We start from the raw sequence: 72,089 nt of genomic DNA on the forward strand, positions 1-72,089 counted from the left end.
ACAGGTAGGCAAATGGAGGCCAGACGGGACAGCAAGTCCTGCCAGAGGCATGACTGGGGCAAAACAGAAACGACGTGCACCCTCTGGCATTTGGGACGAGATGTGATCCCAAGACCTGATGCAGAGCTCGGGGAGACAGCCCCGGCTGTCTGTCCATCTCCGGGCTGCCTGAGCCGGTGAATCCCGTTAAGCGGGAGCCTATGGGACGCATAGACTCCCAACAGGGCGGTGGCGGGGACTGTGACGGGGCTGCGCTATGCCCAGCGCAGAGCCCCGGCATCCCGCCACGTCCCTCCGGGAGCGGCGCCGCGGGCTCGGGAGCGGCCCACAGCCCCGCCCCGGCCCGCCCCGTCGGCGGCTCATTGATGAGCCGCGGGCCTTTGAGGAAAGGGCGAGTGCGCCGAAACCGCTGCAAAGCCATGATTTTTTAAGCAGCAGCGCAGCCTGGGAACTTTGCATGTTTCGCCATTTTTCACGTCCTGACTCATTTCTGTATCAAAAAACGTGTTCTCTGGAGCTCATCGGACACCCGCCGTCTCTCCCGCCGCCGTCGCGGCAGGCAGCATCCACCGCCGGGCAGCAGCAAGGGGAACTATAGCAGAAATCCCCCGCGGCGAGGCAACCGCAGCCGAGCCTCGGGCAGCCCCGGCCCCGGCTCCCTCTGAGTTCCTTTAATATTTCCAGCGAAAGTTGCTCGCCACCCCCCGCGGGACCGGTGCCGCTGCAGCCCGCACGCCACGCAGCGAGCGGAGCAGGTGCACCCGCGAGTGCCCACACTCCGCTCGCCGGCGGGACGCACCTACGAGGGCCTGGGGTGGGGGGTCGGCGGGGTCGCCTCGGGAGCGGCCGCGCCGCCCCACGGAGGGACTCCGGTTCTCCGCCCGCCGCGCACGGGGCAGAGGGGAGACCGCCCACCGCCCCGACAGCTCCCTCAGTGAGACCCCGGGGCGCAGGGGGGCCGCGGAGGCACCGTCGAGGGGCCGCGGCGCGCGAGCGGCGGGAGCGGCGGCGCGAGGCGGTCCCGCCACTGGAGCGCGGGAGGGGCGGGGCGCGAGGGCCCCGTCGGGCGCGCGGTCCCGGTGCGCCCGCCCCGCGCCCGCCGCGGCGGCACGGGGCCCGCCAGGCGCCTGCGCACTGCAGGGGCGCCAGATTTGGCGGGAGGGGGAGTGTCCAAGGGCTCTTTGTTTGATGGCATCTCTGTTTACAGAGTTTACTCTTTAATCTCAACCTGTTTCCTCCTCCTCCTCCCGCGGCTCCTCGGCACTCCCGTGCGCGGCGGCGGAGCGCCCAGGCGCAGCCCGGCAGCAGGGCGCGGCGGCGGGCGCGGGCTCCCCCGTTCTCCTCCCCCAGCGGCCGGTGCGAGGATGTCCCGGAGACCCCGGCACAGGTAACCCGCTGTCCGCGGGCGGGGGACGGCCGGCCCCGCTCCGCTCCGCTCCGCTCCGCGCCTGTCAGACGGGGCGCGGGACGGGAGAGGGGGAAGGCAGCAGCGGCAGACGGGCTTGCCCGGCGGACGGGGCAGCCCCTCGTGCTCCGTGCACCTGGTCTACTCCGCCTCCGGCCCCAAAGCCCCCCCTCTCCTCCGGAGACGCCGAGGAAGCGGCGGCTTGGCGGGACACGCCGCAGAGCTGCCGATGACGGGGCGCTCGGGCTCCGCGCCTGGCGGGGGCCGGGGGGGACCGGGGCTCGCTGCCCGCCGGGGCCAGAGCGGCGTCCGACGGAGCTGAGCGCCCCGCAGCTGCGGGTCAGGACAATGTCTGGCGGGTTTGGCGGCGGCAGGTAGCGCGTCCCGTCCCATTCATTCATTCATTCATTCCCGGCGGGGTGGCACAGCAGGTGGGCGGCGGGTGTGGGCATTGGGCTCGCTCCCTCGACTGTTTTGTTTTGTTTTGTTTTTTTTTTCATTTATTCGTGCAGTGGCAGCTCTTTCGCCCTTGAGAGAGCGGCTGTCTCCAGCGGGACTAGTTACACCCCGCGCGGCTTAGCTTTTCACCGGCACACGCCGCTCGGCACATGCCGGAGCCTGGCAGCGCGGGCGGGCAGCTGCGGGGGTCTGCGGGTCCGATGAAGCGCTCGGCCGGAGCTGTCACCCTTGCCCGTCCTTCTGCCGCGCACCCGGGCGAGAGCGATCCGTGCCGCGCCAGGGGCCGGGGGCGGCGGCGCCCCGGGGGCGGCGGACTGGACGGGACGGGACGGGGCGGCAGCGTCGCGTGGCCGCGTCCGTGCCGCCGCTGCCGGGCGGGCGCACAGAGCGGGGTTGTTGTCTAATTAGCCGGGCACGGCGGGTCGGACACGTGGAGGCATTTTTCTCTTTCTCTTTGCAGCCCGGCATCCTCTCCTCTTCCCCTCCCCTTTGGCTGACTGTGTCAGGGGAGAAGGTCGCAGCCCTGCCTGTCACTGCCCGGCCGCCGGCCCCGTCCGGCAGGACCGGAGGGCTTAGGGGGGCTCTTTTTAAGGAAGAGGGGCTTGCGGTACGGGAGGAGGCGGCAAGCCGCTGGGCGAGCGCCGGGCTGTACTTCCAGTGTCAAAGCGGGGTTGTCGCTGGGGCTGGCGGTGAATCACCCAGCCCATCTCTCCCGAAAGAGACTGGGACAGCCACCGCTGCCTCGCGGGCGCCTCCCGCAGGGACACGGCGCTCCGCCGCCCCGGGCTGGAAGGCAGGGGCTGCGCGGTGTCCGCCTGATCCGCCGGCGCGGCGCCCAGGGGGCCGCCCCGGCGGGAGCGGGCGCGGGCTCTGCCCCGCGGGGCTGGTGCCCGCATTTCTTCAATCGCGGTAGCAGCGGCGGTCATTTCCTTTACACGTCCTGTTTTCTTTCTTTCTTTCTTTCCCCCCCCCTCCTTTTTTATTCCCCATTCTTTTCTCCGTTGCACAAGCCCGTTGCCCGGGCGAACAGCGCAGCGCTGCTGGGGCGGGCGGGGGGATCCAATGCGCTGTCCCGGCCGGGCGGAGCGCCGTGTCATGCCATGCCGTGCCCTGCCATCCGTGCCTCGCCGCCCGGGTGGAGGCTTCGGGCCTGCGACCAGAGGTGCAAAATAAAGTTTTAGAGCACTGTTGAGGGACCGGTTGGCTGAAGAAGCTACCGAGCGTCCCGAAGTCCCGAAAAAGGGCTCATTTCTTCTGCTGGAGAACACAGGTAGTACAGTGGGGTTTGCTCGGTTCTGCGGTGCCAGCGAGGCCCCGGTTATTTAAATAAATCTGTTACAGTACTGACCCCGCACTGAAGTCCTTTAACATGTTCGCCGCTGATGCTGTGCTCCCGCTGCAGAGCGGCGCTTCCCTGTGCTGCCCGCACGGCCCCGCCGCGCAGGAAGCGCCGCCAGTGGATGCGTACCTGGTGGTTGCTGTCTACGAAACTCATTTTCAAAATGATACTTGGAAATTGAGCCACAAAACTTCCTTTGGCATATGGGCAGTGGCGCAGCTGTCTCTGTGTGTCATTGAGAAAAGCGAATGCAGTTTGAGCGGCGGCTGGGGACGGAGCCTGCACTGGTGGCAGCTGGAGCGTGGGAGCTTTGCTCAAGCACGAGAGGCTCCAGCTGCCAACGAGGGGTGCGTGCGGAGTGGGAGCTTCAGTCAGGGCTTACCCCAAGTGGTTGCGTGGGCTGGGGAACAGGGAGCGAGCCGTGGGGCTGCAGGACTACAGCGTGGTGGGGGCGAGTTGAGAGTGCCGGCGATGGGCTGGGTGAGTGAGTCAGGGGCCAGCTGGCAGAGACTAGGGGAAAGCCATGCGCATCACGGCAGGCTGTGGAAAACTTCTTACACGTAGCATAGTTTTCATGGCACATGCCACAGGCCAGAAAACAGGGTGGAAGATGTACGGTGTGATTAGCCCAGCATTTTAAAAGAATGTATGTTCAACAGCTTGTGTTTTGGGATTGTTTGCATCTTGACTAACAGTCTCTGTGCTTCACTGCAACTTAATTTAAAGTAATCTCCTGAAAACAGGTTAGCAGCATAAAGAATGCCTGGTAATTTTATTACAAAATAACTTTCTTTTAATGTCTTACTCATACCTGAACATACCACAGCATGCCATACCATCAGATATATCACAGATTTTAGTCTCGCAGCATGACATTGACTCCTTTCTAGCACTCGTGGCTAACATCTCTTAGTTGAAGTATCAGAACTGCTGCTTATACCTTAAAAGTTAAAAATAAAATACTGTCCACCAGAAAGGCACCTCCTGTTGCAAAACATTCTCTTTTAGTTTTATTTAGCTAGGTAGAGCAAGTGCCATTTGTGAAAAGAGTAATGGAGTCCTTTTTACCCATAGATAGCCTCTGGGGAAATCCCTTAGTCATGAATTAGGTTAGAAGCAGAGTATTTCAAAAACAGTGTGAGGGATTTAGGAATAGAATAGAGGTAATAAAGTATTAAGTTAGAGAAATGGAGGGTATGAAAGGGTCCAATCATTCGTTGATTGCAAGATATTAAACATACTTGTGCTCAGTCCTCATCTGTCCAGACCTACAAATGGAAGGCACATTTTATATGAGAGCTTATTGCATGTTAATGCTGCCACTTTCTGTCTTTACCTAATCGTAAAAACTTTTGCCTTTGCATACCCTTTTCTCAAACAAGGTTATTATTGTTTAACTTTTTGTATTTGTACACAGTCTGTTTTATTATGGAACAGTATAAATATCTGCTGTATAAAACATACAAAACTACTAATATTTTTCAGAACGTATAGCATGAATTAAAGATCTTAAACACGTGCTTCTGTACTGGACATAGCCTCTAGTTCTCTTTATTGTCCCAAACATTGTGCTTTAATTTGAAACCTTCATTGGTTGAAAGTTTGCCAAATGTGTAATTCACCACTGATCTAACATTAAGAGCAGGTCTAAACATGCAGAGTAATACGAAGGTTGCCAGCCCTTTGCTGTATCTGTGGATACCAAAAACAGCAGAACCAGTTCAGAATACTAGAACAACAGAATGCAGAACAAAATCTTGTTGTGCGAGTTTTAAAACTTTTATCTGTGTAACCTTTGTAAGGATTGTACTGGGGTTTTTTTTGTGCTTTGTAATTAAGCAGCTCAAATCCTCATGTTCCACTCTGTCTCCCTGTGTTACTTTCTGCAGTATATATAGTAGTGATGATGATGATGAAGATGTTGAAATGTATGATCACGATTATGATGGCCTGCTCCCTAAGACTGGAAAACGTCACTTAGGAAAAACCAGGTGGACCCGGGAAGAGGTAAATCCAAGTTCATTCTTCTCATGCACCTAAAAAAGATAGAGAGCATGGATGACATTCCTCTCCGAGTTGCTTCGTGTTCTTCATGCTTATCTGCAAACTAACTTCAGTGACGATCCCATGTGTATCAATGAGGACAGCTTTTTTGACCCATTAGCTACATGTAGTCCTTTATTTAACTTAGAGAATTGTTCTTACATTTTAAATAAAATGTATAAATACAATTTTTATATTCTTACAAGCTCTGTGTTACAGGTTTGTGATATGTGGGTCTCTGTGTAATCCTTCTCGTAGAAACAGGTTCAGAGTCACCTGTAGCAGTACTTGATTGTTACTACATGGCTCTTTTTGTTTGAAGATGGTTGCTATGAGAGAACTGACGTGAGTTCAGTGTCCCACAGCAGCAAACAACTGTGGCAGAAACTACTGCAGTCCTTCTCTGCCATTTAAAATTTGCACTTTAATTGCACCATTATGATTCCAAGTGGAAATAATTTAAAAGCTGGAAGGAAATCCAGCAGTATCCAAATTGAGCATTCAAGATGTGTTTTGCTTTTGAAGGTCAGAATATGTTTTAGTCATGATACCCTTGAGCTGATTGTCTGGGAAAATTGTGGTATCAGACTCCTTTGCCAGATGGGTATCCTTTGGCCATTTATTTAACTGGTTCGAGTTTATTGTGAAATACATTAATGCAGTTCTTGAGTTATGTTTTGACTTTTCCTCTCTAACAGTGTATATTGGTATATAAATAGTGGCTGGTCACCTCTTGCAAGGCTTTTTTTTTGACTTTCTTTTTTTAAAAACCATAATCTGCTCTTACAAAGGTGGACATGGTTGTAATATGGCCCTGGAGGAAGGAATGGCCATTGTCCTGTCACGTGAACTGTGAGCATACTGGGAAGTGCTAACTGGGGAAGGAGAGCGTTATTTTCCTCCTCTTATCTCTTGGGGCATTTCTCATTTGTTTTACGCTGTCTCAATCTTTCCCAGTACATGAGATTGGTTTATTTTGTCTTTAGGGTCTACCTTTCTGGCCTTATCATTAAAAATACTGGGCCAAATTTCTTGCTATTGCAAGTGTGCAAAACTCCCTCACAGAGAATGGGAGCTTAAAGAAGCCATTAGTTTTACCGTGCATTCATTGTACATGGATAGGTCATGAGCAAATTACGGGGACTCCCATTACTTGCAAGACATGAAGGTTAAGGCTATGATTTTTGGATGTACGCAGGTATCTGGGTGCCTGAGTGTTACTGAATTGCATTGTTATTCTGATGCCTGACATCTGAACATCCATACCCTGTTCTAAGTCCAAACCAAGAGTAACAGTTACAGTGCTTTGAGCGGTAAAATGGGAATGTATAATGTAACTCAAAGAACCGTACAGAAGTCAGTCTTTCTCCTGCAGCACAGTGAAGAACCTTCCAAAATCCACTGGAGTAGAAAAATCTCCTGTTTTAGGCAATTGAAAGTATTCAATTCGAACACCAGACCACCCTCTGGTACACTGAGGAAGTAGAAGTAGATGCACAAAAAGCTAGAAAGACAAATTAAAACAATAAATTATTTCTTTTGCATTATAAGAGATGGCAGTATTAATTATGTCTGGTCTTTTAATGATTCAGGATGAGAAACTGAAGAAGCTTGTGGAGCAGAATGGCACAGAAGACTGGAAAGTCATTGCTAATTTCCTTCCTGTAAGTGGATATGGGTTTCTGCTTCCAGGCCTAGTGACAACTCTTTATCAGATGTTTCCCTCATAGAGGGGAAGGGGAGTGGTTGCTTTATAGTTACATTTTTGCAGGAGATTTTTTTTTTCTTTTCACTTCTCAGAAAGGGTTGGAAAAAAATTGAACAAGCAGAAATGGAGGGTGGTGGGGTCTTGCACAGTAGATTCTCAATGTGACACTGAAACAAAATGTCTCAGCACAATGAAAAAAAAATTGCTTTGGTGAATTGTAAGTATGGTTTTGAAGATCACTGCTTTGTGAACACTTTGGCTGTTGCTGAAATTGTATAGGAAAGCATGCCAGCTATTGTGCAGATGAGGAAGATTAAGTTTGTGTAGTTTGGGTGATACAGTCCTCACTGCAGAAGCAATGGAAGTCCATCTATTCAGTGAGCAAACTGATAGTTGAGCACCTTTTTCTCAGACTTACTGTATCACTCCATGTTTTTTGGTAGTCATAGTTAGCAGTGAAATGTGTTGGGAACAAGTGTACCTGAATAAGAGCGTTCTCACTCTACATTCATCTTGTCTAAAGAATTATCCACTTTGTGTATTTTACTTTTCACTAGAATCGGACGGATGTGCAGTGCCAGCACCGATGGCAGAAGGTACTAAACCCAGAACTTATTAAAGGTCCATGGACTAAAGAAGAGGATCAAAGGGTAATCAGTTTTCCTTTCTGTCTGATTAATGCCTTACTAGCAGATTTTATTATTTGGGGCAAAACTCCTGGAAACTTTGGTGGTCTCAATGCTACTGTGGCCAGAGGCAGACTGTATTTGTGCAGTTCTTTCTAAGTTTGCTATGCAAATAAATTAATGTTGCTTTACAGCACTGTATTGTAGAATTGCAGTCTAGAAATGCCTTAACTATTACCAGATTTTTTCCTTTTGGGTAAAAGTAGGAATGGGAAGTGGGGAGCCTTAATTGTCTGTTAGTTTTGCTGTGGCAATTTTGAGAAATGTTGTTGAAAATACTGCTCCACCACAGAAAAAAGTTCATTGATAATTATGCATCATTAAATACAGGCAGTTTTTATGTCCTTCTTTGAAGGTTATAGAGCTCGTGCAGAAATACGGTCCAAAGCGCTGGTCTGTCATTGCTAAGCATTTGAAGGGAAGGATTGGAAAACAGTGCAGGGAGAGGTGGCACAACCATTTGAACCCAGAAGTGAAGAAAACCTCCTGGACAGAAGAGGAAGATAGAATTATTTACCAGGCACACAAGAGGCTGGGAAACAGATGGGCAGAGATTGCAAAGTTGCTGCCTGGACGGTAATGACATATACCTCTAGCTCTTAAATAGGAAAAAAGGAAAAAGCTGCAGGTCTGAGCAGTCTGTTTCGGTCTCCTCAGGCTGCACTTTGTAAATCGAAAGATTTTGGAATCAAAACCTGGGAAGCCAGTGACACTGATGTGCATTTTTCTCAGTGGGGAACTGCGCTGTTTGGTCAGTACATGGAACAGTATGCTATTTTTACATTCTTTTAATGTTTGTCATAGGTAAAAAGACCCTGTAACTAGAGCAAGACCATAACAGCTTCCTAAATGTCCATGCAGTCTTATTTCTGCCTGTGATGACTCAAAATTTAAAGGTTCAGATTTAAAGGATCAGGCTCTGCAAGGGGAACATAATTTATGTTCAGTGAAGGGTATGCCTTCAACATGAAATCCAGTCTCTATATTGAAAATGATTTAAGAGAAGGCTGCTTCAACTTTTGTAATTGCTCCTGAATCATCCAGATGATTTCAACCTGTTAAAAACTGATGTATGAAACAGGAGAAACTGACTTCCACAAACACTGGTCCTGGAAATATTTGTCTTGTTGAAAGCTTAGGCACAGCTTGCATTTAATTTCAAAGATTCAGTGTCTTATTCATTGTGATTAAAAGTGACTCAAAATGTAGGTGAGGAAATAATGTACCTAATGTAAGCAAGAAAGAGGTTTCCCTTCTTACTTTTATTCCTGCTATTTGGTAAAACATCTTCAAGATCTAAATCTAATGCCTAAAGTCATGATAGCCTTTTAAGTGGGCATTAGCTAGGCTACTTTCACCTTCTAGAAGAAAACAAGAAAGAAATTAGCCCTTTGAAATATTTTTGTAGCTTCCACACATCACAGATACTGCTTTCAATGATACTGTGTGGTGGTGATGTTTTTCAAATAGAGGAGCTGTTTCTAAGCATACTCTTAAAATCTCACAGGCTTGGTAAGTTTGCTTTTTCTGACTCATGTATGTGAGAATTTGAGTCTCGGTTTTTCTGCATCTAAGAAAAATCCCAACATCTTTGTTTACCGAATTTTTATGTACAGCATGGTATTGTCATTGTCTAGGTTGCCTTCTGAAAAGTTGCTTGAAAGTTTGTCTTTTCACAGCTGTTCTCCACAGCCTTTCTTTCCAGCAGTGAGATACCATAAGACTCCACTGAAATATTAACACCTAGAAGGATGATGTTGGCATCCTTTAGGTTAGCCTCAAAGGAATGTTAGCATTTGCTTCACCTCATCTCATGGGAATGAGGTGAAGCTGAATTTCTTACAGTTTGAGGATGTAAGGCATAGAGATTGCTTTTAAAAAGTACATAAAAAACCTTAGCCCATATTTATTTTTCCACTAACTTTTGCACTGAGCCTCTTTCCCAAGAAGTTGAGAGTAGAATTTGTAATGGGGGGGAAAGGAGGAAGGTCAGAGAAGAGCTCAGGGTTTAAATAGAAATACCAACAGCAGTTCCCTGCCTATTGACCTGTCTGAATAGGAAATGCTCATTTTTGAAGCTCCTCAAATGTATGTATTTCTGTTGCAGAACTGATAATGCTATCAAGAACCACTGGAATTCCACCATGCGCCGAAAGGTTGAGCAGGAGGGCTACCTGCAGGAGTCCTCCAAAGCCTGTCACTCCTCAGCAGCTGCTGGCTTTCAGAAGAGCAACCACTTGATGGCCTTTGCTCACAACCCATCGCCATCTGCCCAGCTGCCAGTAGCTGGTCAGCCCCCGCTGAGCAGTGACTACCCCTACTACCACATCTCTGAGCCACAAAACGTGAGTGCCAGAAGATGTGCTGGGGGTGGTTGTTTTGCTTTGTTGAATAGGTGGGTGCAATTTAGCTGTACCTGGTTTTGAGGATCATGAAAGCTGTTCTCCCAGTCTTTTATGTGGTTGATGTCAGATGAGAACTTCTTTGACTTTTACTTCAGTCAGTGATGAAAATATGTACATTTCAAATGGATGGGATTCAGGAATTGGAATTGGGTACAGTGATTTTAATGCCTTATAAGAAGTTAACATATTTCTTAGTGTGGTGAATATTAAATTTCTTGAAAATCAGTTGAATCTGGCTAGCTCTGTGCTGTATGTCGAAGTCTCCCACGTTCCCTTCAGTAATATTCTGTTTGTGGGTTGCCTGTTGGAACCAAGTAAACAAGTATTGTTTTTAATCAGATTCCTTTTCAATTAATGATTAATAATGAAACGGGCTCCTGCTTCAGACATTTGCATTGTAGTTTTAGATGATAATAAATTGCATCTTTTGCTTTTTTCACTTCAGTTTAGAAAATCCGTACAAATGCGTCTATAAATTATTCATCTTTTCTCATTCAGGAAGGGTAAATATTTCATATATGAATTTTCTTTCTTCCTCTGTAATGCTTACTCTCATATTCCTGAAAAACTGTTTACTTTTCTTGTAAACATTGTTAGGTTTTTTGCTATTTCATCTCCATAGATTGTAAATATTAAGTACCTAAAACCAAAGTATGTTTAACACAAATTCACAGTGCAAGCAGATAATAGGATAGAAGTATTAACTTTTAGTGTCTTTTGCTTTTTGGCCTAGGTTCCTGGTCAGATCCCATATCCAGTAGCACTGCATGTAAATATTGTCAATGTTCCTCAGCCAGCTGCTGCAGCTATCCAGGTAGATAACTTAAGCCTCATTTCAAGAGTTAATTTCTTCAATATTTGATAAATGTAAATGCAGATATCGTATATTAAGGAAGCATTCTAATGTATTAAGTGCGGTGAAAAGAGAAAATGGGGAAGGTGGGGGAGGTCTAACATGGCAAATAATTGCTCCTTCTGAAGTGGATTTAAAACACGGTAGTTGACATCTGGTGTGATAGCTTTCACTTTCTCCATTTCAAATGTCTATACTGAAATTCAGCAGGGACTTTGGTAGTGGAAAGCACAATTGATGCTTTTTCATCTTTGAATCTAATTTGGCTGTTATAACCACAGGTCGGCAAGCCATAAGCATTGCAGTTGCTACATCCTATCAGACCTTTATCTTTTCTTTTCCCTTAACTCTTAATTTCAGAGACACTATAATGATGAAGACCCTGAGAAAGAAAAACGAATAAAGGAATTAGAGTTGCTACTAATGTCGACTGAGAATGAACTGAAAGGGCAGCAGGCATTACCAGTAAGATTGTCACCGTGTGCTTGGATGGAGGGATAGCAGCCTTACCCCAGTGCTTGTCTTTTTAACTTTTTACTCCCCTTCTGCCTTCAGTACTAATCAAGGCTCTATATTTCTGTTTTGAAACAATGAAACATAGCACACATATAATCTACGTTTGCTTCATAAATTCTTCTATTAAAAACAAACAATTTGCAGGTATTTTACTTTGTAAAGTGGGAGCAGGACTGGGGTCTGTAACATGATGTAGTATTGGAAGCATAACGATTGTACAAAAATCAAAAATCCTACAGATCTTTGATCAATGAGGTCTGCATTTCCAAAAGTGTGCAATGGTTCATGTGATGAAAATGTAGTGCCTGTGCATTAGATTTTTCTTCTCTGTTGTATTCTTTCCTTCAGCTGTGTTTTTTACACTTTGTAAGCTTCGGACTTGGTGCATGTTTGACAGTTTGTTTTACTCCAAATAATGTTAGATTCTTCATAACTGCATGTGTGGAGCAAGTGCTGGCTATTACTGAATTCTCACTCTTCGTTGTATATGCCATTGGATGTTAATGTGTGAAAACCCTTACGTCATTACTTAACACCATCACCAAAGCCAAGAATCCCAAAATCGTTCTTGAAGATAGGTGATAGCCAGCAGATTCTTTTTTTTTTTTCCTTTTTTTTTCCTTTTTTTTGGGTAATATTGAAATTAATAGTAAAACAGCTGCATGCATGATACGTTAGTTTGGCCACTTTTTAACTTTAGTTAATGTTTTGCAATTTCTTCTGTTGCATGATCACACTGGAAAGAAACTTCTGTTAGTTTGCTCTTCTGCTTTCCTAACCACATTGATTTGACAGCCTCTTCATTGCATTGGTGTAAGCTGTAGCATTAGACAGGGATAGCAGAAGACAAGGAGATAAGCAGACAAAAGCAACTCTAACTCTTAAACCCTTTAGCCTTCTACAGTGCTGAACACTCAGTAGGGAAATCCTACTGTTTCTTGCTCCTGACAGAAAACGACTTGCAGACATTTTTTGAGCTCTTGGTGGAACACAGATTGAATTGATAATGTATTAGTAATGATATATGCCTATAATCCTGGAATTGAATTACAAGGTAACTTTGGGATAACAAATACAATGCTAATATTACTTAAAGCAAGGTCTTGCACTGATGAAAGGAAACATCTTGACAAATGTTTCATAGGCATAAGCTTTTAGATGATGATGCAACTGTTATCTTTCTTCCAGTGGCATCTGACACCTTGTGCAATTTCATCGCTAAGTTCCTTCTGCCTTTCCCCCCTCCCTTTTCTTTTTTTTTTTTTTCCTTCTTCCTCTAGACACAGAACCACACATCAAACTACACAGGCTGGCACAGCACCACAATTGCTGACAGTAGCAGGACCAGTGGTGACAGTGCACCTGTTTCCTGTTTGGGGGAACATCACCACTGTACTCCATCTCCACCGGTGGATCACGGTTGCTTACCTGAGGAAAGTGCATCCCCTGCACGGTGCATGATTGTTCACCAGAGCAACATCCTGGATAATGTTAAGAATCTCTTAGAATTTGCAGAAACACTCCACTTATTAGACTCCGTAAGTAGACTTGCCACCTCAGGTGGATTTGTGCATGGTCAAAGAGTAAGGGGAGAGGAGCTGGGACTGTCCTAAATGTGTTTGTTGTTTTTTTTCGAGTAATTTCTAGTTGCTCCAGGATCTGAAGCTTATCTCCTGACATAACAAAATATAGCTGCTCGTAAATGAAGCCCTCGAGCATGGATGCGTATGCTTTTTGTGGGTGTCTCCCTTTCCTGCTACACCTTGGTGTGGGAACATGACTTTTGGCAAGCTGTACAGTAGGAGCTTGAAACGATCTCTCAACATTAGGTCTCCTTAAAATAAAATCAGAGACACTGTGAAAGATTTTAAACGAGGAAATGATACTTATTTATATTTGAAGTGATACATGCCGTAGGTTTATGTGTGGCTGTTAGCTTCAGTAGCTGGTTCTCAAAGTTTAAGGATCTTGACCTGGCATATGTGAAGGACTGTAAACACATATTGAAATGCCAAGTATCTGACTGACATTGACATGGGCCTTTTCTTGTTGTTTCTCTGGGGTGATACACGTACTGAAGTAGCACATTGAAATATGTTTGTTGGTGGCAACATCCTTCAGCAGCAGAGGTGTCTGCTTCATGTGGCATCGTGTCCCTTTCAGCACATCCAGAGCAGGCTTGCAGGTTAGGAGTTTTTGTTTAGAGCACGTTTTGCTAGCGAAAGGCACCATCTTCATACCAAGCAGAAAACACTGGGCAAATAGATAATGAGGACATAATGTGACTCATTCTTTAGAGACTCAGTTGCCAGCAACACTATTAGAATGTTAGACAGTTTGATGTGATCAAGGTATGTATTGAAAACACAGTCTTCTACTCACATAAACAGGGTCAGGCTGAATTGAACTGGGAACTACTTGTTATTGGTTACAGGCATATCCTAGCGCTGTATTTTCATGAGGTGGCACTATACACTGTCTTATACCTCCGTGCCTCCCACGTTGTTTCAGAATCCTTCATCATGGGGTGATCTCAGCAGTTTTGAATTCTTTGAAGACACAGAAACTTTAGCTATCAGAGCTCCCTCAGGCAAAGTTGCACAGCTTCAGCAAAGAGAGGCCAGTTCTTGTAGACCTCAAGAATACCCCATCACAAATTTGAGCCATGTCAAATTTGAGGCATGTCTAGTCATGTCAAGTCAGGGCTCTCTCAGCTCACCAAAGACCTTATCTGCCTCACAGGGCAGTGCGGCTCCGTGGGTCCTTCTTCGCAAAAGGAGAGGGCACTCCAGCCCCTTAGCCAGTGGCCACGGTAGCACCTTGGTCCTAGCTGACGTCAGCAGCTCAACTCCTCCTAAGCGCTCCCCTGTCAAAAGCCTGCCCTTCTCTCCCTCGCAGGTAGATCAAGACTTCTGCACAGATGTTACTAAATTCTCAAAAGTCACCCCAGTCTTAACAATTTAGAAACTAATCCTTTGGAACAAATGACTAATTACCGTTGTGCTTGTTGATTTTCACTCCGTGTTTGAATCTTCTCACTGCTCTTAGTCTTCACCACTGAGTTTAGTTAATCAGCAAGCTAACTGTTGATTCTCTTCTTTTCTTTCTCTTTCTCTTCTAAATTCATCTGTGGGGCTTGGTTTTTTGTGTTTTTTTTTTTTCCTTTTTGGATCATTTCTTTAGGGGAATGAGATGCCTTGCTTTGCTCTTGCTGCTAACTCTAACTACTAGAGTTTAACATTTCTGATCATTTGTAATACTTTCCATCTCTGTCCACTTACAGTATGATTCATTGACCTTGAAAACCCCAAACTGCATTTAAATAGCATTCAGGTTGTGAGACAAACGGACAACAACCAGAAAATTCAAATCACACTTGCCGTCCTCAGCCCAGGCCATGTGGGTTGGAGTGGAATAGGAATGAGGAGGAAAATGGCCTGTTAAAATGGCTTGGCATGCATTTCCAAATTCCTGATAATGGTTGCTTTGTTTCACAGCTGTAGCACTATTTAAAAGTGTTTTGGATTTTTTGTTTGTCTGTTTGTGTTGTTTTGCCTTGGTTTTGCTTTAGTCTTTGAAGTCAAAGAAACACTATTTCATAAAGGATAGCAAAAGATTTAATGTAATGATCTCCCACTTATTTCCTGTTACCTGCTAGGTATTATAATCCCATGTCATTTATCCAGTGAAAGAAGGATTTTCTTAGACACCACATTTTTATAAAGTGGCAAGTTGAGTCTAGAAGGTAATACATTGAATTCTTATTAGAGTAGAGGATATCACTATGCTCACAGATTTGTAGATGCTAGAAATAGAAACAATATTTTAGGTTACTAGGTAGAAACATGCAAGGGCAATTTTATCCAAACAAATACTGCTGCCTCGTTTTCAGTTAGCTGTTTCTATTCCAAAACACTCCACTCACCCATCACAGGTGGCAGTTCTTATTTTATGCTGTGAAAACAAAACATTTTGTTTTGAGAGAGATGATAGGAAATTTATTTTCCTGTCATAAACACTTCATTTACTGCTTTAAAAGCCCCTAGATTCCCCATGTAAATCTTTGTGGAATTTAACCCTGTGGAATAAACCCTGGGTTTGTTTCTGAAACATCCCTTTACTCATTTTCACCCAGTTCTTACTTGGGCACACTGCTCTTAATTAAAATTTATTTGGAGAAAATCCAAATCAAGCTTTTAAGATTTGTCTCTTAGAGTGGTAGAAAGTGTTTCTCATTGGAACCGAGTGTCATTTTCTTTAGAACTTTCCTCGCTAGAATTGCGTGGTTTGGCTTCCTAAGTGCTCCAGCCAAACTGTTGAGTATTTTGTCACAGTGTAGTCAGGTATCCCAGATACACCTCCTCGCATCAAAGGGCCAGGACAGTGACTCATGTCAATCAGAAGAAAAGAATTTCTTTTTCTTTTGTTCAACGGTGTCATCTTAACAAGTCAACTGTGTAATCTGGATATTCCTGTTAATTTTTTCTTTCCCAACCTGCAGTTCTTAAACACCTCATCCAATCATGAAAACTTGAACCTGGACAACCCTGCACTCACTTCCACACCAGTATGTGGCCATAAGACGGCAGGTACCGCCCCGTTCCACAGGGAGCAAACTTTCAAAGCTCAGAAGGAAAACCATGTGTAAGTCTGTTGTCGTGTTGGACTCATGAGGGTTCATTTCTTCAGGTTTGCATACAACCAAAGTGCTGGGTCAGTGTTTGCTTCAGTCTGAAAGAGGGCAGGTTTAGACCAGATACAGGGAAAAAATTCTTTGCTGAGAGAGTGGTGAGGCAGTGAAACAGGTTGCCCAGAGAAGCTGTGGCTGCCTCATCCCTGGATGTGTCCTAGGCCAGGGTGGATGAAGCCCAGGACAACCTGATCTAGGGGAAGGTGTCACTGCCTGTGGCAGGGAGTTTAAAACTAGATGGTAAGGGTTGGACTTGATGATCTCAGAGGTCTTTTCCAACCTGGTTGATTCTATGATTCTATGATATTGAAGGTCCCTTCCAACCTAAGCCATTCTATGATTCTATGCTTCTCCCAGAGTTGTTTGCTAACAGATTCAGATTTTTCTTAGTTTGGAGTAAAACTTCCGCTTCATGACTGTGGTGGTAGGTTATTTATACAGTACAGTCATGCATATAGGCTGACCAGTTTTTAAAATAAAGCCATTACACCTTATCAGAGTAAAATAAATGTTCTGCCAGAAAAGCGAAATGGATTATAGGCTTGCAGGGAAATATTTCCCCAAGTCTTACAACAGCCACTGCCTGTATGCACATATTTCTATAAAGAGGTAGTATTTCCAAGCATCTTCCTTTAAAGTTCCTCTCCCTCTTTTCAAAGTTTCAGAACTCCAGCAATCAAGAGGTCGATATTAGAAAGCTCTCCAAGAACACCCACTCCATTCAAAAACGCACTTGCAGCTCAGGAAATCAAATACGGTCCTTTGAAGATGCTGGTAAGCAGGAAACAATGATAAAAGTTGCTTTGATATTAGCGCAGAGGGATGTTCTGGGACTTGGATATAACGTTTCTTCCTTTCAGCCTCAAACTCCGACTCATCTTGTAGAAGATCTGCAGGATGTTATCAAGCAGGAGTCGGAGGAATCTGCAATGGTGGCTGGGCTACATGAAAGTGGACCCCCTTTGCTGAAGAAAATCAAACAAGAGGTAAATCTCAAACTTACCTGAGGCAATTTAATTCAGAACTCTTTCTGAGAAACTTACACGAATACCTTTTCTGTTAAATAGCTGTGCTCTGTTTTTCTTTCATGTGAGCCCCGAGATCTTAGTGTCGGTTCCATATAGTATACTAGGCACGCCTAATTCATCTCCCATTGATTTCCATAGAAGTCTTTCTGCTGTTTTCAGCAGGGGTTTGCTTGGGCTGTTCTAATGCAGTTTTCGTTTGAAACTTAAAAAGAAAAGAAAAATTAGATAGGAATTTGGATCGAATCTTTCAAATATTGGTGAAAAATATAGAAGAACCCCATGGGGACCAAGCTCCACGGAGTGACTTAGAAACCTGAACATTTGAGGACATTGAATTATATTACTTTGTCACTGAAGTTCTAAAAATACATATATTCTCAATCCTTTCTAGGGGATTAAACTCCTGAATACTGACAGAGCACTGAGTGCAAGTATTCAAAGTTTTTTTAGATGGGGATTTTTTTGAGGACCTCTAATTTTTTTCTTCTGCAAAGAGCAAGGGTGTTATAAAAGATGTTACTGTAAACAGGCATTAGACACAGCTGTGAAGAATATTTATTCAATTTATTAAGCAACTGACAGAAATCTCCTGGTCACTTAGGTACTGGTTGTTATTATGCCTTTCTTGCTTTCAGGTGGAGTCTCCAACAGATAAAGCTGGAAATTTTTTTTGCTCAAATCACTGGGAAGGAGAAAACCTGAACACTCAGCTCTTTACACCTGGGTCTACTATGGAAGATGTGCCAGTAAGTTTTCACACCATCAAATAATTTTTTTGTTCTACATCCCTGTTCAGTTCTTATATGCAAGAGAGAAAATATTTTGTCTGACCTTCTTCGCAATCAGGCATTATTCATTATTTCTGTATCATTTTCCTGCACTAAACATAAAAGGTGAACTCCCACTCTTGATTAGATCACTGTACTGCCTATAGAAGGTATCAGAAGTTGCAGTCATTTTGCAGCCCACAGACTTCGGGAAGAGCCTGCTCTAGGAGGACACCTGCATTTGTATAGAAATGTCCAGATTGTGCAGTTAAAAACTGGTAAAAGAAAGAGCGAGTCTCTCTTGGTTTGTGCAAAGGAGACCTTGCATGAGAGTGGTTTCCTCTGCTTTGCCAGGACTCCTGGGACTATCCAGTGTTACTGTTATTCTTGCATTTGGAAGTTTCGCTGGATGGAAAAGCTTTGGACATGGCAATGCTCCTGCAAAGCCAAGTCCCAGGGACCCCAGGCTGAGATCTGCTCCCCATCTGTGACTACCCAGTGTGACAACTTCTGCAGACTGGCTGAGCTTGCTTTTAACACATCTGAATTCAGGTTGTTCCTGTTAGTTGCTGAAAACCATTTTTGTTTGTTTGTTTGTTTTTTCTTTTCCTGTTCAGAATCTTCTTACCAGCTCCATTTTAAAGATGCCTGTGTCTGAAGAGGATGGTAGTTTTCACAAAACAGTTGCAGCACCTAGAAACAGGCCACTAGCTAGTCCTCTGCAGGTAACTATTGTTTGATAAAAATATCCTTTGCATATAAATATATATATATATATACACATATATATATTGTTTTCTCAGAGACTGATTTTAAGTTTTGAGGATGGAAGAATGAGATGTTCAGGTGAATGTGGCTGAGGATATCACTTTACCTGTGGAACGTGAGGACACAGTTGCTTCAGCTGTGCCAGGAAGCTAAATGGGGCATAGCGCCATGTGTGGGGTGTTGTAACTCAGCGGGATGCAACGTTAAATTGGTAGGACTGAGAATTAATGTGGGCCAGAGGCTTTTTTCTATGGACTTCTTGTAGGCAGCACTGCTGTTTTGGAGAGCAGGGGAGTTGATTGGTTTGGTGGTGGCCAGAACTTGTCACTGGCCTAGGTGTGAGAGGAGAAGACTCCAGCACTGCCTGACACAGGTGTGGCCAGTGTTGCCCATCCAGGCCAGCACCAGGGTGACCTTTCCCTGAGTGTTGGCTGAGGCTGGTCCAGAAATGCATTTGTAACTGGCAGTCTGAAAGAGCCTTTAACCCTTATGGCCAGCTGTACATATGGGCACCTCTGAAATTTATTAAATGTGTGATTGTTGTAATGTAAGACAGATGTGAGGCTGAGTTTTACTTATCTATGTTTTTTCCAAGTCTTAACAAACGTCTACATTTGCTACATTTTAGAACAGAGCTGTTACATAAGACCTAATCTAAAGTCCACCAAAGTCATTAGTAGCCGGTTTGTCAGCTCTTGTGGACTTTAGATGGGCCCCACAACAAGTCATTCAGAAAATGAAACAGAATGTAGATAGTGATTAATTATCCTTCCACCACAACCCCTATTTTTGAGGTAGATGAATGTGATTTTTGTAGCCCTTCTCCATGCGGGAGAATTAAAGGAAAGCGTGTCATTCCCCAGGGTGAGTCACTGTCAGAAAGGAAATTGTAACTCGGTAGTTCATGACTTTCAGACAGATAGTCCACATGATAATCCTTTCTTTCCTCCGTCTTTCCAGAATTTACATTAAGGTTTACTTACAGTAGGAAGGAATGAACAAAGGCTGATTTTGATTAAACATTTCTACCCAGGCATTAAAAAGGGAGATAATAAAATTTTACACGTCTCCGTTTGGCACGGTTTGCCATGCAGTAGGCTTGTATTGTGCGCTGCAGGTTTATTTGATGAAAAACAGCTTTGGAGAGCAGGGACTACGTCTCCCCTCGGCACAGGGGTGTCTGTAGGGGCCAAAGACTCATACTCTATTGCTTATCTTCTCTTTTCTCATGAACTCTATTTTTTTAACTACACTGTGGTAGATGGCTGAGAGAAGGGTTTGAAGATCCATTGCCCTTGGTCTAGGGCAGGTATATAGGGACTGAATTTAGACACATCATGGCAAAGGAACAGAGGTCTCCAGCTTTGCAGGGAGTTGCTGAAGTTCCTGGACATCTGTCTCAGCTCTGCTGCCTTGCCAGCATGCCAACTGTGACCTGTGACCCTAGCCAAACTCCAGGCTACTCCATAGGTTTAGGGCAACATTTTCAGGTAGCTAAACAGCATATTCTGTGTGTTGTCCTGTTAGTGGTAGTTGCCTGCACTCTGGCTGTAATAAAAAAGAAGCATCTGAGGTGCCTGTAAAATAGGATCCTTTGATCTTTGGTGTAACAGTGTTATATTTCCTGCTATCTAAAAATAATTTCTTTATAAGCTGCTGTAAATGAAAGGGCTTGTTTAACCTTCTGTCCTCACTCATGCTGATTTTGTTCAGGAAGTTTACACAAGTCAATTTGTGGATCATTCTGGATTCAATTCTTCAGTCCTTTCTCAGGAAAAGCATGTTAAAAGTCAGGTATTCTCATTGTTTGGATAAAGAGGACTTTTTCTTAAGTTGGAACTGAGTTAAATAGGACTTCCCAACTCATCCCAGAGTTTAAAGCGTGTTGAACTGAAAGAAAAAGTAGTTGTAAAAAGACCCCAAATTAATACTTAGTATGCAGTTTCTTGTTGTACTAATATGAAGGTAAAATTGTTCTCTCTGCTGATGAAACATTAAACTTTTCAGCTGAAATATAATCTTAGATGAAGGCTAGGGGTGTCTGCGATGGTGGCAGAGACAGCTTTTTCAGAACGAAATACAGGCTTTTTATAATAATGCAGTATTGTCTGCCAATGGCTGCGCTCTCTGACTTGGATTTGGTATCATGATCAAAAGTAATGGTAAGACTGCTTGACTTCATTTCAGAGGGGAAAAATTTGGCCCCGTGAGGCTCAGTAAAGACGTGTGGCCTAGCTCTTTTTCACACCAAAAACTGCTGCTGCTCTGTCCCTAATGCTTCTCCTCTTCCACCCCAGCACAAATGGACTTGTATGATGAGGACATAGCATGTCTAAAGGGTGCAAAGCGATGGAGAAGGTTATTGTTTATGCATGTTGATCAGTTGCATTTTGTACGTAATCAGTTTTTAGCATGTTTTGTTTTACTCTTTCTACACTTCCCAGTTTCTAATTTAGTATATTGCCTCATACATGAGCACATGCATGGACACACGTGAACACTGGTCTAAATCCATTGATTCCATGCAAATTGACTTGAAACACGAGGAAACTCCTCTGGGTGAAACTTAATTTTGTCTGTGTATGTTGACATTGCTGCTGTTAATATTTTGGACCTGATCCAACTGTTCTTAGGCAAACTCATTGTCTTCAGTCCAAGTAAGAATTATAGCACTCTCTGCACCTTGGGATCTGTGTGTGAAGAGGGAAGAAAGAAAGAAAGAGAGCACAGAACTTATTTTTCTAATATGCTTGGGTTTCAAAACTCCCTTTTCTTTTAAATTTGAACTTGTATGAGAGGGAGGCAGTATATTTACCAGGTCACAGTATTTTTCATTGCTTTCGTAATTTGCTCTTCATTTACAAAAAGATATTTGGCTAGCAATAAACCAATCAAAATGCTTGATTACTTATTGTTTTGCTGTTAAATTCCAAAGAAGGCAAGAGTAACAAATGTTCAAACAAATCTCCAAGGATATTTTTTCCTGCATTTTGGATACACAACTGATCATATGCAATGTAGTAAATAATAGCTGATGACCGCATCAGATAGCACAAGATGATTCATGATCACTTAGGAGGAACAGCATGTTGCACAATTTGGCATGTGAGGTCAGGTAGCTGCATACAACAGCACTGGGAGTATGGTGGTGTCAATGTTGTACTAGAGCAATGGGAGGAGAAGACCTCTTAGACCCAAGAAGAGTTTGGGCTTGATTCCCATTCAGTCCTCTGGTTAAGTCTCTCTCCGACATTGGATGTAAAGGTAGTTGTGTGTAAGATCTTTCTGGTAAGGTGTGAAGGTTCAGCCAGTTTTTTTGTCCTACTCAACAAATCTCATGGTTGTACATCAAATATTATCTTGCCAGCAGGAACAGGCGGTGTCTCACCCAAACCCACATGTTTCCTTGGGATGGACTTAACAGTCCATTGCACAGATCCCAAATACTTCTGCTTTATATTGGTGGAGTTAGTTAAAACCTGTATTTTTGCATCCTATATTTTTGTCACTTATGTGGCAGGGAGGTTCTGGCCTTATGAGCAACTTTTCCAAGGATTAAGATTTTGGGATAACCTACTCCAACACCGAGCATGTGCTCGAATAGTGCCTTGTAAGAGGTTACATAAAAAACCTCTGTTTCTGGCCCTTCCTGTGTAAAAGTTAGATTTTATTTCACATTATGTTCTGTAACAGTAGCGGTACATAATACAAATTATCCTAACACAGACATTGTAACAGATAGAAAAGTAGGCTAAATCACAGACCTTCCACCTAACCCTGCAGGCTATCAAAAGACACCATGAAATGGAACCTTTTAAGAAAATAGCGCTGCTTTGATATCTTCTTCCCCCAGTAACAAAGGAAACAACACAAGGTAGAAGCCCTGCAAGCTAAAGAGAACGTTCTTCAACCCCTAGCTCCTGTCACTTTCCATTTTTTAACCACAGACTGACACGTTTCAGCTCGAATTTCCTGACTTTCAGCGGTTTATGTAACCATTTTCTTTAAAGAGTAAGTTTAAAGGATTTTAAAACAGTTACTTGGTTAACCTTTTTTCAAGAGTGTAAGCTGTCATGAAGCTTAATTTTCTCAGTTTAAAAAGTGAAATGTTATTTCATTTGCAGCTGGTTGTAAGATAAAATGTCCAGGAAGGCAGCATCATCTCCTGCCACAGCAGGCTTTCTCTTGTTTTCCTCCATGGCTTTTCTGGGGCAGGAAGACCCTGAAATCTAGTACTCTTCTTTGTTTAATCAAGGGAGAGGGGGAAGCATGCTGTGTTTGAGATTTGCGCAGCAAGGGAAGGTAGTCCCATGGGTTTCCCTCACTTGTGTTGCCCCTTCTCTCACCAGTGACTGATGTGTACAGGAAAGAGCTGTGCTTGGCACAGGGGAGGGAGCAAGAGCAGCTTCGAAGTTACAGATCAGTCATTGCATGTTTTCCATCCAGGGCAGCAGAATTTGCATTGCAAACAGATCAGATAGAGCTGTCCTAAGCTGGTGGTGAACTTTTAGAAAGACCAAAAGTGACAACTTAACTATTACCCATTTGCAGCAATGTATTCTGATCTGTGGAAAAAAAAATTATTTAAGGACAAAATTGGAAAGGGACTGAATATCCTAGTGTGAGCTGCAGATGCTTAGACCACTTCCATATCCCGTCCATTAATCTTACTTGGAAAGTTCACACATCTTGAGCAGGAATTTTGTCTGAGCAAGGGCTTCAGGGTTAAGCTCTTAACAGTGCCGTCAAATAGCTTTTTCTAGCTCTGGTATCATGCTTATAAAAGCTGTAAAGTTGAACCATCTTCTTCTGTCACATTTAGCAAGCTGTATTTCTGAGCAACTGGGAAAGCCCCAGAGTTTAGGAGAAGTCTGTCCCATGCTCGAGGGGAGAACTAGCAACACAAGCAGAAATGGTCTGTCTTGGCATATGAAGTAGAATTCATTTATGATCACTTGAGTTTTTCATTAGTCTTTACTGTCTGGTATTGATAAGTAAAACGGCTGCTCTTGGTACTGCATCCTTACAGAACAGAAAGCCATGTTATTCTACATGATATTCATTGCAGTCTGCTAAGAAATTGGTTTTTTTAGGACACTGTTTTACTGTTTTGGAAGGAGTGTTACATTTCTGTTCCAAGCACTCTTTTCAGGCAGTGGTATGTTCTGCAAACTATCCATACCATGCAATCTGAGGGAAAAATGGCAAGAAATCCAGCTTTTTGCAGCAGGAAAACATGATAAGAGACCTTCAAATAGTTTGAGCCCTCTAAATATTTTAAAAATCTTAGCTATCTGTTGTTGTTGCTGTTGTTATTGTTGTTGTTGTTGTTTTTATAAATGCCAGCACAGCTTGGCTAAATTAATGGGAATGTGTGTAAAACCACTAACTTTGCTGGAGTTACTGAAGATACTTGCCAGCAAAGTGGAGATTTAAAATCTGTTTCCCAACACAGTTCTTTGCCCAAGGATTTTTGCTGCACTTTCATCAGTTTTGGAGCTCAGTACTGCAGGACTGCAGCGATGTTTGGTTTTGGCATCAGTTCCTAACACACAAGGTGTTGTAACACAGGAGCTTTCTTAAGCTCTAGAGACAGCATGTGAAAAGGCGATCCCAGCTACGAGTGCAGTAGGACAAGTTCTGTTAGAAAAGCACCTTTTCACAATCTTTTCTTCTTTTACTCCAGTCTTGTTTTCTTTAGGTGGTCCAAGTTTTTATTTAAAGTGCTTTAACTGGATGTCCCAGTTACAACTTTGACGGTTTGTTTACAGTTCACGTCTGCCTGAGGGCAGTTGAAGGCATATTACAGGATAAGTAAGGTAGTTTTACTGCCAGGAGAAGGATATGCTGGCAGTATTATTGAAGTAAGAAAAAAAAAAAAAAGAGGGGAAAAAAAAAAAGGGGTAGGGAGAATTATGTAGCTGGAATTGTGCTATGGGTCTGTAATTTTATCCTGTGGAAATTTTTAGTTGTATACCTTTTTCTTCCCCCCACTCCCTGATTTAACTTAAGGGGAGAAATGGCTGTGTGTAGAAGAGAAAAATACAGCTGGAAGTACTGGCTGAAAAGGCTTAAACTCTTCTAATTGACAGCAAAACTATACCTAGTCTGCTACTCTTGGAGGCAATTTAAAAATTATGTATATGGGAAGAATTTACTGTGGAAATCTCTTTCACTCCCCAGTGTCTGGGAATTTAGGTGCCAAAACAAACACCTCACTCTTAAATGACTGAATTTAGGTAGAGTGAATCCACTGAATCAATGAACACATGTCCATCAGTTCTGGTGGGTTTTGGATCAGGCCTTTTGACTTCTGGTTACAAAGCTCTTGTGTTTCCATGCACTGATTTGCAGAATTGAAACTTTAAACATGATCAGGAGGATGCAATGAGCTTTCTGCAAAAAGAGTGTTCTGACAGGGGTTTCTGTGCTGTTTTCCTATGTGCCTCTTGCTTTCTCCCTGGGTCTCTTGTGATGCATTTGAGGAGCACTGCTTTCTCTGAGGCACTGCTACTGTCTTGTATCAGCCCTGTCAGTACTTGCTGCGAACCTGGCATGGAAGGAGTCCTTGTGGTATCCCTTTTTATCCTTTTTACTAAGAGATCCCGTAGCTGTGTGTGACCAGGCCCATCAAGGTGCTCTGCCTGGGTTGTGGGATCCAGCATTCCCTGCCAAGGAGGGAAGGAAATCTTCTTGCGTCAGGATGACTTTCACACGTGCCTCTGGCACTGCACTGCAGGGCTTGCAAGGCAAAGGCATTGTGCTTTGGTTTGTGTTGGCTGCCAAGAGTCAAGACTTTAGACAGAAAATGTTTATTAAAAATACCCACTGTAAATGTTCTCTGACTTCCCCAGGGTAGAACTGAAAACTGTCTTAGTAAATATGCTACATCAGAAGACATTACTCTTGGTCATATTCTGCTTTCTTCACTAGAGCAAAGCTCTCACTGAGATGCAAAGTTAGTCTCTTCTTATAAGTTTGTCACAGGAGGAAAAAATTAGTGTAATGCATTTCTGAGAAAATTAATACATGGGTCAAAACTGTGTGAGGATATTCTCCCATGCTATCCCTACAGCAAAACTGAAGTCATTTGAAGCAGGCTCAAGTGTGGGGTTGAGCTGGTCCTCCTGTTGCTTGCTGTAACTACCTCTGAGTGCTCCCCACGGTGGCCGAGCCCGGTGGGAGGGCAGAGGGTTACTGCCTGCCTGAGCAGCTTCTGCCACAATGACATCAGGTTAAATGAAGACCAGGCTCTCAGTGGAATGAGTGACATGTAGCAGCCTGCTGAGATGTTGGAGATACCAGGATACAGATTTATTATTTTTTTTTCTACCAGGCACATGGCTGCTAATACAAAGAACCAGTGTAGATATTAATGATTAAGCCTAATTTAGGAAATAGGGACACTCCTTGCCTGAAGTTACTTCTATTTTTTAAAAATTGACGTACAGTGACAAATGGACTTTTCCTTACAATTTTTCAGTTATTTAAGAGACTGCTGATCTCTCATTTCTGGACCAGTGTATTGAAGCTTTGGGGGGATCATAGGGAAGTACCTGTCAGACACGTATTCGTGTAAAAATGACGGATATTCTGGAACTACCAACTGTTTTTGAGGTGTACAGATCAAATTCAACTTCTAAGTAACACCAGTGGCATCGTACCAGGCATTGATTTGGTCCCTGATACAAATACCTCTAAAAGAGTAGGGGAAAATATTCACAGGTGCCTGAGTCCCACTGAGGATCAATAGGAGCTTGTTGGTTCCCAGCTTATGTAGGTGCCTTTGAAAAAGTTACCCTGGAAGCTGTTTACCAAAACATAAAAGAAGCTGTGGCGTGTTGCATGCATGTCTGCGGCATGCAGAAAGTATGTCACACCTGCTGTCTGGCTGTGGCATGTGCCTTAGTCTGAGCCACAGCACAGGGTATACAGCCAGCCTGCGTTGAACTGCTCTAGAAAAGAGGTGTGTGGCATGTTTGTTCACCTTGCAGATGCAGCTTTCCCATAAAAAGCTGCAGAAACTTAATGATTTGAGGTCTGACCTGGTTCTCCTTCAGATAGGGAACTCCCACAGAAGCTCAGCAGGAGTTTTGCTTGCAAAATGGCATCAGGAGCAGAGATGATATTTGGTACTTCTCTACAGAGAAGAGAAAGCCATCTCTAGGGAAGCCCAGCAGAAGTTTACAGAGGACTAACGTGCTTTCCCTCATCTTGGCCATTCTGCTTCACTATTCACTGGTTTGGTCCCTCTTCAGACTGTAAGCCCTCCAAGGCAGTGAACCTCGGTCCCTGTGTTTGTACCAGTGCCCTGACTAGGGCATGTTATGTGAAAGTATCTATATTTCGTATGTTGCCCAGCCTTTTGCTATCTGTATGTCTCAGATAACAGTGTTCACAGTCAGGAGAGCATTCTCTAAACATTTAGGCCAGAAAATAATTTAAGGATCCTTCTATTCAGCAGTACCAGGACCCCTTGTGGGCTGGCAGCCTTCTGTTAAGCACAATTGTGTGCATTTCTGGCATGCAGAGTACTCATACAGCAAACTCTATGTGATAATAGAGTTGTTATTCAGGGCTTAGGGAATATCTCAATGTGGAAAAGCAGACACAATGGGTAAGTGAAAGAGTTCAATAGAAAAAAAAAATAAGTGTGTGTATACTGGTAAATTCCAAGAGCTTTGAAATTTCATTACTGTTTGTAGCTCAAGGCAATGAGAAACGTCTCACATGTGTAGTGAGTAAATAAATACAGTGCGCACAGCCCTCTGCAGATATGTTTATCTCACTTTAACATTATACTAAATGGTGTCTGTAACCTCCATAAATACCACAAGAAGCGAAATGGCTTACATGATAATTAAAATGCTGTTTCTGCTGAGAGTCGAGCCCCCCTCCCCTTCTCCTTTGCTGGAGGAGCGGAGCTAGTGGGCATGTGCTAATCGCTGTGCACAGGTGAAAGCAGCCTTGAGCACGGGAATTTTCATTGGCTGTGGTCAAGGTTGTTGGGTTTGTTTAGGGAACTCGAGGATAGAACAGTTGTATTTCTAGAATAGAGGTTCAGCAGGAATTTGTGCAAGGTCATAGCACTGAACATTGTAACTGTGGGCTTTAGCCCGACTGTGCTCTGTTGACTGTAAAGTCCACCTACCAAGTATATTCTCTTTTAGACCTGTCATATAAAGGAATGATTAAAGGCAAGGCTATAGATTTGCCTCACAGAAAAGACATTGTCTGTGAGAGAGAAGCACAGAGGTTTTGATCCTCACTCTTGTGTTGCACCCCTGTGCAGGTCATCTGCTCTGCCTGCCCCTGTGATCACTAACTGAAGAGCAGAGGTGATTTTTTTTTTTTTTTTGCTTGTTTTGTTGAGATTTGAGTTTTCAGTTTCTCTGGAGATGGGACAACATCCTTCTGCATGTTCATGCAACAGTTAATTAGAAGCGGGCCTGGCTTTGGCTGGGACTATGGATAAATCGCATGGCGTGTAACTCAAATCTCTCTGTTTTCTAATTTAGCATCTGAACAACGCCTGGGAGTCAGCATCCTGTGGGAAAATCGAAGATCAGATGGCTCTGACAGATCAGGCACGCAAGTACATGGCCACCTTCCCCACCCGGACTCTGGTGATGTGAAAAGGTTGACGAATAGAGAAGCATTATGGTTTTGAGAACACTTCACCTCTGCTGGGAAATTCCTGTTCCTCTGCATGAAAACTTTTCATGAATGGGAGAAGAGCCTATCTTTGTTGTGGTACAACAGTTGGGAGCAGCACAAAGTGCATTTACTCACTCAGCATATATATTCTTGTTGGATTTGACCCAACTTAAGAGTTGTTTTTTTTTTTTAATGATACTTGCCTAAATTATTAGGTATTGAATTTGAATCAGTAATTAATGATCTTAAGTGCAGACTTATAATAAAGACAATTTTTCTTGTACTTTTTGAGATCAAGCAGACTTAATACACCAGTATTGTTATTTCAGTGATGTGCTAGTCAAGGGGTGGGGTTTTGTTTCTTTTTTTATTTTTCTTTAATAATAAAAGAGCAGGTACTCAAACAGATATATTTTAAGTCACTGAACAAAATGCATTGGTGTAAAATACTGAAGTGAAAAGCATTACTATAAACGCTTGTCTGTGCAAAAGGGGAAAACTGATCAAGATTGTGAATACTCAAATATCCATGCCTCTTGAAATACTCTTTTCTGTTTTGGTTCTAGACCATTATACATTGTGTGTTTCTGTTGGGGGGGGTAATTAGCTTGCTTTAAAAAATATTACTGTATGAAACATAGATTTATGAGAAAAAATATATTTTTATTCAGTAATTTAATTTTGTAAATGCCAAATGAATACTGTGTTTTGCTGCTACAGACCTTAGCGTGTAGACATGCTGCTAGTGTAAAAGGAGCAGTAGAGCTTTATGGAAAGAAAACAAATGTTGATGTTAGCTAATTGACTATGCACTAGCGTTTCAGACCTTTTTGTTTTAATTTTTTTTTACATCATTTATATTTTTCCCCTTTTTTTATAAGCAATATTTTTGAACACTGTTCATGGGAGATTTTTTTTTTTTGTCTGGATGTGTTGTTTTGTTTCTCATTGGTTTGTAACAGCATGCATTGCACCTTCATATGTTTGGGAGAACACTGTCTTGTTCATGTTGTCTCTTTTGTTCCATGTCTAGCTAGTTGTTCCCTAACTTGAGTCTTGTGTACTGAATCAGGTTTTTAGAAATACATGGTTCTTTGTACTGCCATATCAACTCTTTATTGATATGGCAAAACACTGATTTTATTTTATTTTTTTATTGTTTTGTTGTTTTATAACAGCCTTTGAATTTGCTGCCTTAATAGCATTTGGTGCAGCTTCATCTGCACTTAATTTTTTATACAACAATGTACTGCCTTGTAGATAAATAAAGTGTGTTCTTTTTTACTTAAACCATATGGTCTCCTAGTCTTGTTTGTCTTTAGTGTTTTGGTGGTGGTTTTAAAGGCAATAGTCAAGCCAAGAAGGTTTTTCCCAGTGCACTTGAATAAGTAAGGAATAGGGTTTTGTACACCATAGATAGCCTCAAAATCCTCCGTCCTCATTGATTGCTAAGTGGAAGGAACACAGCACAAAACAGTAAGTACTGAGCATGTTGTGGTCTCAAGGCACACGTTTAGTGACACCCAAGTCCAGGTCAGCTTCAGTCAGTGGGAGACCTACTGCACCTTTTGTGCAAAACCACCCTTCTCCCACAGTGCTCACTGTAGAACAAGTTTTTTCACACTTGTCTTAAAAGAAGAGAGGTGAGAATATACTTTGAAGCCCTGGTGCATTATGCTGCACAGCAAATAATTGGGCAGACCTGCAGAGCCTCATGCAGCTCAAGTGCTGAGTGACAGTCAGACCTAGGAAGGCTAGAGATAAAAATAATTCCCAACAAAACAAACTAACAAGAAGATGCAACCTGCCGGGAAAAAAAAAAAAAGGCATTTTATTTAGTAGCTTGAAAATAAATTGCAGAAATCTAAGTTGATGCCCTTGAAGATCAGACTGATATTCTTGAGAGCATACTCCAGCTCCATGATGGAAGTGTAGCCATGGGCTGAGCCTCAAAGGTGCCTTCCAGTCCTTTTTGCTACTTCATCAGCAGCCTGCCTCGTCCCCCCAGCTGCAGTCATAAACCAGCCTTCACACCATTCAGTGCACAGAAAAGAAGGAGCAAAAAGGCCTTTTTCCCCCCTCTGCAAAGGTCCCTTCTTGTGTGCTTTCAGCTTTCGGTGTAAGAAGGGACTAGTGCTTGCAGCAGCCCCCTCCACGTTTTGCCTGTATTTCACATCTATCCCACACGTGTGGCTTGGGCTCTCAACCAAATGCCAGGGGGGCTGGGGAGAGGCAGCCCCGAGGCAGTTTCTCAGCAGTTACTGCAGGCAGGACTCCAGTGCTGAGCATGGATTACAGAGAAGGGGAAGTCTGTGGGAGCACTGGCCTGTGCCGAAGCTGCAGGCTCACACCATAAAAACGCTTGTGCAAGATGTGAGAGGGGACTGCAGGACTTGATGGTGTGCAAAGTGGAAAGAGGGAAAGGCCTGACTTGAGGCATGCCACACAGCTTAAGCAACCTGTTACAGCACAGGAAAAAGGGGAAAAAAAAAAAAAAGCGGTGGGGGGGGTAGAAAGAAACACCAAGCTTACAACAGTTCTTCAAGGCAAAGCTCCTGCCTTGTAAGGCTCACGTGGTAACTGCACCAGTCCTGGATAAGTTTAAACTGATCATTATCCCAGTGCCAGGAACTACGGAGACTTTGCCTGCAGGAGTGGGCATTTTCCCCTCTACACCTTTGGTTGCTTTAAAACCCATTTTAAACATGTAAAACTACTGCAATAATTGTCTTGTTGATGGGCACACTAAGAGCTAATACAGAGGAAAATGTTTCTTCCCTGCTTTCTCATTTTACTGAAAATGCGAAGGACTTAGTAGATCAAGGCTGATTTGCATATGTTTCTGCATGCATGTGGAGCTCACCTTGAGCGAAGGAAGAGGCTTTCTTTGGATACTGTACCCAGGAACCTAATTATTTTCCCTCCACCAGCACTGGCTAGGTTTCCTTTGAAGCAAAGTGCCACCTCCTACATGTCTTTCTCATACAAATATCCCCATGTGGCTGTGCTCTGCTTGCTGTCTGAAACACATATCTTTCAGAGGCCCAAGAGAAGTCCTATGCATCTGGTAAATTCCATCTTGAGCATCAGACAGGCAACACCTATCCCGAGACAGGTCTGTGTAAATGCTCTTGGTGACAGCTTCCTGGCCTTGCAGTGGCCCTTTGCACAGGTGTATAGCCATCCTGTGTCCATTTAAACCGAGAGTAACCTACCAAAATGAAGGCAAAGCAGGTTCAGTCAAGTTCTCATTTAATGGAGAGTGGATATTTGGATCAAATTTCTATTAACCTTTTTCTTCAGTGTAATTATAATTTAATAATGTAAGTGGGAATTCTTTTGATTTCTGAAAAGAATTTAAATTATCATTTCAACATGTGCCTCTAATTAAAAATGAAGAGGCAAAGGAGCCAGGGCAAAAATAAAAGAAAATACCAGAGTGTGAGGTGTTTCCCAGCTAATGCCCTGTAATCCTCCAGCTTTCTATGCAGAGAATCCCAAGGGTTCAACACCCACAAGTCTGACCTATGTGACAGCTCTAAGCCTAAATTGTAAAAGAGCCAGAGCTTGGATTGGTTTGGAAAAAAAATGAGAGCTTGAATGAAAGAGCCAGACTTAGTAGTTAGGAGCAAAATAACAAATCTGCTGAGGGTAAAGCAGAGAGCAAGCACAGCATCGAATATTCTGCAGCATAGAGTGATCCGTCAAAAAAGCCAGAAGAATTTTCCTCAGTATTTGTTATCTTGATCCTTATCCAGACCAGCTAAGTCAATGGCAATCAGCCCTCCCACAAGCTCCCACAATCAAGCACATAAGTAAAGAGTGTGTAGGGTTGTGACAGGAGCATCATAATCATCACCTCTTACTCCTGCCATATTTATTTGTATTTTTACCTCAGTCATAATTTGAGAAAGGTGTGATGGCAAAGCACAGAAAAAATCCCTTGTTCCTAGAAATCTATTTAAAATGCATTGGGTTTGGTTTTTTCTGTTGGTTGCTGTTTCATTTTTTAAAGAGCATGTTAAAAATATTTCAGTTTGGGAAAGAATGATTTTGAGGCACTGGTCTGCATTTTGCCTGTGTCCTTGTTCCCTAGCATGGGGGGAGTCAGGCAACATCCCAGATGCTGCTCCAGAGCAATGATGGTGTTCTGCCTGGGTGGCCAAGGAAAGACATTGGACACATCTTTCAATCACCAGGCTAATGTCTTAATTCGAAAGGAAGTCGTGCTTCCTGACCAAATGTACTTGTTCCCTTTGTTTGCTCCTTTCTTTGAACTTGACTTTGATGTCTCAGCAGTATTGACTGAAGACCCTGCTACCAGCATAAACTTGTTTGTGACTTCTTTGCTCTCAGTGGCTTATGGAGGTAAGATAATGAAGGTACATCATAGAAGACCAAATTCTGCCTTCATCCATGTTTGCAAGCCAGCGGTGGTTATACAGTTCATTGTTAAGAACTGCAAAATATATTCACTCTGTTATTATTTTTCCATAAATTATCTGTGATCAGGTTGTTGGTTGCTTGGTTTTTTCTCTACAATCCCTCTTGATAAACAACATTTCTAGAAGGCATTTTTCCAATCTATTCAAGTATCAGAATAATTGCTGACTTTTTAGTTGTTTTGTAAAAGAGCCTCCCCTTCTCAGGTTGCACAGGCCCTCATTTACAGCCTAGCTCGACTCACACCCAAGGAAATTTCGTTTCATGGGGAAACAACTTTTACTACTTGATTCAATCACTACTCATCACCACAGCTCCAAGATGTGCTCTGTGCACACATCTGTCAGAGAATCGAAGAAGAAAGTTTCAGGAAGCTCTCCCCAGACAGGTTTCTACACTAACCATAGAGACCACCTCTGCATCTCCCAGTTCCTGCCAGCCCAGCTGCAAGCCTGCCATGGCCCTCCCAGTGAAGGCAGTCCCCAAAGAGCTTTGACAGGGTGCCTGCAGGTGTGCTTTCCTGCCCGCTGTCTCTCTTTCAAGTTTCATTAACTCTCTCATCAGCCTAGATCAGCATAGGAGTTATCTGAAGGTGCAGGGGGGCCGTAACTATTTCAGTGATGGGTTTTGATATCTTTGTTCCTACCAGAGGCAGAGACCTCCAGGGTGCTGGCTCAACCTTCCTGTGCAGATAAAGACACTGTTAGCCTGTGCTGCTGGCTGGGAAATGGAAATCTGCAAGGGGTTAGAGCTCCAACCTGCCCAGCCAAACCTTGCTGCACCAAAGAATTAAACTGAGTTTAATTAAGCCGTGGTTTGCTGCAGTCAAAGGCCTAAAATATCTTTCAGTGAAATAATACAGAAAAGAGATAATACTTTGCTTCTCTGCTCTGCTCTGCTCTGCTGATACTGGCCATCCCCTCTGATTCCTACCTGCTTCAACTGTTTTAACAAGGCAGGGGTCTGGCCCAAACACTGCTGAAAATGAATTGATAAAAGTCGCTTGTCTCCATGACAGCAGTGAGCCCAAGCCCATGCTTAGTCAGGGCTAAGGACATGGATCATTTCCCTGCCCATGGCTGGTGGGATCCTGCCATTCCCACTCAGGAGAGACCCCACACACTCAGGATGGTGTCTATCCCCAGGTTCCGGACCATCTTCACTGAAAAGTGAGCTCTGGTTGTATCTCAAGTAACATCCTCCAGTAAAGGAGGAAAAAGAAAAGCCTTTCACTGGAAGTGATTTACCTCCGGCTGGGAGGCCCACCAGGAATTGGCAGGACAGGCCATGTTATGCCCAGTTTTGGCACCCTCTCAGCAGCTGCCTGCCTGTCCAGGATGGGGATGAATTCTTTTGCTGGGACACCCCCAGAAGGGTCCCACGGTGGAACCCCAGGAGCAGCAACTCACAGGCTCACCTCCTGAGCTGTCACTGATGCAGGCACAGCCTTAACTTTCCTTAATCAAAGAGGTTAGAGTAATTCTTTCCTTGCCAACCTCTGATTTGTGGCCACATCCTCTAACAGAAAACCCATAACAAACGCAAACTAAGTTTATATGGTGATAAGCTACAGAACTGATGTGATAGTCATCCTTCCATCACTGCTCTGAAACACATGGCTTTCTGGTACAAACCTTCACTGCATCCAGTTGGTGTAGCTGCTGTTTATATCTCAGAACAAGATCTAATATGATGAGATAGGAGTGAACCTGACACACACCTGCATCACAATTTTGCCACAGGCATCAAAAAGCAGAAAATATGGTGATTAAAATAAGATGCTGAATTATTTCAGTGACCCTCCCCTCCCTTGTTAAGTTGTCACTTCCAAGTTTTGCTGTGCTGTCTGATATCCAAAAAATACTTGTTACCATCTTCTCTGGCAATTGATCAGTGGAGCAACTTGACAGCTTGAATGGAGTAAATGGGATAATTTATTTGATACTTTGGTTTGTCTTCCCGTCAGTGGTAGAAGCTCTTTTTCCTCCCTCTTTAGCACCCATAATTAACTTTTTCCAAAGGATTTCCAGTAACAGAAATCCACTTTTGTCTAGGGCACAGGAAGTTTTCCAGTAGAATGAATGTCCCAAGTGTGCCCCTGTACTCTCTTGAAGCCGTGCTGAGGGTGCTACAGCTTCAGTCTTGAAAAGCAGGTTTTCACACCCTAATCCAACCTCTCCAGTAGAACTAGGGTCTGTGGAAGAAGGAGAGTCCAGCTGCCATGCATGTAGGTTTGGACTGACTAGATTTCTACTGACTGTGCACACTGGCTGGCCAAGGTCACCCTAGTTCTGGAGCAACACTCAGGTCTCACAGTGCTGAGGATGGTATGAGAAGTTGCATATAGAAATAGCAAAATCAAACAACAAAGTGTGCCGCCCTTGCAGTTTCCAAGTCCTTGAATCTTCTGAGGAAGTCTGCATTCATTAGAAATCTGCTGTAAGTCAGCAAAAGGAGAAGCATCGGCTTCCTGAAAGGTGATTATTTTCCTTTACATTTTCTTAAGCTAAGTAAGTGCATGCAAATATACTCATGCCTCTCTCTCTCTCTCTCTCTATATATATATATATACTTACTTATTATTTTAGAAATAAAGGAAGGATGTTTTACTGAGGAGGTCCAAACCAAACCAGCATTCTGAATCTATCAGACTGCGAATCTTGTGCTTGGATCATGGAGACTCTTGCACACCAGAACAAAAAATCATAAAGGACAAAACTCAGACAAACATCAGACACCACACACAGAAAAAGAGAAAACCATCCAAACAAGAGATTGCTGTGAGAACGTCTTTTGTGATGAGAACTGAAACTGCAAGTCACTGGTTTTCATTGAAAGCAATGCAACCAAGAGTCTGAAATCAGTCATGTCCCCCAACTGATGAGTTGTCTGAAAATCTACCACCTTCCAGAACACATAGATCCTGAGATTTCTCAGCTTCTTCATCTGTGATCATAGATTTCTGTAAAAGCGTAGTTCATGATCAAAATCAAATTAATAACAATAATAGTACAGATACCATGGGAACAAATATACACTGAAGTTGTCTGAAATGTTTTCTTTTCCTCAGTGAATAATGGATTAATCTTTGAATTCATGCCACAATTTATTTCACACAAAAGCTTTTATCTGAGAAGTTAGGTTGTCAGAGGTTTGTCCAGATACATCACTGTTTAGAGTGGACTGGATTTAATTTCATAACTGTATTTTAACCTAATTCTTACATGCCTGCTGCAAGAGTTTCCAGTCAAGTCAATGGGAGTAATCATGTGAATAACACACGCAGGTTTCGGCCTGAAAATCTCTACCACCCTCATTTGTGGGTCAAGGTTGGCCTGCTTGGGGAAAAGCACAATGCAGTGCCAACAGTGAATGGCCTTTACATGGTCCATTTCCAAGAGATACAATGATACCACCAAACCACCAGGACTGTATGCACATAATGGAAAGTGACAATGCAGTCATTTGTGAAGGATATAAGACAGCCATGGTAGTTAGGGACGCATTTGCATAATCACATTAACTTTAAGGACCTACTTTAAAATTGAGCTAACAATGGCTCTCATTGTTTAAAGCCACAGCTGTCCATGCTGATCGGACAACATGCTTGGTCAACTTGTGTTGCAGCCATCTTCTTCAGAAGGATTTAGAAAGTTTGACTGAAAAAATCGTGGGCTCCAGGACATCCTGTGAATGTTTGGCCTTACAATGTGGTTTGGCTATCTGGGAATCCACAGCTTTCAGGGCTGCACAACTGTGGCATTTTCATTGGGACTGATGTAACTACGACACAGCTTTATTTTTCAGAATTGTTCATCAAGGTCATGTGAAAAAGCAGAGACAGGTTATTTATTGGCTGCTAGGAATATTACAAAACATGAATAGTCTGGGCCTTGGTTATATTAGGCTTTAGCAAGTTACTGCTAATATTTGTAAAAAAATAGGAACTTGTACTCCAGACATGACACTTCAGTCATATGTTCCTTCAACACACAAAGAAAATTGAACCATTTTCATCTTCATACATGTCTTGCACAATCATACCCACTACAAAACTGCTGATATTCAGCCAAAAACGTACCTGGTAAATGTTCTTCTGCAGAAAAGTATTTACTTAAATTATCACTACATTTCAGGGTAGTTTGCCATAGACAAAGTTCTGATGAAAACCAAGACTCTCCTTAGTTTTCTTTTTTTTGTTCTGATTTTAGAAAAACAGCCTTGTCCACCTTGAAAAACATGTTTATTTTTAGTATTTTCAGGATTCTCAGACAATTAAGGTGGTACTGGATTAGCCACAAGGAACTCAAAGTTTCAGTTACACAGTCTTCTTTGAATAACATTAACCACAGGTAGGAAAATGACTAGAGCACACACTCTAGAATGGAAAACAAATAAAGAGAAATACTGAAGAAAAAGAAAAAGGTGTAGCAAAAATGGTTCAGCCCTTTCTGAGAACGAGTTTGAGGAAAACTAGTTTCTCCTTGCCCTAGTAAGCCTAGTTAGCATAGCCTGAGTCTGTGAACTTTAACTGACTTTTTGTTTTGCATTGCATACACTGTGATTAAAAACCCATTTAGGCTCCCCACTGTCATTTGGTCTCAAACCACAATAGCCAGTTAAAATATTCTTACATTGGTTTCAATTAAGAAAATCTCCTGCCTTTACAGTGAGAACTGGGGACTTGAAATTTTAAGCAGGAGCATCATTTGTGACTCTTATTCCTATGAAGATCCATATAAATTTGGCCAAGTCAGGCCATCCGAGCATTTCATTTGCACAGGAGCACCGAGGCCTCTCCTCTGCTTGCCAGTTCCCCTCCTTGAGACCCCCTGGGCAGGACACACCACCCATCTGTGGGGAGGGGGCTGCAGCTGGTCATCTATTACCCTGCTTCTTTGGTCTCTAGCAGGAGCTCCCGCTGGGAAGGATGAGGTTGCCCAACACAAATGTGAAGGGATGCAGAGTAAGGTGGGTGTAAAGGCAAGCTGGAAGCAATTGAAATTACCGGCTAGGAGACAGATGTAAATGTGTGTATGAGTGTGTGCACACACATAAATGTGACTGTGTAATCAAGATTAGTATTGTAATGAATATACAGAAAAGTGGGGAATGATGGGAGGGTGAATTAATTGCCTGTCAAACCTCAATTCTGACTCCCCTGACTTTGAAGTACTGCACTCCCAAGCCTTAATGATCTTTTAATTTATACTTTAAATGATAATTTACCTTTTGATTATTCAAAAGATGGGCAACATTTGACACCAATACTTTACATTTAAGCAAAGTAATTGAAAAGATGCAAATGCCTTTAGTGAACAGATATGCAGAATGCCCCTCTGCATTAAGCACAAGTAAAGTGAACAAGCATATTAATATAGGCAAAGCTTCCCTAACCACACTGTTATTTATATTTCAGGCACTTAATTCATCATGAAGATCAGTATTTATTCCTCATATTCATATCTGATCATATGAAGGCTACTGGAATAGCTCAATAACATTGCAAGAGAACTGCAGTTGGAGCAAAGATAGGGATGAGTTCTGTGAAACTTCTTCAGAAACACCTATGCTATTTCAGCACTTTGCTGTTTCAGCACTTCACTCTTTCAGTAGTTTAGAAATCCCTGTACTTTGGGACTAAGAGAAAATTGAGCTTCATATCACTTAGACACATATACCTTTCCCACACAAAGGAAAGCCTCAGAGGTGAGTAATGTTAAAAGCAAAAAATGCAATGGTTTTGTATTGTCTTCTAACAGACAAAATAAACCTTTGGCAGGGAAAAAGGTCTTATTTTAGGCATCCAAAGAGCTATGGCAGTCCTTTTAAGTTTAGTCAATGTCAGGATTCATAATGTAATTTTTACTTTTGAAAATAAGCACTGTGATACTCATACACTCCTACGGATTTGGTTATTACTGATGGACACAGTTTTGTTGCAATGGGGTAACTAGGTATATCATCATTAAAAAAGTCTTGTACAGGTTTGTGAAGGGATCCAGGACTGACTGGTTGGTTTTCATTTTTCAATATGATAGGGGTGACAGTAGCTCTCTAGAAAAAATCCTAATAGGAGAGACTAAAATTTGTAAAGCACAAAGGGCTGACCTAGGCAATCCATTAACATGCTCAGTAAGTGGAGTATCAAACCGCTCCTCATCATCAGACAGATCCAGTACCACCTGTTTATCAAGAATATTTCTGCATTCACACTACAAAACACATGCCATTAGATGCCATTCCCAGCACTTCCTCAAATACAAGCCCCTTTCAATGTGGGCTAAAAAGCAAAGCTTTGCCAAGTGAAAGGCTAACAGCAAAACAGCACAGCATTCAACTCAGGCCTTCTCCACTAACTTTGTCTATCTGAAGTTTGTACAACTAAAAAGGAAGTTCTCTTCAGGAAATCACACTTGTCTTTCAGGTTCAGTCCATTTGAGGTAAAAACTTGCTTATTTGTTTAAGCAACTAGCATTCACTTTTCTCAGTTACGACTATTTATTGACATATTAGAGCATTTCAGGTTTCAGCTCCACTATTTTACACAAACTTACACTAAACTTACCACTTACACTAAACGCATGTCTGCACTGGAGAACAATTTGAAATAACTTGAAAATTATGTTACATACAAGCTTACAGTATCTTAAAATTGGATAATGACAAATAGCACCTATTGTAAAAAATATAATCTGTAAACACAAGATTAAATTAATCCTCTGTAAAACAAAATTAGCTAAAACTCATATGTCTGGATATAAAATGAGGCATATGAATAGGATTGTAAGTGCTTTACATAACTGTCCATACCAAAGAGAAACTGTGAGTAATTTATCTGAATGATACCAATATTTTGTGAAGCATAAGATAAAACTGCAGAGTGTGGATAGAAAGTTCAGAAACCCATTCAAGCACCATGCAAGTTCTCATCAGCTATCAGGAAAAGTAACTCATTTACTACAGAGTCAGACAAGGTTTACAGCGAGAGTAATATTTTTATTAGATTACCCGATACAGCTTCTTAGATCAATGGTTGAACTAATGCAGAGATATCACAGACTTTGATTTTCTCTGCAGCAGAAAGCATAACCTCATTTGCACCTTTAGGCAATCACAGGTACAAGAGCATTCACTAATTATATGACACGTGCGGGACAAAGTCTTGTCCTATGAGTACATATGAAAGTAGAAGTGCAAAATGAGTACTGGCAAGACCTCCTACACAAAGCTGAATGTAGCATTACCACCACAGTCAGAAAGTCTAAATAGCACAGATGCATAGGACCACACTGTGTATATACTAAACCAGGTAAGATCCTCAGCACAACTCTTATTCCATTTTGCCTTACACAGCAGGTGGTGGTACCTCTTGCTGTAGAGACAGGTGAGAACTAGCTGCAAACCAGCTAAGTATTTTCTGCAATGGTGGAGAGGAGGAAAAGATGTTCTTTTTGGGGCACTGCAGGCCCTGACTTGTGAGATTTGGCTAATCGTTCTTAATACCAAAATATTATTTTGTAGCCAGCTACCCATGTTATGCATATACACTGTTTAAAAACAGATTAGCATTAGAAGGTCATAGGCAGCTCAAAATAAAATTATACTAAACCAGCCCAGCTACCTCCTCCAAAATCCCCACATACCTCATTGCAATATGCATGCAGGTTATTTTCAGCTGCTGTAACTCACTGATCTCCATTTAGCAACTTCTGTATTTTTTCCTCTTTTTTTTTTTATGGCACTTCAAAGACGTAGGCTTATACAGTAATGATATGAAACAACAACCCAAGAAAACAACATAAATTAAGCTTTTATATATATATATATGTATATATATATATATCACTGAAAAAAAGAGGGGAAAAAATCAGTTGTCTTTTGCTTCTGATAGTATTTTTAAAACCCACATAAACAGTGCATAACTCTCAAACTTTTCTGATGGATGTTTTGGGGTTTTTCTCTTGCTAAAAGCCCTTTCATGGAGACTGTTATCCTGCAAGTCTTATGTTCTACTCACATTTAAATATCTTTTCTTAGTACTGCTATTTCCCTATTGTTTATTTCTATCATAGCACCAGTCAAATATGTGAAAGAGAGCCTTATTGTATGATACAGTGTAGCACAACTCCAGAAAGTTCCCATTGTGTCAAGCAGAATTTGCTACTGTGAGATTTAATAGTTTTGTATTGTTGCAAGAATGGATCTCCCATCATCAAAGAGTCCATGTGTTATCTGCTGCTCTCAACAAGCAATGAAGGCACCTTCACAGCCAGGTGGGACTTATTTTCATCATATACTAGCATTTCGTGACATAAATCTATTGGGTATCTGTGAGAACTTCTTTCATAAGCATATATCAAGCTGTACAGGTAGAGCTCCCAATCCTTGCTCTGGATTATTGGAGGAGCTACAACAACTACAGCAGTGATGTGGCATGGTATGTGTTACACAGGGGTGGCTTGTCCCTTCAGCTACGGTCAATCAGTTTTGGGGATTCCTTCCATGCTTCCACCATCTCTTTCAAAAAAAAAAAAAAAACAACCAAAAAAACAAACAAACAAATAAATAAACAAAACCCAAAAAGAAAAAAAGCCAGAAAGAAAGGAGGGAAAAATATGGACCTATTTCTTTAGAGTGGAAACCTCCACACAGTGACTAGGCATGTGCAACCAGCTTCGTGTTTTGCCATGATCTGTGGAAATTCAACCACTTTGATCCCTGGGGAGGTAAGACGGAAGTTGGTCTTCACCATTTAATTTTTTTATAGATACCAAAGTCCATCCTTCCACCTGCATCCAAAGCACTGAGGCAGCTGGCAGAACAAAGCACTAGAGAAAAATAGTTGACCAGAATCTATCTGAAATTGCCAGCATACAGGTGCAGTCTTGTTTTTCATCTCAGTTGCAGCAGTCCCCAGTGACTGTCAATGTTTTACTGAGACTAATTAACCCTTTCTTTGCCTAGAATGGATCAGAAAAAAACCCACAACCAAATAAACAAAAAAAACCCCCACCCAACCCACCCACTGGCCAAAGAAGAATAAAATTACATGAGTAGAGAAATGCAAGAATCATGTCTAGTCCAGGACCGTGCTACAAATAAAAAGGTTGCTTGAAAAGTAAAAAAGGAACAGCAAATCTATGGGGAAAATTTGCCTCCTGGGATTGCTGAGATAGTTCCAAGGTTAGCATGTTACTTCTAACACCTGAAGGAGGTGGTAAAGATAAACAGAGAAATCACCCACTGCTGAAGCACCGCCAACTCCTGAGTGCAAAGGAGCAATTGTTAACCAAGGAATAGTAAAACTGAACAATAAACTTGGATAAGCACTGTGGAAAGGAAGTCAGCAAATATAAATAACTGAAGCAAAAGATAAGACTTTGAGGATAGATAAGAATTCCCAAAGCCGCAGTTTGGCTGAGCCCTCAACATTAACCATTCCTTCAGATCCTCAAGGAGAAGTGGTGGCAAAGGAGCCTTATGAGGAAATCCAAGTGCAAAAGGCATGACTGCTCCCTGCAATGTGGTGCCTTGTGTTCCTTCTTCATCTGGTTGTTCGAGTCCACAACTACCCTGAGGAGGTGATCCCATAAACCCAATGTTAGGATTTTTCCATTTACACGTAGCCTAAGTTTTGCTTCTCATTTTCATCTCATTCTTGCTATTTATACCTCCTTCCATTAAAAAGAAAATGTCCATCATTATAATTTGTGTATTATAATTATTTACCTCATTTTCACACTCTAATGAAATGGCTGTAATTAGCAAGGCAAAAGTTTGTTTTCTTACAGCCTTTGTGGCAGCCACCCGTCAGTGGCGGTAAAGCTATTCCAAATCCCTCCAGCCTTCCAGTACCAGGCTCACCACAGTGCCTGCAAAGAGGGAAAGGTCCTTGTTTCTTGCTGCCATCACCTGATACCTCAACATGGCCCTCTGAAAATACATTGGTCTTATTTTTCCTTCTCCAATCACACTCTGAGCACATGATTAACTTCACTAGCAGTAAAGTTTCTTCCCTTGTGGAAAGTATAGTTGGTCCAGGTTACTCCTCCCCCCATCAGTTTTTCCATAGCAACTTGAATTAGACCTACCCCCCCTCTGATTTGTCACAAACACTAACAGCTTCCTACCCACCACCAAAAGCTGAGTGATGGCAGGCCAGAAAGGCCAAACAGACAGGGAACGTCTGGGCTAGTTTTTACCTTTATTCTTTGGTGCCTCAGCTTCCAGCGTGGAGAGTTCATAAGGATGATCTGCAGCTGCTCTCCAGCTGTGACAAAACCCAGACTCAGCTCTGCCAAAGCCTGTGTAGCTATAAACTCTGTGGTTTTGGTAAACACAGAGTAATGCATAAGTCTGGGAGGAAAAAGAGGAAAATGGGGGGCAAATTCTCAGTTGTGGTGGTAGAGCAGGAGTTCAGCACTGGTGTTAGATCTGCTGAGCACTACCTGATTCACTTTAAACAAGCTAGTTCAAAACAGTTCACCAGCCCAGACTTGGGCATTCTTGAGGTGCAGTTCCCATTCCTGGTCCTCAGACCACTGTGACCCTCGGGAGCGGTGTCAGGGAAAGCAATGCCTCCAGATCCAAGAGGTGGAAGCCTGCCACAGGGCTGAAACTGCTGGAAAGCCAGGCTGTGATGCAATACTTTGGCAATCATCAGCTATGCTGCAGTAAAACTTGCACGGCTGTGCCAGTTGTGCCTTTTGTATCCCTCACTTTGAAGAATGCCATGCGCAGACTCAGTGAAAGGAAAAACATCTCTCTTGCCAGGACACTTCAACAGCAAGCCTCAGATATTCTGTTGGCTATAAAAATAGAACATACTGTTGGAAGGTATCTCAAGTGGTCATTATGTTCATCCCCACGTTTTTAGGCAACATCAAGCCTAAGAACCATTCCTGCAATGGATTTGTTTAACCTCTTCTTGAATGTCTACAGTGGTTGAAGCTACCCATTTTCTTCAGAACTCTCTGTTCTTTATGCAATTTTCTCTCAAAGTCTTACCTGAATCTTCCTTGCTGCAGTTCAAGCCTATTCTCTCTTCTTCAATCAGCAAAATCATGGAGAATAGATTCTTATTTTCCTCTTTGCAGCAATGCTAATACTATTAACAAATAATCACTCTCTAATGAAACAGAATGGGATCTAGAAATATCAGCCATTAGGAGACTTCAGCTGAAAGGCAGCCCAAAGTATGAAAAAACCTGCTCTCTTAAGTCTAGTATTTCAGGATTTAACTGGATTCACACTGCTAAATTGAAATTCCACAGCAAGTGGAACTCCAGGCTTGCAAAACAACTTCCTCCCATTTATAAGTCATATCACTTTGCATATATTTGAATGGCCAAACATCTATTTAGTCCCTGGAATTATTTGTTCTTTCATTAATGGAGACTAGATGAAAGCTGCAGATAACAGCTCACAGTGAGTGAACATAAAGTAAACCCCCTTTATTGTAAAGGATCTGCAGCCTGAGCACCATGGCAATAATCTAATGATGCCAAAACTTGGACACCCTTCAAATGCTCCAGAACAATAGGTGCTGCCAGCATGACCTACACGAGGTACCCGTGACTGACGCCAGACTCTGAAGTTACACTTTCCCGCAGCCACCGTGGGCAAGGGCAGTGCCCCAGGGGAACCCAAGAAGGACTGTGCATGCAGAGAGCTGGGCAAGGGGCCAGCGCTGCTCAGGCCCAGCCTCTTGGGCCTCCTCTGTCTGATTTAGACCCTCTGAAGTCCAACCGCTAAAACTCAGGCAGTGGTGAATCAGAGTCCCTGTTAGGGTACTCCAGAGCAGTGAAGCCCAGCGGTTTCCATGGATTTCAGCAAGACTTGCCCAGCAATGAAACATATAAACATCTACATTTGCAGAACTTCCCCATTTTAAAGCTGACAGGGGCTTGGCCTGGGTAAGAGGGCTGGGATGGAAGTTGTCCCTAAAGCTGCTCGAGCACTTTGGAGCAGAGAGTAAAGGAGCCTTCTCAGGGACAAGTGTGCAGCACACTATGGACAATTAAATATGTTGGTTGTGTGCATTCAGCTGTACATCAGCAGCCTCTTCAGAAGAAATGTCCAGCTTCTGTCTTTTGACACCAAAACTCAAGTTATTGGAATAGCTTTCAAATTATTTGATGTATGTGCCATAAAATCCATATGTGCTTTGTAGCATAAAACTAAAACTGCTGGAGCAAATACATTCTACTTGCAAGCAAAAAGTGATTTCTCAGATTACTACTTGGAGTAGATTTGGTCCTTTCAGAGGGTTCATGGGAATGGGAAAGGGTAGGGAAAATAACTGAATCAAAACATGGTGTAGTTAATTTCCTATTATTTCCCTCCTTTCCACCAAATGGTTGCATTCACTGACTACGTAGTTTCCTGAATGGAAATCTGTTAATTCTGAGTTGCAGAGAAAGAGTCACTCATTGAGAAAAAATGTGAGAACATTACAAACCACTCACTGACTGAGATCACTAAAGAAGAAAAATGGACATGAAAAAGGCCAAGTTCTTCAACAATGAGATGCTTCCAACTGGGCTGTGGTATTTAGTCTAAACATATTGCTCAGTGAATTAATGAAATGAAGGTGCATAGTTCAGGACCCACCAGAAATATCCTCCTCTACCTACTATCATTGTATCAGGCTGCGTATTTTTTTGAAAGCTGAAGTAGTCACTGCCTTTATTAGTCCCATTTCAAAGTAAAGACACTTCCACTCCTTAATGAGAGACTGCTTACAACTAAGATAAATACTGGAATTGCAGCAGGATCCCTCAATCTATTGATACGGCTTTATTATCTCATGTACTGTAAAACAAACAGGGTCTCCTCAACTACTTCTTAACACATTTGTGTTTTGTTATCACATCAACACACCATCCTATATGCTGGGCAGGCGGACAGCAACTTGGGTCCTTTCCTTGCCAGCTAATCCAGCATTTATCTTCTCTATCTGTTTTGATGGTAATTATCGCTTTTGAATGTAAGACACCTGAGGGGAAACGTAACCTCTCTTTCCTTGCCATGGAACATACTTCAAGGCTTTCAGTTTTTATGGCCAGGCTCCCAGTCCAGATTTTTGAAGCTCCAGTGGGGTTTGCTCTACTATTATAGCTGCCAGCAGAGCGTGTATTGCAATAAGTTATAGTGTCCAACTACACCTGAATAATCCACCTTTACAAACAAAGGCCTTTTCCAGAGCTCTTTCTTCTCATGCCTGATACTGCCAGCCTCAAAAATAAAATAGCAAAAATTGCCTATCCAAGCTATAGGACTGAAATCCATGAGTTTACAGAAGTACTTAAAAAAAACCAACCACCACCTCAAAACTTAGTCCCAACAGAAATATGGACTATTTCTCAACTACTTACTGAGTCATGGGTATGTGACAGCTAAACTTTGAAGATTCTGCTAGACAAGTGCTTGAGGACTGTACATTGTCAAGACAGTTTTACATAGATTAACTCTCAGGCTGTCCACAGGAGAAATATTAGTATCTCCTGCTAAAGACAGGGAAACTGACGTTGAGGTTCAATTTACCCAAGGCCATGCCATAAATCATTGGAACAACATAATTAAAACTGAATAGCCATAGGCTCATGAGTTCTGAAGAAAGATTCAGGGTCAGGATTTTTGCTCCAGATAGAGATTTATGACAGGAATGATAATGAATAAAACATTTTCACCATAATATTCTTCTCAAAGAATGGCTGCTATGCACCAACACTGATCTAGTGAGTCTTACAGATGCTGTTTTAGCGGAAGAAAAAGGCAACTAATAATAGTAAGCATAATATAAAGAAAAAAAGGAAATGTATGATCATCTAATTTAAATGGACCCAGAAATACTTCACTTAGTTTGTCACTTTTACACTTTCCTGCAATAAAACTGAAAAGCCATTTTATATTTTTGCCTTTGGTTTCTTCTTCCTCTAGCACAAACCTTACTGGCTGCTACTTTACTGATTTGCAACATTACTTCCATTTTCCAACATAATTTTTAATTCTGATCACGTCCTACAAACAGCCTGCAAACTCCTGGTGTCACGCACACATTTTATAAATACTACTACATCGTCCAGCTCATTAATGGAAATAGTGAATAGAAGTGACAGAGAACTGACCTCAGAGACCTCACTTGCAATATCTCCCTGGTATGATAACTAAACTTGGATAACTCTTTTTTGAATGCAGCTTTTCTTTTTTAATTAGTTATGCATCAACTCCTTGTAACAGTTTCATCTAGACCATATTTCCTCCCACTTTGTTATAAAAAATATAAGACATTATCAAAAATCTTACTGAAATCAATATTTGTCAGACTTATTATGCACTCTTATTCACTTACACCAGTTCTACCATCAAAGAAGAAAATTCATTTAAGTGTTCAACATCAGTATTTTTCATACAAATATTTTTCAAAAAAAAAGGTCTTTAAATAAGCATAGAAGTTCTTCGTGAAAAATTGTCAACACTGTCAACATTTCCTCTGACAATGTAGTTCTACTCTTCGAAATTATTGTAAAATCACTGCTGGTATTTTTCAGTAAATACTGATAAAACATAGCTCAGGCTAATGAATTAGGTCATTGGGTATTTAGACAACAGTTTCAGTTTAAATTAACTAATCTGATTTCAGTTGAAAGTCACAAAACCAGCTGTAAATGAAACCCAACAAAGTGGAAATAAATAATAATTTCAACATCTTTTGACAAAGCATTTTCTTGGTTTTTTTAGAGCACTAAGATTCCAGATCACAACTTTCCAAAGCATTCTCAAATGCTTTTCTTAGGTCTGAAGTAGCAAAAAACCAGTTCTACTCACACCTTTCTAGTCAAAGGAAGTTATAATGGTAGTGGCAAATCACCAGCCAGCCAACCTAAACAAAAAAGCCAACCTTCAAAAGGGCCGATGCAAAACAAGGCAGCTATATCAATATTTGCACAAATTTGTCCAGGAGTGAATAAGTTCTTTGAGCTACACGAGGCATGAAGAAGTGAGTCACCCTGGGGATGGACAGCAGGGTGTCCGTCAGAGAGATAAAGCAGAGCTTGATGCCCGGGCATCTGGCATGCTGCCACCCATCCCATTTCTCCATTTCAGCTGGAGTTTTACAGAGGAGGCGGGAGGCCAGCAGGGAACGTAGGGTGGCTGGGAGGGAGAATGGGAGCAGCACCACAAATTGCGTGTCCTTCCAGGAGTCCTTAATCCCATGTGACATGTGCCACTGCTTACAAATCCACATATAACCAGGCCTGTTTTCCACACTGCTGCACTACGCAGAGAGACTACCAGTGCACTGCTCAAGCAGTATTGCATTTCTCTGCTGGTACTGCACGGGTTCAAATGACAAGCAAATTCTCTTTTTCTCTTTCTGACTGAGTTCTTACTCAACTCGCAGGATTCAACCTGACCCTGTAAAACATATTCATGCCAAGAAACTTGAATTCACACAAGAACTCTGCGAGTGAGTTTAACCAGCATTCAGCTATGGTTTCAAGCACAAAGACATGTGTCTTCAAATTTGGAAGCTGTGGTGGTCCATTGCTGGATCCTAAGAAAGCAGATATCTAAATTTAGCTGATTTTAGTTCTGGGAAAACATGGCAGCGCTCCAGAAAAATATACCAACAGTTCAAATGGATTAGGAACAGGTTTCTTCAACGATACAGAGATAAATTTCCAATATGTAATACCACACATTAAAAAAAAAAAAAGATACCCCAAAACATTCACAGATGTTACAGCACTGATCTTAGCGTGGGAAACTGGCAGAGTTCAAATAATGTGGTGAAGTAACCTCAGCCTACAAAAAGACCAAACCTCGACAGTGTTTGACCAGTGTGTCAGTCCCAACATGCTGAACTAGTCACTCTTTCCTCTCCTTACAAAATGTGTTCTTAGAACAAGTAACTTGAGATAAATATTAGGTTCATCATCTTTGATGAACCTAATTTGCCAGGCCCCGTAAGCACATTTAGGCTGAAAGAGATTTGTGTTTTAACAGCTTTCTGTTCCTAGTTTTTCATGGCTCAGGAGAAATCTTTGTTGGTAGTGGTATTGGTAGTGGCTGTCAGCATTACTAGTCCTGTATTGCTTCCCGTTTCACTGGCATGAAAAAATATCAGTGAAGGCTAAGCATTGTCAAAAATTTTAGCTCCCCTGATGAAGCAAAGTGAATCAAGCTGTTGCTAGATGATAGCACAGACCATCAAGAAATCAATTTTAGACCACATCTACACAGCAACAATCAGAAGCTGAGAATTACCAGACATCTTTATGCCTATAAATTCGGGCTACTCAGGGATCTAACTGTAGGCAGCCAAATCTGCACCCCTTGTCCTATAAACCTGTTGTCAAAAACATTGCCTCAAGTCAGCCTCAGCTAGAGCCAGGTGCCCAGGTTTCCAAATGTGACTTGAAAACCCAAGTTCTTTTATACTTACTTGCTGAAGAGTATAAAGGGCAAAATGCCAAAGACACTGAACTCAAAGAGCTGCCATTGAGGGTTTTTTCTGTTTTCAGAGGAAACCTAACCCTGACTGAAAGAACAGCAAGAAAAACCAACTGTAGCTACCGCTTCAACCAAGTGTGAGGCAAAAGCACCGTCTAGAGCTTCCACTCTCCTTCCTTATTCTGGCTCAGTGACTGGCACACCACTCTGGGGAACAGGAATCCTGAGCCCTGACCCTTCCTCAATGCCTACCTGTGGCCCTCCCTCTGAGGAGTGAGCGTGCCCTGCTGCCTGATGATGTTGGGGGAAGCCCAGCATCATCCAAACCCTCATCCAATTTCATCCAAACCCGTACATACAGGCAAAAAATTAGGAGCTTTGGGGTCTAAACTGGGAATCCTGATTCTGGGATGTTTCCTTTGGTGAGGAAGCGAGCCAGCGGATGGCCACGTGTTGCTCCACACCTTCTGTCTGCCTGTACACATCCACGATGCATCACTGGGGAAAGCCACTCCAAGATATTAATTGCTCTATAGTGTTCTGCCTCACCTAACAGAAAAGCCATTTTCAGTTGCCCTCAGTTGTAACCTGAACCTGCTCAGCTCTGGTCCTGCTGTTGGTTATGGCAGGGGCCCTTGGCCACACTTGCAGAGCACATTTATTGCCCCTTCTGCCCTTTCCCTGATGTCACTTTTTTATTATGACATTATACCAAATCACAAAGAGGATTAACCACCACCGTATAAGCTTATTATAGGCTTATGCAGGCTGCTAGAGCTTGGCTTTGGACGGCATTTATTTTAATGAGCCTCAGGCTGATGTCACTATTACACTCATGATTGTATATCCCCCTTAAGCACTAAAATGAACATGGAATATAACATTTAGTTACCTTACACAGTGTCGATACAAAAGTGTCAAAATCCTGATGACATACACAGAAAAAAACCTGGCTGATTATGCAATGGCAAAATAAAAATGTTGAGGTGTAACTAAGGGAATAATTACAGTCCATAATAAAAAGGCCCTGCCAAGTGAGTAACACTTGGTGAGGATAACCACTTTCATTTACTCTGCACAGCTCACCTGCAGCAATGGATAAGCAAAGGCTTAACTCATGCACATTAAAACACACAGTGCAAAGAAGCAAAACAATACATTTTCCTTATCAAAAATTTGTGAGGGAAGAAAGAGGGTTTCCTTCAAATTATACAGTTGTGTAGTGCTGAATTAGCTATGCTTAGCTGTGGATTAATAGCAGGGTATTCAATACTGAAGATATTCCCAGAATTTTAACTGAGATTTAACTTAATTTTAACTGAGAGGTGAGGCAGTGAACTTGGGAAAAGCAGCTGAATGCAAGGACAGCCTTTTCTAGTCACCTTTGTAAGAACGAGAGCAGTAAGAGACATTAAAAAACTGATTTGTGAGAAATCTGTACTAATTCTCTTTTTGACTCACAGACAATTTCATTGGAACTCTGTCACTATTATTAAACAAAACTGAGTGTCTTTAACAAGAAGAAAGAAACAAAAATATGGACCGACCAAGAAGAAAGTTAAACTGGCACTGAATGTCTCAGCTCCACTTATTAACTTCATCAGCAAAACACATGGCTAGGGCCTGCACTGACTCACAAAATGTGTGAAAAGAGGTTCTTCAGTTGAACATGTCCACAGAACTTCATTAACTCTCCTTCTGATCCCAGAACAGTAGGATCTAAGCCAATATATTCTGCAACGATTTCCTTTCCAGCAAGTACCTCTGCCTGCACTGACTCTGTCATGTACACTCCAGGATGCTGGCGAAAGTGAGTCTGGTGAGAAATTTCTAGATAATAGATAAATAATGGTAATATCTGGATACCTTTTTTTTTTTTTTTTTTAATACCTGCATTTTATGTGACTACAGAGTTTTCAAACAGCTATATCATAACAGTCTGTCGCAAGTGTATTGGGTGTTTCAGTTTGCCAGACCTGTCATAATAAATTAATTACAGGATGTTGCAGAAGTGGCTGAGTTCCAGCAGCATCTTGCACAGTTTAATATAGACCTATTTCCCCATTTCGATGTATTTGTGGTTAGATAAATCCTCAGAAAATTTACAGCTGCTACACACAAGTTTATTATACTCCCTGCCTTTGCAGGCTATGTAAGTGCAATAAAAATTTGATGTCTGCTCAGAGCATAGATTTTACTGATACTGCTTTGCTGGTGTGGAAACATTTTTCTGCTAAAAGTGGTATCTGCAGTTTGTGCCAATTATTTGCATTTGAGCAGTACACAGGACTTGTAAACTTGCTTGCCACAGTCAAACATAGTGCAAATTCACTTGGCTTCACAAAGTTCTCAAAAAAAAAAAAAAAATGAGATGCACAGAGTTTTAGCTGAAATGCAGAGCTAACATTTTCCCCTATGAGTGCAAGATAGAAAATACTTTTCAAGCCTTTAAAGTTAGTGTACACTAATGTATAAAATGCAGCCACGAAGTTGCAACTCAAAGCCTAATCCTTGCTGACTTTTCTGGAGCTTTGAGTATAGGGGTCCATCTATCCCAAGCAGCTTGCAGGACTGGGACTCTACATATACACTGCACTGCTGAAAAACAGATCCTTCTGAAGGGGAAAGCAGCAAGTGACCAGCATACAACAGACTGAATAAAAGACAAAACTCTTGCCAAAACCATTGTGAGCAGTACACATCCACACGTAACAAAAGGATCGTATGATATTTAATGTTTAAAACAGCAGCTTGATGCTTGGTGTGAAGTTTCTCTGCTCTAGCTGTTTTGCACCACATGAAAAAGCTGGGGAGGCCTGAATCAAGGCAGAGGTACCTATTGCAAAAGACAACAGCCAAAAAGGTGCCCTCTGAAGACCTATGCTAGAAGTCAAGGAATGAAAGCTTCATCTGTCCCAACAGCTCTTCAAGCTGTAGACTCTATGGACTTTTTGGGCTGTAGCTCAGTGTTAGAGCACTACTGAGGTAAGAGTTACTTGAGAGACAGAATATTCCTCATGTGTTCTGAGAGTTCATCCAAAAAGGTTCTGTAAATGGTACAAAACAAGTGTTTAAAAAAGTGAAGTGGTTAAACATCCTAATTTCTAAAGTCAAAAACACGTGACTGAAGCAACCCAAGCTCTGCTATAATGTGCCTATACATTATCTTCTGTTCCTTCTTCTTAAGTTCCAATTTCTAATTGCCACATTTTTGCAAGTCCTCCTCAGGCAGCAGCTTTCTTCTCAAGTTGCTTATTTCCCTCTCTCAGAACTCCTCTTGTTTCTATTCCCTATGCACAGCAGATTCGTTCCTAACGCATGTATTCTAAACTCCAAGCAATAAAACTCCTTGAACTATCACGGCATATTTTTACAAGTGCAGGTGTACATCTGCAGAATAATTCGTCAAAAATATTCTCTTTGGCCATTGGACAAAATGCTAAGGGAAAAAAACCAGAGTACCAACCTCTGGACATGAATCTTCCTGGCCTCCCTCCACTATTCATAAAATACTTCTATCCCCTCCCAGTCTCCACATCCATAAAATAGGTTGCACTGCATACATACTAATTTCATACGTGCTAGAAAAAAGATCATTAAAAACCCCCACCACTCTTTGTGTTTACCAAACAAGTGTTTTTGCTTTAGTCTGTTCCCGCCTTAAACAAAGTATTTCCTATTCACCTGAGTAATTAGAGCAGAAGGATGTGGTGAATGAAGTGCCTCATTATCAAGTTTGTATCCACAGTCTCTGCAGAATGGCTACCATGCCGGCTATTTTTCATAGCTGTCTGCTTTTGCTTGTAATGGGCCATTGTTAACCCTAAATGATCCTGACATTCAATTCTCCATCAGACAATCGCGTCCAGCCGGCAGATTTAGTTCACTAGTCAACAGAGACTTTCGGTTGTCATGTTTCTCTGTGTTCTCATTAGCCCTTGTTTGACTGTGATCCATCCCCTACTGCCTTCTGAATTAAGTGATGCTACAAATACACTTATTGTGTTTTATGATGTCTGTTCCTCAAATTATTTTAAGGAAAAAACTAAATGCAATTTGATGGCTACTGGGAAATACAGGATAAATGTGTCCTCCATTTGCTTCTGTTTTGCTGATTTATGCATTGTTCTCGATGTCTCTGCCATATCATAAAAATGTAACAGCAACTGTATGTTGTAACCACACACACAAAACCTAGAAACACCACAACAATGACCAACCTACTATGCTGCTATCACCACAGTTAAAAATATCTAATATTCACCCTTTTTTAAACAACATATTATCTGTTTTGTTCCAGTAATGAACTTGGGTCATCCTCTAAGAATGCATCACTGAGACTTTTAGAACTCTTGTATTTTTAATTTTACACACCATGGTTCAGGGAACAATTGTGCAGGGCATTCATATCATTCTTCATGTAAAAAAAAAAAAGGAAAATTTTCAGTAGGCAATCTAAATCCCCGTGGAATTCTTTTCTTCCACTGAAATTTAAGTCCTTTAAATACTTGGATAATATTCAGCATCTGTACATGATATTAGTTGTAATGTGATTATAAGAAATATGTAGACTGCATAAACACAGAAACAAAAAGCATTATATAAAGTTTTTAAATTAGAAACTTATTTTTAAACCACTGCCCTAATCCAAAATTTTTAAAAGTTGTACCCTTTTTTGTAAGTTTAAAGTCCCAACAGCAATGTCTGAAAAATTAAGAATCCACTAACATCGAAAGGCAGTTTTTCTTTAAGTGACTGCATAAGCCTATTTCTGAACAATAGTTAAAAACTGCCCTTGCCATTGTGCCATGCTAATAATTTGTTAAGAGATTTTAGGCTGAAGGTTCTAATTTTAATATCCAAGGATCAAAGACTTTTTAAAAATTTCAGATATTCTTGTTCCTTTTCTGTTAAATGAATGCAGAAGAGTAATACCACAGTGACATGGTATAAAGGAATAGAAGTTCCTAACCAAGCATGTGGCAGGGAAGAAAAAAAAAAAAAAAAAAAGCAAAACAAAAGCTATTGCAATTACAAGTAAACATCATGAAAAGTTTATTTTCAACTCTTGCATTTTCATGTTTGGCTCTTATCTGATTCCTTCTGCCTAATTGTTATTTGGAACTATGCCTTGGAAGGCACTACTGCTGCTTCTCCTCTCAATTTGGAAAGTGTGGCAAAGCAGCTCTATTCAGCTTCAGAGCAGTGAACATAATTGGAGCCCTAGTTTGCAAGCATGAAAGGAGGTGCTGTGCCTTTGATTAGAACTACCATTTCTCTGTGGTGTTTATCTGAAGTGTTATTTCTGTCTTCAGTGTTGACAATGCCAAATTAACATTTTACAATGCTTTCCAATGAGCTCCCAGATCTTGGCTGCTGCTCCGCTCTCCCTGACGTGAAGCCTGATGTCACTCTGCCTTTATTTTAAATGTGACCCAGGACATTTTAAGAAATGTAAGATGTTGAGATTTTTCTCCTGTATAAAATCTTTAAATCCCACACATCCCACATGATGATGAGTTGAAATATATTGCAAAGGCTGAGAAATAAGAGGCAGAGCCCTGCTAGAATCAGGTAGTGCCAGGACTAATGTAATTTTACACCATCTCTGACTGAGGAAAGAGACATTACTAAGCTTCCAGTACCGCATATGCAAGCTCTATTTAAGAGTGGACTCCATACACATACTGTAGGCAAAGCAAAGCTAGGATTGCTAGCAAATATCAACTACTAGTGGGGTGAAAAAGGAGTATTTGCTGCTGTGCTTTACTCAAAAGAAAAAAAGTTGATAGATTTTTCTGGCTTCAAAAACATGTGCAAGAAAGGTATTACAATATAGAGCAACTAGTCCTCTGCATCTGGCTGCATTTCACACATCAGTGCCCAACATTGTTATTCTCACTTCTTTTTTTAATGGAATCAAGTGCCCTGTCTACTAAATAAGGACTTTCTAATTTTATGTTATTTATTGCTTCATAGGGGGAGGAGGAAGAATTTCCTAGCAGAGTAAAAATAAACTGGACATCATCAGTCAGAAAAAATACCAACACTAACTGCTAGAAAGTGTTTCATTTAATATAAAACATAAATTATTTAACACCATAGATAATCAATGAATTCATCAGTTAAAGTTCACAAAATAATACTCAAGTAAAAAAATAGATTAATGACACAAGTGAATAAGGATTACAAGTAAAACAAACAGCATAGTTGGATATGAAATATTTCATTCAGACAAGAAAAAAGTATCTTTGGCAAGACTGCTGCCAAAGCAGCCAGGAATTCTGACAAAACTGCAGTGAATCTTTACTATGTGCAGAAAACCTCATCTGAAAAATATAACTGCCTGGAATTTGCAACACTTATTTACTTTGATAAGAACGAGTACTCCTACTGAAGACAGTGTAGTTACATAGGTAGTTACTCAACAATTCCCTTCAGAGTTGCAAAATACAGTCCAAGTGAGTATTTGATGTCACGAAAATATTTTTAAAAAGCTTGTGTTAGGTATGCCTTAATGTCAGCTCTCCTTTGGAATTTTACTATTCTGAACACTCTTCTATTTTACTTACAACACATTTCAAAATGCTAATTTAATAATATATGTAGTGGTTGAGCTTGTTCTAGATCACACTTTTTCACTTGATTCTCTGCTCACAGTGGATTGATCTACAGCCAACAGAAATGCCTAAGTGACCGTTTAATCAGGTATCAAATTAGGAAATGGGGCATTTGATAGTTTCAGTTTTTTTCCAGTCCAGTGAGGAGCTGAACCTCACTGTTGATTTCAAGGACAAAAGTCGCCCAAAACAGGTTTACACCATCAGTAAGTCACAAGAGGTGGCATTTTGCATATTTAAGTATTTTAATTTCTTTGCTTGTTGTTAATCCTAGAAGAGAGACTGTAATTGTAGCCTTCAATGTGTGTAACGAATATCACACCAGTATTCAGAAATAAATTATGACTATACATCACGGCATTCAGGCTCAAAGGCAATATTTGTCTTTCCATTTGTGCTTAAGTTTGAGCCTCTCACTGCCTTTTTCTTCTTCTTCTTCAATTCCACCCCATGGGATGTAGGTTCATTTTCAGCACCATTAGCTGTAACTGATGACAGAGGAGTATCGAGACTCATTAAGTTGTGCTGATTTTCTCTCTCATTTCTCTGTATCCTTTTCTTCTTTTTCTTTGTACCTCTAGAGGAAGGTGGATATAAAAAGAGTAAAAGAAACACAAAGTTAGCCCAAATTTAGAGCTTTTTCCACCCACAGCTGATGTGTTAGAGCAATTGTCTGCCTGTCCCCTTGAGCACAATGCTGAAACAACTACAAAAACTACTGTTCCACAGCAGAACAAAGACAGAAAAACCATGAAGACAAAATATGAGAGCACTCCACCAGTCTACTTTTTATCATAGGATTGCTTTGAAAAGAACTGCTCGTGATCTTAAAAATCAGCTTGTCTTGATCAATAGTAAGCAGATGTAATTAAAAAATACAAATTACTAGTCTCCTCCTCTCATAAAAGCAATTGCACTTTTATTTTTTTTACTTTCCTAAGCTCAGACACCAAAATATTTGTAATTAAAGAGAGATTTCTTGCTTATTTATTCAACAAGAATAAGACAGGCAGGCAAAGTCCGTAAGATTAGTTTTTTCCATTTTAATTTACCTGAATGAGGACAGATTTATGGAATCAAAAATAACTTCAATGTCTATTTATGCTTATCAGGCCTCATACAATGCCGAAAGCATCAACCAAGCTTCTGTATCTTTTCCAGTTAAAGCCTTTAAGTAGTCTCGCGCATAAGGCCAGGGATTTTGCAATGTCACACCACTTCCACCATGAATTTCTACTCTTGGCAGAAGTTGTAACTTTTTTTAGCTGTAAATACATAACAGTACTTCAACTATAACCTTTCAAGGGCAGGTACTGTCTTTGTTCAAAATCTGTATTGTGTCTAGCAAAAGAGGTCTTGGTTTATGACCTGAAATGTTATGTTGAATGCTTCTGAAACCATAACCAAATGGATGAATCAAGACTGAGGAATATAATGTATACTGTTAACCCAAAAAGGGTGATGCAAGTGCTTTACTGTTGGTGTTACTGTCCTAATGTAATCAGATTTTATACATGAAAATGTTTACACATCAGCCTTGCTAATGAACTGATGAATATCTGCCTATAGTTTGAATTTTTTTAAAAACTAAATTGTATATTTACGAATATGTGGACTGCTGCAGCTCTAGTACTGGAACATCTTAAGGAAAAGCTTCTGGAGTTTAAAACCTTCTGAGTTATGATTTCTGGAATAACATGAGAAGTATCATAGAATCATAGAATTAACTGGGTTGGAAGACACCTCCAAGATCATCAAGTCCAACCCTTGATCCAACCCCACTGTGATTACTAGACCATGGCACTCAGTGCCACATCCAGCCTCATCTTAAAAACCTCCAGGGATGGAGAATCCACCACCTCTCTGGGTAGGCCATTCCAATGCCTGATCACTCTCTCTGTAAAGAACTTCTTTCTAATAACCAACCTAAACCTCCCCTGGCACAGCTTAAGATGATGCCCTCTTGTCTTACTGATAGCTGCCTGGGAGAAGAGACCAACCCCCACCTGGCTACAACCTCCTCTCAGGGAGTTGAAGAGAGTGATGAGGTCACCTCTAAGCCTTCTCTTCTCCAGGCTAAACAACCCCAGTTCCCTCAGCCTCTCCTCATAGGACTTGTGCTCAAGTCCCTTCACTGCAGCATGAGGAAACTGGGCAACAAAAATCATAATTATTCAGTAATATAAGTACTAATGTACCAAACTGAGTGTTCAGCTGGGTCTTGTGTAAATTCATGCAGAGAGTGCTACAAAATTGTGCAGCTCAACAGAACTGTACAGTGGCAATATATCTAAGGAGATAATGTCTGTATTAACAAGTAGTATCTAATTATCAATATTCAAAGAGTGAGACTACTATGCTGATTTCCAATGTAAAACTACTCTAATTTTGAGAAACAGTTTTCATTTTTTTATTATTTGAACATCAGATGCGATGATGTATCAAAACTTTGAGACACTTAGACTGAAACCACCGAGCATCTATTATGTGGACATTTCTCCATATCTTCCAGAGTCTGAAGAAGATAGGTTAACTGCTTGGCTAAGATAAATGTCTACTACCATCCTGTAGAAAATTCAGCTTTCCTTCTGCAAAACCTTAATTTCCATCCAGAAATTCTCAAAGACAGACATGTCTTAAGGAATTCCCATTCATTTTTTTTTACAGCAGGTATTGTAGCCAAAGTGAACACTGTTCTAGTAAGGCAAAACAGCAATCATTCACTTGGCATAGTGAGTTGTGCAGGTGTTTACTGTTTCACTTCTCCGTATTGAAAGCATGTACTTGGCAATCACATCTCAGTTGATTCTTATGAAATTTATTTACTACATAATTCCTATCACATACACAGATGTGACATGGATATTAAGTATATTTTCACAGGAAACAGGAAAATAACAGTATGTTTTAGGTGGAGCAACTATTTAAATACAGGTTGGACTGAACCTCAAGTCATGTTGATACTGCTACTAGATGTTAAAATAGAAAACTTTTCCAGCTAAGATGGCAACACTAGCATGCATGTGATTTTTTAAGGATATTTCAGACACATCAACTGCAGTGAGCAAGAACACTACAGCTCTGTCACAGCCCCTGCAGGCCATGTTTTTGATAACAATGAAGTGACAGTTTTCATGAAAAATAGGCAGTTTTGCTTCTGAGATGTTTTATTACCCGATCTGTCCTGTATAAACAGAAATATGTGAGATCTGTCAAACTAGTGGCACCAGCAGTGTCAGAGGATCCTTCTCTGTTTTAGCTCTCAAAATAAGGCAACAGTTTGTAGTCTTTTATGGAAAAAGCTTGGTGCACACAGTCACTGCTATGAAGTACTATGACATGGAGCATGCACGAATTCAGACCGGAATCTCCGTGATGCTCTTGTTCCCTATAGTTTAGAAGGAGGGAGCACGTTTCAGTGACTCAGGCATGTAGGTGTCTTCTCTCATCTTTTCTAAATGTAACTGAAGTAGTTTTGGGGCTCTGTTTCTTCAGTGTGACTTCTTTGCCAGGACAGTCTCAGTTTCCACTAAAATGAACATTTCACATTTGGTATGACTCAAAATTCTTGAACTTGGTTAAATCATTTGTGATTCCACATTTTAAACCTGTGGTGGCACATTTCTCAGTGGATGCCCTGGAAAGGTCACTCAAAATAGTTGCTTCCTGAAGTTCTACTTTGAGTAGAACTTCATACATAAGTTGAGAACTTCATACATAAGTTGAGACATACCAAATTTTTGATACTGACTTCTAACAGACTGTATTAACCATTGTAGTAACCATGCTTTTAAGGCATTTCCTTCCTTAATGTATATACTATCAGAACAGTTATGCCCAGAATTCAACACTGAATTCTGTCAATGTATAGTTATACAGCCCATGCCTCATCATACGTGAAGGTTAAACTTTCCACTCACACCTTATTTTCAAACCCAGATACAGATGGAGATAGAAAATTAAAATTTAAAGGCAGGTTAAAATTAGATATGTATCTGCATCTACAGCATACATGCACAGATTATTTATATGGGGAAGGGACCGGTCTGGCATACAATCAGTGAAATAACTTTTCTTAGGTGACAGATATAATGGCAAACACAGGAAGTATTTTCAGAAGTACTTTTTGAAGTATAAATGGTTACAATAGCTTAAGATCTTGTGGAAGTTCTCATTCAAAACACTGAGATCTTATCTGCTTACAGCTTTCACGTAATGAATAGATACGATTTTTAAAAAATACAAGTGTCACCATGAAAGATGCTGGCTTGTGCCTTCTTAGAATATGACGTCTCATGATTCACATTAATTTTTAGAAGGTGCAAAAATAGTTTAAAGTTTGTAGCAATAAATCCTAATACAGAGCTAAGGCATGCCAGTGGATGGCCCCATATCCTGAGTCATATCCCTGAGTTTTGATTGTCATATACATTATAGGCCTTGCTCTTTTGGGGATAGAGTGTGTACGTATATGTCTGCGTGTGTGTGTGTGCAGATATATATGAACTGTTATTTACTTCACATTTCGAGTGGGAAGCACACTCACTCACTGATAATCCTAAAGCTAACTTTTTGTTTTGCTTGATAAAACAAAATAAGCCTTCCAACATTTTTCATCATTTTCAAACAGCAGTTGTAGAAAAAACACTGCAAATTGTTTTAAGTTATTTCTTGCTTACTGTGTTGCAGATGAGTCTCTATCTGTGTCACATTTGGAGACAAATTTTAGGTCCCCTGACTTACTGATGACTGGTGACATCTGCAAAAGAAAAAAAAAAAGCAGGAAGGTAAAAAGAAGACAGACACAGGGCCAACACATGTGCATAGAAAACCCACCAGCTTCCTGAATAAGGAGAGAATATACCTCGTTTGAAAAAGAATGTCTATAAGCCATAAAATGTTAACTCTATGTGGTTACAAACAAGGAAACAGTACCCTGCTACATAAAAAAAAAAGCTACTTGCAAATAAAAGACAGTTTTCAGGTATGTGTAGAAACAGAAGGTTATGAATCTGCTTGAATTCAGCTTAAAATACACATGATCTGTAAAGAATGAAGTTATTTCTGCTCCTACAAGATTAAAAGTACAATGCTAAAAAGACACCTTGTTGCGTAATTTTAACAAGATAAACCTGTGGGTTTTTTAAGTCTGCAAGTTTAACCCAAAAGCAGTTGAAATCACTCCAGGTTACTTCATAATTCAGGGCTAGAAAGACCCCCCCAAACCTGGAAAATTTTAAGTAAATTCTCTCATTTCCAATCTAATTAGTAGGTCTCTATGAAACTTCCTCCCTCTACAAACAAACCTCTTCTAATTCTAACAGGTCTCATACTTACTGCAAGAATTCCCATAAGGAAATGCAGGTGCCCTCCCTGAGTCTTCAGGAACAGATTATTTTATCGGTTTAATATTTTTCTGCTGACTGGGAATAAAGAGGATCAGCTCCCACTGACTTACTGAATTCGTATAAGCACACTGCCCACAACAACCATGCTCAAACGTTAGTCATTAAAATTAGTCTGCTGAAAAAACACAGATTGCTGGAATAGTTTAGACAAAAGTCAGTCTATTAGAATACAATAACTGGCTGGGCTAGGAAGAAAAATCATCTACTTCACACACAAAATCCTTGTTAATACAGTAATAAACTTGAGACTAAGTCAATGGTAAAAGTAAACACAAAAGAAGGAAATATAATGCCACTGATATGAAAATACAAAGGAGTGTTGTAAAGGGAATGACTCCAAGTAATTAATACTTCCTTCAGCACTTACAGCCTTGTGGTTCCCTGCCATACACAATCATGAATTCACTTCACTTGCAGTGAAAACAAAATCTTTTTCTGAAAATCCTGTGTGAATGATGTTGAACCATTTTTTTTACCCTCCTTTTTTAAAAAATATTGCAGAATCTCCTCACAGTACTAATACTATAATCAAATATAAACCATTCCAAAGAACAGTGAGGTAGAATTCCCTGAAGTGCTGCTACAGAACACTGACCTCTTATAAAAACAGACTAAGATTTTTAATACTTTCAGACACCTAAACACAGAAAATTATACCTGTTTTACAGTTAGAAGATTAAAGTAGCCACTAAATTATTCTGCCTAACTGAAAGGTCTTACGATTTATTTTTAAAAAAACTCATCACATAAGCTTTATATATTAAAGCACAGCTCTTTAGTATAAGTACAAGGAAAGAAAAGTATACAATTGGAGACTAGCTGTGTTCTTCTCACATGGCAACTAGTGAGAATTCCTAGGGTCTGTAGAGAATGATTCCCAGTTCTCCACAGCACTGTTTATGATTGGTTTCTTACCTCATTCCTACAGACTTTAAAGCATGTAATGAAGCAGGAACCAGGTACTAGATCTTTTTGAAGCAGATCTCACTGCTGCTACCTTCTTTTGTCTATGCCGCATATCTTTGTGTCCCCCTTAACCTACTCCTTGAACTACTTTTCCCATCCTAGTGATGTAAGAAGTAACAGTACTGAAGGAACAAGAGGGATCAGCAGCAGATCCAAGGAGGTAGTGCAAGAGCTGGTGAAACAAGGGGATGCAGCAGCAGGAAGAGGAGCACAGCAGAGTAAACAGAGGCTGGGAAAATTGGCAGAAGGTATTTGGCTAAGGAGGTGGTGCTAACACTCATATGCCGAGGATTCACTGAGGACATTTCAACGTAAGGAGCAAGTCAAAAAAGGCTAGAGTATGGAGGAGCTGGAGAAGCTGTTGATCTCATAGTTGTCCATTTTGAAACCTCTTGACCACTTGTTATGCACAGGCAGATCTCCCTGGAATCTCCAAACAGCTCTGCACTATTTTCACTGTGCCTGTACTAAGATTCAGTAAACCTAGTATTGGATCAGATATGGTATTAGTTATTACATCCAGATTGCAGATCTTAAATATTAATACAGAATTATTAGGGTAGTGTTTGCTTTAAAGAAAAACACCCTAATATTTGATACTTATGCATATTTTTCTGTTCGCAAGAACAAATACTGCACATAGTACAAAAAATGAGCTCTTTTGTAGAGTGCCACTAATGGTGTTCTATTTTGTTGCCATATTCTAATTCTCCATCCTTTGAGAGATACAATCCACCAGAAGGAGAAAAGAACATTAGTTCATATCAACTGTGGAAGCTTGGATTTTCTCAAGTTTCTTTTGCTTTGTTTATGATCATAAAGATTGGAACACAATACATACTTTCCTTTTATAAAAGGCTTGCTTGCTTTACAGCACATTTTTTTTTTGGTTATACTTAACATTCTCTGTGATGCCACATAAGAAGCAACCAAGGCAATACAAGTAAAGGCAAAATACACAAAAGTATATCAAGTTCCTGATCCCTGCTGTAGAATCCACAGCAGTAAGTCAAGCACTAAACCCTCCCATGTGCAACTCATGGAACCAATCAGATATGTTAGAACATACTTCCTAGCAGAACCTGCAGCAGAGGACATCTGAAGGAAATACTAGTGGCAAAGTCTCATCCCAAGTCTGCATCTTTGGCAGTACTTTCCTCTAGGCTGTGCAGAGCTGCCACTAAGACTGATGGTCTGCAGAGGTTCTCTGACAGACTAAGAGGTAGGTATGGACAGACTGGAGTGGTGCAGAAGATCTATTCAGGTGATCCAAGCCATGACAATAAATGAGCTTGCTCTACAGCCTACTCCTCAGAGAGGAACTCTCCCATAAAAGCTGTTTCTACAGAACTTGATCTAATAAAAGATTCACTGGATCAGAGATGGTAATAATAAACATGTCTCTCTGCCTTCTCAGACCAGTCTTTAGGACGATACACTCAGTATACGGTTTTTATTTTGTTGTCTATTACACAGTGCATGGATAAAAGACTCATAGCCATGTGCTTAACTCCTCAGAACTCTGCTGATGCCTCCTGACAAAACTTTTCTAACAAGTCAAGTTTCAGAGAAATGTGGTGACACCACACTCATCATTTTCTTTCCTGCTATTCTCCACCCATCCACACATTTCCCCATTAAACGAACAACTGGCAGGGATCTTTGCTAGCAGAATTACATATATTTCTTTTGCCATGACCTTCCTATTTAAAATGCAATTAACTTATAATTGCTTTTCCCCCCTTTCTAGCATTTTTAAAGAGTAATTCTATCCAAATCAGATTGACCATATTCTAACCCTTATGTCTAACAGTATTAGCTCATTTGTGATCATCTAGCAGAACCATGGCTCTGTATATAACAGACTTTGGCATGGATTTCTATCTTCTGCACAAAATGGAAAATCTGGTGGGTGAAAACTGTAATCATGGCTTGACAAATACTGTATGTCAGAAATCAAATCCACAAGATGAGTATTTGAGGGACAACAAAAGGAGGAGAAAGAAGAGGGGAGATGATACTTCAGACTGAAATAGTATGGTTTAGAGCAGCTGTTCTCAGTCTTGAAGTCTTAGCCTCTGGGAATTTATCTGTGGTCACAGTTTTGCATTAAGATTTGCATAAAAAGAGTTTAATTCTCTTCAGAAAGAGGCTATGAGGACCCAAGGAGAAAACATGGGGAAGAGAGAAGTTAGCCTGCTACTGAGAGCTATCTTAATAACATGCATCCCTCAACAGTATATTTGGTTCTGTTTGACCAATTCAGTGGCTCAGCCTGATTCTTTCTACCTTTAAACAGACTGGTCACTTACGGTAAACGACTATTTAATCTCTTCTTTTTTTCTCCCCAACAGATAATTATTTGCTTATAAACCAGATACATTCTCTTTCAATGACTTCAATACTATAGACAGAGGCATAAAAATCTTTTGAGACACAACATACAGCTACCAGCTCAGAAATAAAGTAGCAACACACATGCTCAAGAAAGAGTAATTCATCTTGCTGGTTCAGTCAACAGGCTGAAAGGGAAGGGATGCCATCCAGAGGGACCTTGAGAGGTGGGGTAATGCAAACCTCATGAAGCTCAAGAAAGAGAAGTGCAAGGTCATGGCAATCCTTGATACATCTACATGTTGAGTGGAGAAGTGATTGAGAGCAGCCCTGGAGAAAAACTTGGGGGTGATGGTTGAGCATGAACTGGCAGTGTGTGCTCCGAAGCCCAGAAAGCCAACCGTGTCCTGGGCTGGATCAAAAAGGAATGCGGCCAGCAGGTTGAAGGAGGTGATTCTCCCCCTCTAATCTGCTCTATTCCAACCCCTCAGCATTCTATGATTCTATAACTCCAACTTGAACAATAAAAACCTTCAGAAAGAGAGATCTGTAACCATGTTAGCAATGAATGAAGCCCAGACTTATAAACTTCTCTATAATACATTCTAATTCAATAGACTATCACTTTTTTTTATAGCTGCAACCTCTCTGAACCTTGAAAATGAACGCACTTTGCGATGTGTCCAAAGTCTTCAGATTTATTCACTGCAAGAGTTTCATTGTATTAATTTCTCAGTGTTTCCCTCATTACCATACTTACATCTTCCTATTCCCTCTTCCTCTTCCTAAAAGATCACTGAAGTGATCCTCAAAGTCACTGAAATGTTTCCCAGTAACCTGAAGAACGGCACCATTACAGAAAATAGAAATCGCACAAACTCTAAAATAAAAGTTTTTGATGACGCTAATAGAAAAATTTCTAGCTACTATTTTTGGAAATGGAGAGCAAGTTTTCTAGGATTTTTAAACTTTTATATTATAAAGTTTATATTGTTATAAAGATTTAATAAAAAAATTTTGAGCCCACAAAAACACAGAAATAGAAGGGGCTTAAGTGCAGGGGAAAAACGTCAATTGCTTGGCAGGTTAGTTTCAGACACAGGGGGCTAAATATTCTCAAAGTCTGACAACAACCTTCTCTAGGGGAAGAAGAGTGAGAGCATGAATTATTTATGTGAACAGCGATAATCCCAAACTTTGCTTAAATATACACGGAATCAAGTTGTGATGATCTTTGGGCAGATTATCCAAATTGTGTAATAATAATGTGGTTCTTGACAGCAACTCTTTTGATGCTTATGACCATTATTTTACATCTTGGTATCATTTTTCAAAGATAAATATAGTAGAGAGATTATTTTCTTACATTTTTAATGGAAATTTTAAATTAACACCTTCACTCCATGAAATTTCTATTGGCAGTTTAGATGTATGTTGTAATTAAAGATGATTATGACCTAATTTTGTGGCTCAGGAGTTAAGTAACTCATAAGGCAGGAAAACAAGGTTTGCATAAAATGATTATGTTATGAATGCAAAGCTGATGGTAGAAAGTCCTTTGAACTACAGCCTTTTTTTTAATTATTTGCAAAGATTAATATTGGATTTTGAGTATTACACCCTCTTCTAATGTTAATAATTCCACTTTATTCACTCATAAAGCTCTGATGATTAGCTAGATATATATTTGTTATATCTGCAGTTGGAAAACTATTTTTAATTAGACTATCTGGTATTCTCAGTAATTAAAACCATAGTCATATTCAACATTCTAAGTGCCCTATTTAGTCTTGTGTGGTAGCAAAATCTCACAAGTAATTTCTATAATGATTTTCACAGTAACTGTTTGAGCAATCCTCCAAAAAACCCAAAAAGAACGATATAGCAGACCTAGGCATAGCTAAATACTAGGGAAAACACGCTTGTGGACAAAACCCAAACACAACCAAAGAATGAATTATATTTTCCTGCTTGTGGTAACAACTTAAACAAAAACTTATAATTAAGTAAAATATATTTGGATTAAAAAAAAAAACAAACAAGAAAAAACAACCAACCAAAACACACAGGTATTACAAAGTAATGATTTCTCTTACTTCCCACATAAAAGAAATTGGCATTTCCTTTCATCAGGTCTTATACTGAAAAAAAATGTAAGGAATAGGAAGAAAAGTTGCTGTGTCACTACTGCAAGACAGGAACTGCCATAACTGATCAGCCCCCTCAGTGGTCGTCTTAGCAGCTTTGTCTGAGAGGTATCCGGTATTGCCTAAAGCCAAAGCACTGCAGAACTTTCATTCATTCTGACAAACGGTTATGACAATTTGTTTCTTCTAAGCAGAACTCTTGCTTTTGTAAACCCATTGCACTTCAAGGCATCGCAAGTCTCACAGAGATTAGATTCATAATTTGATTCAATTGTCTATCTTCTTGATGATTTATATGGTGTTGATGTGACTTGAAATTAAAAAAACCAGTCAGATTTGCATTTTCCAGTCATTCAGATGCTTTTTGGAATTTCAGCCGTTACCTCAGCCTAAAATGTCTTATTAAAGCAATTAATCCCTAAGCATCTACATTTAATAGTGTCTTATAGTAGGTTTATCAAGGTAACTACACATGGGATAAACAAAAATTTCCTTCTACCAATATTAGATGTGCTCCATTCCAGATTATGTTCCTGATCTTGTTTAACAGCAAAAGGAAAAGAAAAATAAAAGATATAAGAGTGCATCCAACTCACATCAGGTACTACTTTATATGCTCTCTCCACCTGTAAGCATATCCTCTTATATAAATTTTTCCAGGATCTGTAAATGTTTCATAACTTTCCTCTGGACTCTTTATGATTTTGTAGTGCCCTTAGCTGCTGTGCAAGATAAAAAGCAATGTACATGCTTTGTTTTGGACAGTCACTGTATATTTGTTTCAATGTATCTTTTGAATTTCTACATGTACTACATAGACTACTACAAAATTCCAACTAATTATTAAATATGTAGTCAATTTAACTCGAAATACAAGCAGAATCCAAGTAAAGAATATTTCACTTAAATATTACTAAAACTGAGTCTCAGTAAAAAAGTACTACTAGTAATACAAAAACAAGCATTAGAAAAATGTCAACCATGGACACTTGAAAAATTATAAGCAATCAGAACTAATCCAACATTGCTTCTCACAAAGCTGAATAACAAGTACTAGTTGCAAATGTTAGTAACATTAGTGCACATAAAAGTATTTTGATGCAATAAATTGACTAGATTTCTACTAGATAAAAACAGAAGAAAAAGATGTGGATAACAATGACCAAGTCTAATAACAACAGGTGTCTTGGCACTTCCCTCTTTTCTAATCTGGGTATGAGTGAAACTGGGTGATTACAACAACATATTCCCTCTGGGATACCTTTGTGCCTCTAGTAATGTAGACAACAAATGAAAGAAATCCTCAGTAACATAATTTTTCCCATATTTGTTTGTTTGCCTTTACTGTCAATGCCTGGAAGTAATGCACCCTTGTCTCTCCTGGACAATGGCTTAGCTATGAGTTTCTCAGCTATAAAGAGATAAAAGAAACTTTATATTAATTATTACTACTCAGTGTAGTGATGAATTCCATTTTTCAAGTATAGTTAGAGACAAAACACTTAGTAATTAGATTTATAGCAGTTGGCTTCAACAAAACTGCCAAGTGAGTAATCTGTACTCAATAATTTATTAAATGCTACCTCTCTCTATTCACCTACTAAAAACAGAAGCTACACAAAAAAGGTTAATAGAAACAGCATTGAGTATTTTAACCTTGAACACTGCCTTGTCTTTTCCAACCTAAATAGTCGTATAATTCTATACATTACAGAGCAAAGATTAGACAGATCATCTGAAAAAAAAAATCCCCAAAATTGTAACAAAGTAACACAGAGTATGTTTTGAGTCTTGCAAATCAGACATAAAATATTAGACTCAATTTTACAAAAGTACATGGAAAAGTCAAATACTCTGAAAGACATTTGAACAAAGCTCCTTTTTTAAGTAGTTATGTCACTAACAGTTGTGTAAATGAATAGTTGTGGAAAGCACACTTACTAAGGATACAAATATGTTGAAATAAAAATTCCTTAAATTCTAACAGTTACTGACCTAATTTTTATATTTTTTTCCTTACAAATTATCCCATGTTTCAAAACAAACAAAGTCTTATTTCAAAGAAGGGAAACATAACCTATTCCAAGTTTCTGGTCTCCTTCTGGTGAAGTGAGAATCAAGTGACCTGCCTTGCACATAGTAGAATCTCTAAAGCTCAGAAAAGAAAGCCCCAATAAAAATCACATGCTCAGTTTTTCTTTGACTAAAGATTGGGTCCTGCTTCTTTTTTCTTCTGCACATACTGTATTCTAACTAAAATCACAGAAACAGGAATGTTTTTGCACACAGTATAGTATGTGGTATGCAAGCAACAACATAATGCCATTTGCAATTGCAACCCAGTGTAAGTATATGGTGGAAGTGGAGAGATAATAGATAGCGTCGAGGCAAAAACCTTTATTACCTTTGCTCCTGCAAACTACAAAGTCTCCCAAGCAACATACAGGATGGGTGCAGCCACTCATATCAGAGACCCATCAGCAGCTTTGAAACAGAAAGAGCCACTGACATGTAAGCACATTTAGATGCAGCATGCCTCCTCATCTGGTAAAAACGTGTCACGATCACATTGCGTATCTTTAATTAGGATATTACAAGAACTGGAAAACTCCCAAGAGAAAAACATCCCAGCTCCTTCCTAAGCAACGTGATAGATGAAGGAATTTCATGGTCGAAAATGTGAAGAATTTGTGGGTAGTGCGTATTCCAAGAATGACAGTCAAGCACCTGAAATTACGTGATATTTTGACAAACCCATATTGTTTCCTCCACCATGATTTACATGGTTGTGAGAGAGACTTCTGTAAACTTTGGAGTCAATGGGAGACTTGCCACTCATTAAAATGGTGTAAGTAAGCAGAATATTTAATTGCCAAATGACGGAACAGCTGATTCTAAGCAAGACAAGCATTACACTTCTGCTGAAAATCTACCTGCTTGCCTGGAATGAGGTCTACACATAAGAAATTTTTACAAAAAAGTTAAAAAATTAATACTGTCCATGTGGTACACAAGAGATACAATGTAACACTACTTACAGAATCCTTCCTTCTCATCAGAGAACCTTCCTCTGCTTCTCTTGGTTCTTCTGGTAGGAGAGGAGCAGAATCTGATACTAATTCTGAAGGTTGTTCTTCACAGTCTTCTGAAAAGAGGAACCATAATTCACCATTATAAGAGCCATGAAAGAATTTATGTGAACCACCATGACATTATGATCTAGCCAAAAACAGATGTGAACTGAAACAGGCGAAAAATGTTTGAAGCCAAACACTGTATGAGAATTTATGAAAATTTTCCCATCAACTTTTATTCATATTAGTAAGCTTAGATTTAAATGTGATTTATATATTTGTTACTATATAAAATAAAAGCATTCAAACATTTACCCACAAACTCCATACTGATAGCAGTGCAGCTGATACTTAACAAATGTATCATACACATTTCTTTTGATTCAATAATAAGATGATTCAATCACCAACTGAAAGAACACATCTACCAGAGATTTTTTTGCACAGCTGGACAACTGCCTCCAAAATTTTGTTTAGTTTTTTTTTTTTTTTTTTTTAAGAGCATATTTTTAAGGCCATCAATGAAGACTCTTCCTATAGACTTCTCTCTGGGTTATTTTGCAAGGAAGAAAGGCTGGAGAAAATCCACAGGATATGCAAGGGGAGCACAAAGGGGAAGGGCAGGAGTAAATCTACCTTTAATTATCCTCAAGTGAGCACAGTGTTATGTCCAAGTCTTATTTTAGAAAAGAGGCTTAAATACTAGATCTCACCCGAAAGACAGAGGGAGGAACTAGAAAATGGGGGAAAACATCTTGAGAAATGTTGGGTTAAAGGATTTCTAAACACCAGCATAACTGATACTTTGATAGTTTAGGATGGCAAATGAACTTCTGGTACCATGCAACCACATGCTGTGTCCACAAGCTGAATACTAACAACTATCAACACACTGAGCATCTTTAGAGCAGTTGACTAAGAAGGATGCTTCCTATATTATTTGTTCAGATTCATTTAGGTTTGTCTGTATCAGTTTAATCAAAGCTGTTTTAATACCAAGGGCCTGGTTGCAAGTTTAATGCTCAGATATGAGATTTAACCATGACTGTTCTTTTAAAACTTCATACTGAAATCAACTTATATGGGAACTGAACATTCTCCAGTACAGAAGGGGGAAAATTAAGAGGTTTTACAAAAGCTAGATCTAGTGGAGATTGCCTAAGAAAAAATTAAGATGTTTGTAAAATGCTTTGGTGTGTCCTAAATCATTACCAAGGTAGGGCATGAACCAGATTGCTATATATGTAAGAAGAGAAAAGGCATCAATCCAGTAGACAGATAATTAAGTCAGTACTACAGAAGCTGGAATGTTTAACCAAGAACAATTACCTTCCTAAGTCAGGTATGTCAACTTTCTAAGTGGTTAGCTATACAGTTTTTGCACCACAATAAGTCATCATTACGCCATGTGTGTACTACATGAATTCCTATCTTCAGAACAATAAGCAGTACAGCACGGTAAAATCTTGGACCATCAGTTAAACCCACACCGGTATACCAGGAAGACAGCAGTAAACTTACTTTCACCAGCCACATAATTAGCTGGAAAATAGCCTTGCTGTCCATTTGCTAGGCTGCCAAACCACCAGTTATCATTATCTTTGTATAACACTTGGATAATGTCACTGCGATGGATGGTTAGCTCATCTGATCGATGCGCTGTGTAGTCATAAAGAGCCACTACCTAAAAGAGAGATAAGAGCACCACAGCTTTATCACAACCATGCCACAGAGAAAAAAGCGCAACATTCACTTCCTCTTGCAGAAAAGCAGCTGAAACCAAAGCTGCACTTTGGTAAAAGCTGAGGCTGCCTCAAGTTTTGCTAATGGGATCAGGGGTGGTGGGAAAGCAGCAGGAGAGGCAAGATAAAGGACTGTGGGATTGCAGAAATGGTTAAGAACATTCAATTCACTAAGATTAGCTTCAAAACAGCAGCTGTTAGTTTTATAAGCAATTTGCTTGTGAAGTAAAAGGGAAAAAAAAAACTTCATACATTCAGTTTCTCAGAATTGTTACACCACCTTCAGATCCCATTCTCTGTGTGCTCACGAAGCATATGTGTTTGAATAAATACTTCAACAGTACGACAGTTTTACTGAAGGGAAAAATTTAATACAAAAAGACATTGCAAAGTTTTTCTTTGATCACTCAATTTTTTTTCCTTTCTTTTTTTTTCTTTGCTTGTTTTGCTTAAAAATAAGGGTTTGGATACACAACTTTAAAAATATCTGCCAAAACACACTTAAATTCCATTTCACATAATAAATCCATTTGACGTACGATGCACCTATCCTTTTATGAAAAAGAATAC

The 72,089-nt window shown here is 40.8% G+C and overlaps 2 protein-coding genes across 4 annotated transcripts in view; one reads left to right on the forward strand and one right to left on the reverse strand.

Moving 5' to 3' along the window:
- The first annotated feature begins 1,231 nt into the window (after positions 1-1,231).
- MYB (MYB proto-oncogene, transcription factor) lies at positions 1,232-29,614 on the forward strand. Of its 3 annotated transcripts, XM_027898961.1 has the most exons (16): positions 1,313-1,387; positions 5,093-5,210; positions 6,839-6,910; positions 7,512-7,604; positions 7,996-8,216; positions 9,748-9,985; positions 10,779-10,859; positions 11,259-11,363; positions 12,695-12,952; positions 14,157-14,312; positions 15,916-16,058; positions 16,764-16,878; positions 16,965-17,090; positions 17,768-17,878; positions 18,517-18,624; positions 28,186-29,614. In XM_027898961.1, exons 1-16 carry the CDS (start codon positions 1,365-1,367, stop codon positions 28,300-28,302), a joined length of 2,085 nt encoding a protein of 694 aa, XP_027754762.1. In that variant the 5' UTR covers positions 1,313-1,364; the 3' UTR covers positions 28,303-29,614. The 3 variants fall into 3 exon arrangements, with proteins under 3 accessions (XP_027754764.1, XP_027754762.1, XP_027754765.1); XM_027898963.1 differs by lacking the exon at positions 14,157-14,312 and having other exon boundaries at positions 1,232-1,387; XM_027898964.1 differs by lacking the exons at positions 11,259-11,363; positions 14,157-14,312.
- Positions 29,615-55,282: 25,668 nt separating this feature from the next.
- Positions 55,283-72,089, reverse strand: part of AHI1 (Abelson helper integration site 1) — a gene marked incomplete at its 5' end in the record, with an annotated part of 79,026 nt that continues 62,219 nt past the window's right edge. The window contains 4 exons of the mRNA XM_027898953.1: positions 55,283-56,425; positions 60,528-60,607; positions 69,742-69,848; positions 71,299-71,461. Coding sequence (XP_027754754.1) covers positions 56,194-56,425; positions 60,528-60,607; positions 69,742-69,848; positions 71,299-71,461 — 582 coding nt within the window. The remainder of the gene's footprint in view (positions 56,426-60,527; positions 60,608-69,741; positions 69,849-71,298; positions 71,462-72,089) is intronic.

This window comes from Empidonax traillii, unplaced genomic scaffold (genome assembly GCF_003031625.1).
Source record: "Empidonax traillii isolate 1590-97213 ecotype Southwest subspecies unplaced genomic scaffold, ASM303162v1 scaffold631:size1259156, whole genome shotgun sequence".
In the NCBI taxonomy this organism is placed as follows: Eukaryota; Metazoa; Chordata; class Aves; order Passeriformes; family Tyrannidae; genus Empidonax; species Empidonax traillii.

Coding starts and splice junctions, on each gene's coding strand:
- MYB (XM_027898961.1), top strand. CDS start 1,365: ATGTCCCGGAGACCCCGGCACAG. Junction 6,911..7,511: donor TCATTGCTAATTTCCTTCCT/GTAAGTGGATAT, acceptor ACTTTTCACTAG/AATCGGACGGATGTGCAGTG. Junction 8,217..9,747: donor GCAAAGTTGCTGCCTGGACG/GTAATGACATAT, acceptor TTTCTGTTGCAG/AACTGATAATGCTATCAAGA.